We start from the raw sequence: 71,829 nt of genomic DNA on the forward strand, positions 1-71,829 counted from the left end.
TTAACAACCCATAGATGCTCAATGAGATCTTCCTTCAGTTGCTCGATGCCGAATTTGTTGCATTTGAACAAACCATTCAAATGTGGCTGGATTTTAGTCGGGAAGTTCGATGCAGGGTTGCATGCAGCTGGCACTGATTGGACGTCGCCTTCAGGGTTGACGCTGGCTCCACCCTAAACTACCTTGCGGTGCTCATCGAATACGAGTCCGGTGACGGCGACTTGTTGGGGGTCGAGCTCCAGCAGCGCGGTGGCAGGTGGGCGCCGATGCAGCAGTCGTGGGGCGTGGTCTGGAAGTGCAACTCTGGGACCACACTACAGGCGCCCATGTCGATCCGCCTCACCTCCGGCTCCGGGAGGAAGCTTGTTGCCACCAACGTCATCCCCTCCGGCTGGTAACCCGGCAAGACCTACCGATCCATCTAAAAATACTGATCTCGATCGGCAGATCAAGTACCCATGCATGTTAAGTAGTCGCGCCCCTTTTTTTTGTTAAAGAGAGTTTTTATCAACTCATAATGTCGCTCCACCGTGTGATGGACCGTGATTTGGAATAGTTGTTTTCATGCTTGAAAATAAAATCGCACGCTGGAAATATTGAGCACTAGAATTCTTGATCGGCTGGATATCTTCCTAATTTCAAGATTAACGCTAGTTGCGGTATTCAATCTTGGAAGTAACAAGCTTATGTTGAAAATGACTACGCCTATAATTATCATGATCTTTTCAGTAACAATTTTATGTTGAAATAACACAACCATAATTAAATGTCAGCCCAATAGAGACGAAATGCATAGTGAGTCAGCTATAATAGACCACATAGGAGTACAAAATAAAAAGTGAAGCCCTAATCCGACTGGTGAGCTGCACACCTGCAAAGTCACTTCTAATTTATGTGTGGACACCCTGTAATCTTTGTCCTGGATCTCCTATAATTATATATGTTGATATCCTATAATATGAATACTATTGATATACAAAGTTATGAACAATGCTAGCCATACATATAGGTACGATAATTTCCGTCCGATTTCCATCCGATATTACTCATCAAGCAATTTTTTTTATGTGTCACCGGGAGGGGGGTACTGCCCCCCCCCCCCCCCCCCCCCCATCTAAATTTTATTGCCAAGGACCCCGAAACGAGGGGGGACGCCATGTTTTACAGCAGTTTTCTACATGAAAGAGAGGGAGGGGGAAGAGGAAGGCTAGACTAGATCAGCGCCTCAGCGCACGCACCCAAACATCTACATGTTGTGTCATCAAACAATTTATGCATTGGAGCAAATAACTCAGATCGTACTACCTAGAATCAGGGTAGGGGTTCCGCTGAATTAAGGAGTTTAATCCCTGCGAATCAGTCTTGAGGAATGGAATCATCTTTGAAGGGGAATGCTCATTATAGCATATTGAAAGGAATATAATGAGCGTGGGATCTCGGCCTGCCTATATAATACACGCTGGGAGTACGCTTGCTAGCACGAACATCACCTGATCTCTCTCCAATCCACGTGATCGTCCTTCACTGCGCGACATGGCCTCTTCTTCCTTCGCCGTTTTCGCGGCTCAAGCCAGCTGCTGGCTCCTCCTCCTCCTCTCCCACGGTGTCTCCGGCTGGTCCGATGCCGGTGCAACGTGGTACGGCCCCCGCATCGGCGGCGGCAGCGACGGTACGTACAGCATACTCCTATATTGTATGCATGTACGACGCATGCACATGAGAGTGCAATGCATGAAGGATAGAACGCGTCTACAGTAGTAGTTGTTTGTGTGTACTGTGTAATGTATACGTACTAACGCAAGCATGTGCATGTGCATGTGCATGTTGCAGGAGGAGCATGCGGGTACCAGCGCGACGTGGAGAGCCCGCCGTTCTCCGCCATGATCACGGCCGGCGGCCCCTCCCTCTACAAGAACGGCAAGGGCTGCGGCGCTTGCTATCAGGTGAGATGCAGCAGCAATGCTGCTTGCTCCGGCCGCCCAGTGACCGTGGTTGTCACCGACCAGTGCCCCGGCGGGCCGTGCCTGGCCGAGGCCACCCACTTCGACCTCAGCGGGAAGGCGTTCGGCGCCTTGGCCAAGCCCGGTCAGGCCGACAACCTCCGCAACGTCGGCAACATCAAAGTCCAGTACAACCGGTAAGCTCGAGCCCAGTGCTTCGTGGTTCGAGCGATTCATGCATCTCTTTGAATGATTTCTTCGCTCGCAGGGTTCCATGCAACTGGCGAGGGGTGGCCTTCAGGGTCGACGCTGGCTCAAACCCGAACTACCTGGCGGTGCTCATCGAGTATGAGTCCGGCGACGGCGACCTGCAGGCGGTCGAGCTCCAGCAGCGCGGCGGCAGGTGGGTGCCGATGCAGCAGTCATGGGGCGCGGTGTGGAAGTACCAAGCCGGGTCCACCCTACAGGCGCCCATGTCGATCCGCCTGACCTCCAGCTCTGGTAGGAAGCTCGTCGCCACCAACGTCATCCCCTCCGGCTGGCAGGCCGGCAAGACCTACCGATCCATCCACAAATAGTTAGTGATTCACCCGGTCTGTCATATCGACTACCCATGTTAATTAGGCGAGCCCCCCTTTTTTTGGGATAAAGGGCGTTTTCTATCTACTCATCATGACGTCGCATACGCAATATTGTAGTTCCACCGTGTAATCGACCTTGATTTGTAATAGTAGTTTTCATGCTTGAAAATAAAATTACACGCTTGACATATTTTGAGCAGCAGAATTCTTGATCTGCTGGATACCTTCCTAATTTCAAGATTAATGCTATAGCTGCGCTCTTCAATCTTCCGTGTAATAAATTTAGGTTGAAGATCACTACACCTTGTAAATATTCCACTTTACCGGTTTAAAGTTTTATCCAAGTAATTAATATCGACTGGAAAATGATGTAAAGTCTTTAAGGGTGTGTTCGGCATGCCAAATTTTTGGCAAGACAGAATTGTTTGGATTGTAGCCAGTGTACTTGCCAAAATTTTAGCAAAATTGCTAAAATTTCATTTGATTTGCCACCAACCAAGCTGCCAAATGTACCTTGAGCCAACAAAGAAACAAGGGACACATAAAAAACTTATATTTAGTAATACAAAAATTAATTAACTATATAAGATGCCAAAATAAAGAAAATGAGCATGCACTACATACAGAGAGACTAACGACCGAACCAAGATAATGAGTAGTACTAGGGAGTCCAGTAGTATAAGTTTTCTTTAATGGAAGTAAAAGGAGTGTTGGGATGCCTTAACACGTAAATGAAAAATTCCATCCAAAAAGATGTTCGGTAAGGGCATGTACAATGGTGCTATCTTAGGAGTGTCATGTAGGATAAATGATGAGGTGGAGGAGAGAGAACTCATAAGAAAAGACTTGTCTTCTCTTATTTAAGATAGGACAAGAGATGATATCTTAGCACAATATGTGTCACCACGTTTTTAGGAGTAACTAGTTATAAAGATAAGGCTAAGAAATGACCCATTGTAGACATCTTTTTTTGTCATCTCTTAATTACATGCAAGACCTAAGATAAGATTATCTTATCAACCATTGTACGTGCCCTAATTAGATAGCTTCCCATGCGATTAACCCGGTGTATTGATCCTCTATTATAACAAAAAAAACGAGACCACCGTAAAACCAAAACCATACTTGACCCACGTGATAAGCGGACGAGAGCGAGCTGCCGACTTTTTTGGTGCTAGTCCAAACAGCTGCCGAATCTCGTGGGCGAGCTGATTTTTTGGTACAACTAGCATTTGTGGTAAACCAAACGCACCCTAAATGGAGTATGTATTTGAATTCATGGATTTTCCGTGGTGGTTGATTTGTTATTTCTTATGTCCTAAATTACTTGATATTGCATAATGGCTGTACACCCTGTGGCGAATCTTGTAAGAAAATCAAGGGCAGGCTCAAAGTTAATGATATGGAAAAAAAGTCACTAACCCCTAGCACTTTTGTGCAAACAAGATTAAAAGTTTCTAGAATACTACTAGGAACATGTACTACTAACTACTAAAATTTTCTTTTGCATCGCTGGAGGGCAGGCTCAAGCCTATTAAAGCCTGCCCAGTTGATTAACCACTGCCTACACCCTTTATAAACAGTAAATTAAAGAAAAAAAGAAAAGAAATTCAAAAAAATCTAAAACTTTGAACATCAAATATGATCAAACTTTTTAGGTGCATGCAAGTTTTCATACCAAAAACACATTCGAAAAGCTCTACACAAGAAAAATATTTCAACGCTTGAAGTTTTGAACACTTTAGCACTGAAATCCGAAGCTCATGATATTCAAGGAGCTCTGCATGATATTTAGTTATGAGAACTTGCAAGAACCTACAAATTTTGACGATCTATAATGTCACAAAGTTTCAGATTATTTTGCTTTTTCTTATTATTTTTTAATTTACTGTTCATAGAAGGTGTAGGGGCTCCCGGGAGCTATCACACCTTTCTTGGCTATAAATAGATTGATTTTTACTATTGCCTAGGTTAGTTCATTATATAAGGGCCTCTTTGATTCCTAGGATTGAAAAATGATAGAATAAGATAAATATAAGATTGGAATGTCATGCATCAATCCTACATAACTGAATTTTGGTTCGTTCGATTGCACCATAGGAACAGCAAAGAGATGATTCTTATTGAATGAAGTACAAACGAATCCGTAGAAAAATTTCCTATAGGATTCAGCCCTATGAATCAAACAACCAACATAAGAAAACTCCCTAAGGATTGCAATCCTCCAAAATTCACATGAAAATCCTTTGAATCAAAGGAGCCCCGTATGATTTGTTTCACATCAGTATAATGGGGACACTATTCTACTTTGAGAAGACAAAAATAAAAGTCAAAGAGGGCATGTACAATAGTATTATCTTAGCAAATGGCACGTAGGATAGTTGCTGATTATTATTCTTGATGGGTCAGTAGAGTGATAAACAAAAAATAATGACGCTTGCCCTCTTATATCCAAGAGATGATGTCTTGGTAAGCAAGATATGACATATTTCGTTATTCTTCTCTAATTCGCATATTTTTTATATTTTGATCACTCAAATTTGAAGAGAATGCAAACATTAATTGACACAAATATATTAAGAGACAATCTATTGCTTAACTTATTTTTTTATCTGTGTTAGATGACGTGAAATGTGTATGAAAATGCCGCCTTATAAACCACTATACATTCCCTTACATATGACATTATCAGTATCTCTTGGAGGGGGAAAAATTATATGAGACCAGGTCTCACGGTTAGCAGGTGAGACCCATCCTGATGGATGACACGTGGCATTTACAAATCACAAAGCATCTAATCTCTCCCCCTGGTTTCAAGTGGGAGGTGAGGTAGATGCTTTGTGGTTTGTGAATGCCACGTGTCATCCATCAGGATGGGTCTTACCTGCTAACCCGTGAGACCTGGTCTCATAGAATTCTTTTCCATGGAGTTAAGTCACCACCAACTCCAATTTATGAGGTAGTAGAGAGATATCTCATAAATTGGAGTTGGTGGTGACTTAACTCCACACTCTATCCCAATCTCACTCATCCATCTAGAACCCACTAGATCCCTCCCGGTTTGGAAGAGATCACTGCCCACTCCATCCCAATCTTCTCATACATTTAGAATCCACCAGATCCCTCCGGTTTGAAATTCTTTTATAGATGAAAATACAAAAATAACGCTGTTGGGGAGCCTCAAGCCACACATACCCACTAGTAGAAAACGGGCCATTTGTCCCGGTTCTAGAGGCCCATTTGTCCCGGTTCTGGAACCGGGACTAAAGGGTCAGGACTAATCCCAAAACCTTTAGTCCCGGTTCGCTTACAAACCGGGGCAGAAAGGGCTCCACGTGGCCGGTGCAGGGCGCCCAAAAGGCATTCACGCGTCAGCAGCTGGCAGGAGCAGGGGTTTTTCTCTTTTTTTTAAGGAGGGGGGGGGGTTAGGGGGGTTTTGAGGGTTAATTTAGGGGTTTGTTATATTTGTTAGCTAGCTAATAGAGAGAAGTGACATCTCTTATCTTCGTGCTTGGTCGACGCTAGCTACTATATGTATAGAGAGAACTCGACACGCTAGCTATTAAGAAAATGAGGGAACCATTAATTACACAAGATCGTCATGAACATATACAGAGAGGAGTGCACCTCTCTTTCTCCGAGAGATTTTTCGAACAACAAGTTTTCGTATATCTATCCGACGCTACTAGCTACATATATGCAATATAAGATGTCTTACAATCCCTAACATCTAATATCAACTTCCACATGGTATTCTTCGGCTTTATTGATGACATGGTCAAGAAAGAATCTCACTAATTCCTCTTGAATTGCTCATATGCGATCTTGCGGTAGGAGTTCATCCCGCATCTGCCAGATCTAAATTGAAGAAGAGGGTCAATACATGTATATGAATAAAGCTCAACACAAATGATGGTAATAAATACTTTTGCTTACGCACTTCATATTGTTTTTCAAAGTAGCCCCGCTTATTAGAGGCCGTCGCGTTGTAGATGAACTCACAAACGTAGTATCCACAAAAATCATTCCTGGATTCCTACCACAAGCACTTTACAAAAAATAGAGGTCAATCAAACTGATAAGTAAAAGCATGCTAAATGGCATTGATGAAACTAACTAGAATCAATGGGAGATGTGCAAAACTAGGTAGTAGTACTTACTTTCGGGTGTACAAATCACAGCTCGCTCGGCAGTCCCGGAGAAATTACGGTGAACTCTTTCCAAACCCTGCCAAACAAAGAAAATAATTACTTGATATCAGAAAATGAACAAAGTTGCCGATATGGTGTGATAATGATCGATTGAACTTACTTCTGGAGCATTTGAGTCATGTCCGCATAGTCCTCGGGATCTTTTCGTCTCGAGTCTAAGACGGTTACTACTCCCCGCTCAAGCTTTAATCTCTAGGAGAATAAAGTGGAAACTACGCACGCATGCATAACTCATCAGTTACATTACTATAACCTCGAGTAATAAGGAAAACCGAATATGCACAAGACAGTAACACTCACTTGAAGTTGTAAGAAAAGAGTATTTTATCTTTGTTTTGATTTTTGAGCAACGATTGTAGCAAGTTGTCCTCGCTTTCTGTGACATTCTTTTTAACCATCCATTCATGTATGATATTTGGGTTAATGAACCAATGTAATAGATTTGTGCTTTTCTGCATTCGAAGATCTTCAATCTGCAAAATATAGTGACGATAATTATATATACACGTGCAATGAAAGAGTTGAGCTATATAGAGAGACTTAATTACAGAAGTAGTATTTATAGACAGTAGCAAGTCACGAGTGATTTGTCGAGGGCCTTTTGATTGTATAACTGGAATAACTCGTCAAATTCAACAGAGAACAGACCAGTTCCAACGAGGTCGTGATCCTCTTTAATTCTCATCGTCAAAACATCCTTCCCAGACTCTCTACAGGTTTTCATGTACCATTGATAGAATCTTCTCATCATTGTTGTTAGAGGAGGAGTTCGATCTTTGACGAGAGGCTTTTCGTATTGGTATCTGAATTCGTCCATCTCCATTTTTAAAGATACGCAACAACATCAATGGCGTAGCAAAGCACGTCCAACCCTTCTAGTAGTATTGATGTACAAAGTTATGAATGATGCTAGCCATACATATCGATATGATAATTTCCGTCCGATTTCCATCCGATATTACTCATCAAACAATTTATGCATTGGAGCATATTACTGAGATCGTAATACCTAGAATCAGGGTAGAGGTTCCGCTGAATTAAGGAATTTAAGCCCGGCGAATCAGTCTCTAGAGAAACGGAATCATGCTTGAGGATCAATCGGCTCATTAACAAGAATAATATCCTCCGGTCCGCAAATTGCAAGGAATATAATGAGCGTGCGATCTCGGCGCTGCCTATATAATACACGCTGGGACACACATCACCTCATCTTTCTCCTCCAATCCACTCACTCTCCTCTTCCTCCACGTAGACGGAGTCGCGGAGCATCCTGCGCGACATGGCCTCTTCTTCCTTCGCCGTTTTCGCGGCCCAAGCCAGCTGCTGGCTCCTCCTCCTCCTTTCCCACAGCGTCTCCGGTTGGTCCGACGCCGGCGCGACGTGGTACGGCCCCCGCATCGGCGGCGGCAGCGACGGTACGTACAGTATATATCATATGCATGTACGACGCATGCACACGTCGATGACGTGTCTACAGTAGTTGTTTTTGTGTACTAACGCAAGCATGGATGAATGTACGTGCACGTGCATGCCGCATGCAGGTGGTGCGTGCGGGTACCAGCGGGACGTGGAGAGCCCGCCGTTCTCCGCCATGATCACGGCGGGCGGCCCCTCCCTCTACAAGAACGGCAAGGGCTGCGGCGCTTGCTATCAGGTGAGATGCAGCAGCAATGCTGCTTGCTCCGGCCGCCCAGTGACCGTGGTTGTCACCGACCAGTGCCCCGGCGGGCCGTGCCTGGCCGAGGCCACCCACTTCGACCTCAGCGGGAAGGCGTTCGGCGCCTTGGCCAAGCCCGGTCAGGCCGACAACCTCCGCAACGTCGGCAACATCAAAGTCCAGTACAACCGGTAAGCTCGAGCCCAGTGCTTCGTGGTTCGAGCGATTCATGCATCTCTTTGAATGATTTCTTCGCTCGCAGGGTTCCATGCAACTGGCGAGGGGTGGCCTTCAGGGTCGACGCTGGCTCAAACCCGAACTACCTGGCGGTGCTCATCGAGTATGAGTCCGGCGACGGCGACCTGCAGGCGGTCGAGCTCCAGCAGCGCGGCGGCAGGTGGGTGCCGATGCAGCAGTCATGGGGCGCGGTGTGGAAGTACCAAGCCGGGTCCACCCTACAGGCGCCCATGTCGATCCGCCTGACCTCCAGCTCTGGTAGGAAGCTCGTCGCCACCAACGTCATCCCCTCCGGCTGGCAGGCCGGCAAGACCTACCGATCCATCCACAAATAGTTAGTGATTCACCCGGTCTGTCGGATCGAGTATCCATGTTAATTAGGCGAGCCCCCCTTTTTTTGGGATAAAGGGCGTTTTTAGCATCTACTCATAACGTCGCAATGTAGTTGCTCCACTGTGTGATCGACCTTGATTTGTAATAGTTGATTTCACGCTTGGAAATAAAATTGCACGCTTGACATATTTTGAGCATGCAGTAGAATTCTTGATCTGCTGGACATCTTCCTAATTTCAAGACTAATGCTATAGTTGCGTTGTTCAATCTTTCGCATAATAAATTTATGTTCCAAAATTACGACGCCTGTAAATATTTCACTTGACCTGTTTAAATTTTTATCCAAGAAATTAATATCGATTGAAAAATGATGTTAAGTCTTTAAGGGTGTGTTTGGTTTGTGCCTCGGCTAGCCCACCCAAAAATTTGGCATGACCAAAGTGAGAGCATGACCAAAATATTGGCAAGACAGAATTGTTTGGATTGTAGCCGGTGTACTTGCCAAAATTTTGGCCAAATTGCTAAGATTTCATTTGATTTGCCACCAACCGAGCTGCCAAATGTACCTTGAGCCAACAAAGAAAGAAGGGACACCAATATAAGAATTAATTAACTATAACATGCCAAAATAAACAAAACTAACGACCGAACCAAGATTTTTTTTTTGAGGGTCCGAACCAAGATAATTAGTATGTAGTACTAGAGGTTCTGGGACAATTAGTCCAGTATAAGTAAAAGGTTTTCTTAGTTGAAGGGAATTCAGTAGTAAAAGTTTTTTTTATGGAAGTAAAAGGAGTGTTGGGCTGCCGCTTACACGCGATTGATTCATCAAAAAACGAACAGGTCAATGCAAAAATCCATCCAAAAAACTGTTCGATAATTAGACAGCTTCCCATGCAATTAATCCCCTGTATTGATCCTCTATTATAACACACAAACGAGACCACCATAACACAAAAACCATACGAGACCCACACAATAAGCGGACAAGAGTGTGCTGCCAATTTTTTGGCGACCATTTTGTGCGCCCTCGTGGGCGCTCCGGGCGGGCTGGGCGAGCCGATTTTTTGGTGTTAGTCCAAACAGCTGCCAAATCTCGTCGGTGAGCTGATTTTTCGGTACGGCTAGCGTTGGTGGTAAACCAAACGCACCCTAAATGGAGTATGTATTTGAATTCATGGATTTTTCCGTGGTGGCTGATTTATTATATCTTATGTCCTAAAATAACTTGATAATACATAATGGCTGTAAATGAGAGTGGGTTTTCAGCTCCCATGTGACCCTACACCCTCTATGAGCAGTAAATTAAAGAAAAAAAGAAAAGGAATTTAAAAAAATCTGAATCTTTCCAACATCAAATGTTATCAAGCTTTGTGAGTGCGTGCAAGTTTTCATGCCAAAAAAAACATTCGAGGAGCTCTACACAAGAAAAAGATTTCGACGCTTGAAGTTTTGAGCACTTTTAGGATAGAAATCTGAAACTCGTGATAGTCGAGGAGCTCTACATGATATTTAGTTATGAACACTTGCAATAACCTACAAAGTTTGATCATATTTGATGTCGCAAAGTTTCAGATTATTTTGATTTTTGATTTCTATTTTTTGAATTTACTGTTCATATAGGGTTTAAGGACTCCCGGGAGCTATCACTTCTTTCTTAGCTATAAATACATTGATTTTTACTATTGTCTAGGTTAGTTCATTATATTAGGGCCTCTTTGATTTGTAGGACAAAAAATGCTGGAATAGGAAAAATATAAGATTGGAAAGTCATTCTCATCAATCCGTGGCTTGTTTGATTGCAACATAGGAAAAGCAAGAGAGGATTCTTTCAAAGAGGCACTAGTAGAAAAGGGGGCAAAGGTCCAGGCCGGGTCAGCCCATTAGTCCCGGTTCAGTCTAGAACCGGGACCAATGGGGGCATTGGACCCGGTTCGTGAGCCCAGGGGGCCGGCCGGGCCACATGGGCCATTGGTCCCGGTTCGTCTGGACCTTTTGGTCCCTTTTGGTGGGACGAACCGGGACCAATGGGCCTGGCTCCTAGCCCACCATCATTGGTCCCGGTTGGTGGCCTGAACCGGGACCAAAGGCCCCCCTTTAGTCCCGGTTCATGCCACGAACCGGGACCAATGAGGTGCCTATATATACCCTCGCCCGCGAGCAGAGCACTCCAGTGCTATGTTTTTCTCTGGCCGGCGAGGGGAGGGCTTTGTGGTGCTCTAGCTCACCTCCTATGCACATGAAGGTGTTCGATGAAATGCCCGAGCCACACTAGTTAAGCTTTCTCCTCTCGAAGCTCGACCTCAAAGCTCCATTTTCCTCGAGATTTGTCTAGATTTAGCGGTCCGTCACGCCCCACCCCCGTCTTCACCGCCGTCGATCACCCGCGCCGATCTCATCACCAACACCACCGTGGTGAGCCTCTTGTTCTTATCTTCTTTTTGAAAGGAAAAATATTCTTACTTGTATGTTTAGATAGATACTTGTATCATTTTCTTACTTTTATTATTGCATCTTATATAGTGCGATGGTTTTGGTATCCGCCCCCGTTGGCCCTTGTCCTGTCTATGATTCGGATGTGGTATATATATTATCTTTATAACTATTGGTTCATTTATTGTTTATGAAAATTATGCCGACCAACGTGACATAGATTTTATTTATCTAGGATGTATGTGAACGGAAATTCCAACCGACCCTATTGTCGAGAGGTTAAATTTAGTTGAAGAAGAAAACAATTTCTTGAAGGAAAAAATAAAAAAATTGAGGAGGAGAAGATGATATTGGAGTTGCATGTTGCGGATGTCGTCGATGATCACAAGATCAAGATGGATGCAATGCGCTTGAAGATTAGAAAGATTAGAAAATATGCCATTCATACCGAGGCTTGGTATCATTATGCCGTTGGATCAATTGTTACCTTGGTTGCGATTATGATCGCCTTTGTTTTCGCATTTAAATGTTTTACATAGTTTCAATGTATGGTTTAATTAATTAGATGCTCTGGAGAGCTATATGTTGTCAGATGAGAACTATGTATGTACTTTGGTTTTAATGTGAGGATGAACTTCTATTAATTTGGACACTTAATTATATATAATGCACGCAGATAAACCGGCAATGGATGTACGGTGACAGACACACCTCCGAGTACATTAAGGGCGTGCATGAGTTTCTCGATGCGGCTGAGGCAAACAAGCAGAATGGTTTTATGTGTTGTCCATGCACTAAATGTGGGAATACGATGTCTTACTCTAACCAGAAAATCCTTCACACCCACCTGCTTTACAAGGGTTTCATGCCACACTATAATGTTTGGACGAGGCACGGAAAAATAGGGGTTATGATGGAAGACGACGAAGAAGAAGAGTACGATGACAACTATGTGCCCCCTGAATACCGTGATGCTGCAACGGGGGGAGCTGGTGAAGATCAAGAGGAACCAGACGATGTGCCCAATGATATTGCAACGGGTGAAGCTGCTGAAGATCAAGAGGAACCAGACGATGTGCCCGATGATGATGATCTCCGCCGGGTCATTGTCGATGCAAGGACGCAATGCGAAAGTCAAAAGGAGAAGCTGAAGTTCGATCGCATGTTAGAGGATCACAAAAAAGGGTTGTACCCCAATTGCGAAGATGGCAACACAAAGCTCGGTACCGTACTGGAATTGCTACAGTGGAAGGCAGAGAATGTTGTGCCTGACAAAGGATTTGAGAAGCTACTGAAAATATTAAAGAAGAAGCTTCCAAAGGATAACGAATTGCCCGACAGTACATACGCAGCAAAGAAGGTCGTATGCCCTCTAGGATTGGAGGTGGAGAAGATACATGCATGCCCTAATGACTGCATCCTATACCGCGGTGCATACAAGGTTCTGAACGCATGCCCGATATGTGGTGCATTGTGGTATAAGATCAGACGAGATGACCCTGGTGATGTTCACGGCGAGCCCCACAGGAAGAGGGTTCCTGCGAAGGTGATGTGGTATGCTCCTATAATACCACGGTTGAAACAACTGTTCAGAAACGGAAAGCATGCCAAGTCGATGCGATGGCACAGTGAGGACCGTAAGAAAGACGAGAAGTTGAGAGCACCCGCTGACGGGTCGCAGTGGAGAAAAATCGAGAGAAAGTACTGGGATGAGTTTGCAAAGGACCCAAGGAACGTATGGTTTGCTTTAAGCGCGGATGGCATTAATCCTTTCGGGGAGCAGAGCAGCAATCACAACACCTGGCCTGTGACTCTATGTATGTATAACCTTCCTCCTTGGATGTGCATGAAGCGGAAGTTCATTATGATGCCAGTTCTCATCCAAGGCCCTAAGCAACCTGGCAACGACATTGATGTGTACCTAAGGCCATTAGTTGAAGAACTTTTACAGCTGTGGAATGGAAACGGTGTACATACGTGGGATGAGCACAGACAAGAGGAATTTAACCTAAAGGCGGTGTTGTTCGTGACCATCAACGATTGGCCCGCTCTCAGTAACCTTTCAGGACAGACAAACAAAGGATACCACGCATGCACACACTGTTTAGATGACATTGAAAGTATATACCTGGACAAATGCAGGAAGAATGTGTACCTGGTCCATCGTCGATTTCTTCCGACCAACCATCAATGTCGAAAGAAAGGCAAGCATTTCAAAGGCGAGGCAGATCACCGGAAGAAGCCCGCCATGCGTACCGGTGATCACGTACTTGCTATAGTCAATGATTTACACGTAATCTTTGGAAAGGGTCTCGGCGCACTAGCTGTTCCAAATGACGCTGAGGGACACGTACCCATGTGGAAGAAGAAATCTATATTTTGGGACCTACCCTACTGGAAAGACCTAGAGGTCCGCTCTTCAATCGACGTGATGCACGTGACGAAGAACCTTTGCATGAACCTGCTAGGCTTCTTGGGCGTGTATGGAAAGACAAAAGATACACCTGAGGCACGGGAGGACCTGCAACGTTTGCACGAAAAAGACGGCATGCCTCCGAAGCAGTATGAAGGTCCTGCCAGCTACGCTCTTACGAAAGAAGAGAAAGAAATCTTCTTTGAATGCCTGCTCAGTATGAAGGTCCCGACTGGCTTCTCGTCGAATATAAAGGGAATAATAAATATGCCAGAGAAAAAGTTCCAGAACCTAAAGTCTCATGACTGCCACGTGATTATGAGGCAACTGCTTCCGGTTGCATTGAGGGGGCTTCTACCGAAAAACGTCCGATTAGACATTGTGAAGCTATGTGCATTCCTCAATGCAATCTCTCAGAAGGTGATTGATCCAGAAATCGTACCAAGGCTAAGGAGTGATGTGGCGCAATGTCTTGTCAGTTTCGAGCTGGTGTTCCCACCATCCTTCTTCAATATCATGACGCATGTCCTAGTTCATCTAGTCAACGAGATTGTCATTCTGGGGCCCGTATTTCTACACAATATGTTCCCCTTTGAGAGGTTCATGGGAGTCCTAAAGAAATATGTCCATAACCGCGCTAGGCCAGAAGGAAGCATCTCCATGGGCCATCAAACAGAGGATGTCATTGGGTTTTGTGTTGACTTCATTCCTGGCCTTATAAGAAGATAGGTCTCCCTAAATCGCGGTATGAGGGGAGACTGACTGGAAAAGGCACGCTAGGAGCGGACTCAATAATATGCAGGGACGGGCATTCTTGGTCTCAAGCACACTACACAGTTCTACAGAACTCTACCTTGGTGACCCCGTATGTCGATGAACACAAGAACAGTCTGCGCTCCAAACACCCGGAGCAGTGCGACGACTGGATTACATGTGAACACATTAGGACTTTCAGCAGTTGGTTGGAAGCACGTCTCAGAGGTGACAACACTGTTTGTGATGAGTTGTACTTGTTGTCCAGGGGACCATCTATGACTGTATTGATTTACAAAGGATACGAGATAAATGGGAATACATTTTACACGATTGACCAAGATCAAAAGAGCACCAACCAAAACAGCGGTGTCCGCTTTGATGCAACAACCGAGAAGGGAAAAGACACATAATATGGTTACATAGTGGACATATGGGAACTTGACTACGGACAAGATTTTAAGGTCCCTTTGTTTAAGTGCAAATGGGTCAATCTGTCAGGAGGTGGGGTACATGTAGACCCACAGTACGGAATGACAACAGTGGATCTGAAAAATCTTGGGTACATTGACGAACCGTTCGTCCTAGCCAATGATGTGGCACAGGTTATCTATGTGAAGGACATGTCTACCAGACCGAGAAAAAGAAAAGATAAGGAAACGAATACATCATATGATGAGCCAAAGCGCCACATAGTTCTTTCAGGAAAAAGGGACATCCTGGGAGTGGAGGGCAAGACAGACATGTCTGAAGATTATGAAAAGTTTCATGAAATTACTCCCTTCAATGTCAAGGCTGACCCAAGCATCCTGATAAACGATGAAGATTATCCATGGTTACGACGCAATAAGAAAATGACACAAGCGAAGAAAAAGTGAAGACTTTCTCCCGCAACTATTATGATGATACCATGCCAAATTTGTAACAGACGAGTATGCTATGCCAACTTTTTCAGAGTTCATTTGAAAACTATGAATTTAGGTCGAGACTAAAGGGTTGGCCCTCGTTCCACCCAGAGTTTAGTCCCACCTCGCCAACCGAAGGGCGCCCACACCGGTTTATAAGCCCGTCCCTCTCTGCGTTGTTGAGCTCCTCTCAAAGTGAAAATAGATGCCCCTATACAGGAAATTTGACCTAAATTCATAATGAATTTCTCTGAAATTCATAGAAATTGATTATGAATTTAGGTTCAATTTTCCCTATAGGTGCATCTATGTTCATTTTTTTAGTAAAGTTAATCACAAACTTGTGATTCACACAAATTTTAAAAAATTCAAATTTAAACTATTCAAATTTTAAAACTAATGGCACTAACAGAAAGTTTATAATTTTTGTGACCTAAAATAAAAAAGAAATCACTACAAAACTATAAGTATTTAGTTCTAAGTAAAAATGACAAAATAAATAGCAAAAAATAAAAAAATGCCACCTACTGGGCCACCACGGCCTGAATACGACTAGAAACCCAACCATGGGCAAGGATTCAGGCCCGCAGCAGGCCCAGTAGGCCCACAGGCATTGCAGTGACAGATTAGGCCCGAAAGCCTGCAGTTGAGAGGAGCTCGAGAGGGTGGGCGCAGCAGCGCTTATAAACCACTCCCGAGCCCTCTCAACTAGCAAGGTGGGACTAAACTTTTGGGCGCGGGGCAGCACAAGGCCATTGGTCCCGGTTGGTGGGACGAACCGGGACCAAAGGGTGGCATTGGTCCCGGTTCGTGCCACAAACCAGGACCAATGCCCCCCTTTAGTCTCGGTTTGTGTGAGCAACCGGGACCAAAGGCCTCTTTTCAGCAGCCCAAAGGGCGGGAAGCGGCGGCCCTTTATATGTATGTATGTAGTTTTTAGATATATGTATTTTTTTATGTATGTTCATATATGTATGTATGTATTTTTTACATGTTTTTTGTATGTATGTATGTATTTTTTCAATTGTAATGATGTTTAAAAAATACATATATGCAAAAGTTAGATTTTTAATTAGAAAAGTTTTATCCATATATGTTCTCTGATTTAGTACATTTTAGGTTAGTTTTATATATTTAGGAAGAAGGAATAGAAGGTTCGAAGAAGAAGGAAGAAAAGGTTTTATATATGCAAAAGTTACATTTTTAGAAAAGTTTTATATATCTAGCTAAAGGAAGAAGAAGAAAAAGAATGAGAGGAAAAAGGAAAATAAGAAGATGAAGAAAGGAGAAGAAGAGGAGAAAGAAGAGGAAAAAAGAAGAAAAAGAAGAGGAGAAGAAGAAAGGAATAGAGGAGAAGAAGAAAAAATAGAAATTTCTATTTTTTTCTTCTTCTTCTCCTCTTTTTTTTCTTCTTTTTTTTCTTCGATCTTCTCCTCTATTCCTTTCTTCTTCTACTCTATTCCCTCTCCCGATAACTTCAACACGAGGGGGGGTCGATATACCCCTCGGATAACTTCGACATGAGGGGCGGTCGATATATATACCCCCTCTCGACTGTGATAACTTATACCGCGGGAGCACCCCCCGACCCTCTCGCTCGACCAAAACTCTCGAGGACACCCAAACCCTAGAAAAAAATGATGTCGGTCTCCTACCCCCTCCTGCCGCGCCCCTACCCGACAAACTCTCTCGAGGCCACCCCAAACCCTTGAAGCGTTGTCGAGGCCATCCCAAACCCTAGAGAAGCAGCGTCGAGGCCACTAATTAATATATATGATTCCTTACTATGATTAGCTAGCTAGTTCTACGTTTGCCACTAATATATCCATCTGTCATGTTTGAATAATAATTGCCATGTTGTAAATATTTGTAGAAACTATGGACACTGCCCGAGACGAAGCAAAAGAAGCGTTGTTGAGGGACATAATCGCAGAAGGAAGTGATGCCGTCTCGTTGTTTCTCAACGACACCGATGGTCTGGAAGGAGAGGGTGAAGAAGCTGGCTCCGGTGACCTAATGCCGGTGCAAGAAGGAGAACGTGAGGACGGCTCCGGTGACCCAATGCTGGTGCAAGAAGGAGACCGTGATGACGGCTCCGGTGACCGAACCGAGTCCGGCCAGGTATATATATTAGTTAAGCCTGTGCTGACTAGCTAATTGATGCATTCATTGTTTTGGTATGTACACATATTAATTAAGTCTTGGTTCTTTTTTCTAGCCCTCTGTATCGAGCACAACTGAGGTAAAGAGACGAGACCCGAAGAAAAAGTTGTGCTCGGATGAAAGGTTTGAGATCATAGCAATCGCGCCCGACGGCCAACCGATTGAACCCATCCGAACAAAGAACGCATTTGTTGCTCAGTGTGGGGTTCTGGTTAGGGACAAGATCCTGATCAGCATCCAGCAATGGTTAAAGCCGGCTACAGAAGATCCTGAGGTGTCTTACGTCAATGATATGCAGAAAAATGATCTTTGGACTGAGCTGAAGTCAAATTTCACCCTACCGCCAGAGGATGATCTGGAGAAGCCAGTTAAAGAGCAATTAATCAAGTCTTTTGCTCTTAAGAGGATGGCAGACCTATCCAGGAGGTGGAAGAAAGAGCTGAATAGGTTTGTCGATAAAAAAGAGACACCAGAATTCAAGGGCGGATATGAGAAGATCAGAGATCACTGGTCCGCATTTGTGGCCAACAAGACATCGGAAAAGAGTAAGAAGATGTCGGCGACAAACAAGAAAAATGCTGCGAAGAAGAAGCTTCACCATCGCGCGGGGTCAGGTGGCTACCTCGTAGCCCGGCCTAAGTGGGCCAAGGCTGAGAATGATCTGGTTGAAAAAAGGGATCGAACCAGAGACAATGAACTGGCCAGACCGTTGCCGTACTTGGTTCTTCGGGGCTGGCGGAACCTTGGACCCTGTAACAGGGAAGTGCATTTGGACGGACGAGCAACTTGACATACCCTTGAAGAAGCTTCGGTACTATATCGATGCAGCGCAGAAAGGGACGTTTCTTCCAGACAGAGAGAACGACGAGCTCACAAAGGCCCTCGGAAATCCTGAGCACCCTGGACGGACACGAGGCACGCCAGGCTCCATTCTGTGGAAGGCTGGGTTTCCGGACGCAGGCGGTTACAAAAGCCACGAGAGGAGGAAAAAAGTGCAGCAGACCGAACTGCAGGCGCTGCACGCAAGGGTACAAGCGATAGAGGAACGAGAAGCAAATCGCAGCAAACGACTTGCCGAAGCTTCCCCTGAAGCTACCCCGCCATCTCAGCGGAGAAGCAGCGTGGCTTCCACCAAGCTGCTTCAGCCGGAGCTTGTCTTGACAGCTCCTGCCAGCTATCCCGTGGATGCTATCACGGAGGCTCAAAATGGCCACCTTATGACGCAATGGATTAATATGAAGGTCAAGGCGGCTGTTGGCTCTGTTTTTCCTAATGAACCCGGCGCAACTTTTCACTGCCAGCCGATTCCAGAAGGATATGCTAAGGTGATGGTGGATGAAATAACGGAGGGATTTGAGGACCTCCCGCTTGACCACCCTACCGGAGAAGGGGAGACTCGGCTGGGTTCTTCTCTGAAGACTCCATGCCTATGGCGGAAGGAGCTCATCAACCTTCCGAACTGGACGCCTCCGCCTCCTCCTCCTCCTCCGGCGAGTCAGGGCACTCCGCCTCCTCCACCGCCTCCTCCTCCGGCGAGTGACGATCAGGGCCCTCGGCCGGCTCCTTCTCCGGCGCGTGGCGGCACTCTGCCTCCTTCTCCGCCTGCGCCGGCGCGCCCGAGCAGCCAGCCTCCTCCTTCTCCGCCTCGTCAGCAAGGGTGGAAGAGACCCGCCGCCGCTCCAGCAGCTGCTCCGGCGCGTCGTAGTCCTTCTCCTCCGCCTCGTAAGCAAGTAAAGAAAACAGCCGCTCCGTCTGTTCGGCCGGCATTTAGCAGTACAGCCAGAGGCAGGAGGACATACAGATTCGGTCCTTCTCTGAAGACTCCAGAGAAGTTACCATACGAGAGGACCCGGAGGAGAACGCGAAGATCGCGCGAACCGAAGTGGATGACTGGTTTCAAGGGTTGAAAGCAAAGAGACATCCACCTCCGGAGGATAAGGTAGATCCGGTGAAAGTGAAGCGCACTCTGGCTGCCCTGGCAAAACCACCCAAGTCTCCGCCGAAAGGCAACTATGAGCGCATTATTGCAAAGACATGGGCCGAAGCAGAGCGGTCGGGAAGTACAGTCAGTGATCAAAGGATGAAAGAACGACGAGCAGCTGGGGAACAAATTGCCCAGCTCGGCGAACAAGCGAAGCAATCCTGCCCCCCGCTCAAGGTGCCTAGCGACATCGTCGATCCGAGGATGGTGCCCGGTTATAACAATCTTGATGATTACCTGCCCGACGATGTACATTATGATCCCATGGAGGTGCAGATACACAGATACGGGTACGGGAAGCCTCTCGTCAAAGATGAAAAATCTCTAACAACGATGATGCGAAGATTGCATGATTGGTACTTGAAAATCTACAGAGAGTCTGGGGGGAGGAGTACTTTGTATGCGAGAGTTAAACCGGAGCATGACCTCGTTGGAATTGAACTGTTGCCTATTCCATTTGAGGAGTTCTATCAGTTTTTCAATCAATTGGCCCTCGATAAAGCAACGGTCACCTGCTACTGTCTGTAAGTACTACTACTTCTGTCATTAAGTCTCTCTATATAGCTCAGCTCTTTCATTGCATGTATTTATAATTATCCTCACTATATTATGCAGATTGAAGATCGCCGAATTGAATAAAAGACAAATCGATGATATTGGGTTCGTTAACACATATCTCATAGATGCAACTGAGGTTGAACATCGTCCCGAAGATACCGAGGCCAACTTGCTACGATCATTCAAAATAAATGAAAACAAAGATATAATACTCTTTCCTTACAACTTCAAGTGAGTGTTACTGTCTTGTGCATATTCGGTTTCCCTTATATATTAGTCCAGGTTATAGTAATGTAATTGATGAGTTATGCATGCGTGCGCAGATACCACTATATTCTCCTAGAGATTAGGCTTGAGCAGGGAGTATTAACTGTCTTGGACTCTAAACGAAAAGATCCCCAGGAGTATGCGGACATGACTGAAATCCTCAAGAAGTAAGTTAAATCGATCATTATCCACCATATCAGCAACTTTGTTCATTTCCTGATATCAAGTAATTGTTTTCTTTGCCCGGCAGGGTTTGGAGAAAATTCACCAGAAAAGCTCCGGGACTGCCGAAGGAGCTGCAATTTAGACACCCGAAAGTAAGTACTATAGTAGCATGTTCCGCGCATCTCCTAGTGATTCAAGCGCTAGTTTCATCAATACCATTTGGCATTCTTACTTATCAGTTTGATTGACCTCTATTTCTTGTAAAGTGATTGTGGCAGGAACAAGGGAATGATTTCTGTGTATACTACGTCTGCGAGTCCATCCGCCACACGACCTGTGAGCGGGGCGGGTACTCTGACGAACAATATGAAGTGCGTAAATAACAATATTCACAATTTTATTTTATTACCATCATTTGTGTTGAGTTTCATTCATTCATATATATATGTATTGACCCCCTTCTTCAAATTAGATGTTTCGGATGTGGAATGAACTCCTAGCACCAGATCGCATGCGAGCAATTCAAGAGGAATTGGCGGCATTCTTTCTTGACCACGTGATCGCTGAAAACGGAGAATACTATGTGGACCATGCGTCCGTAATTTAGGAGATTATATTTGTAAGAGATAATTATTGTATATATGTAGCCGGTAGTGTCGGATAGATATACGAGAACTTGTTGTTCGACCAATCTCTCGGAGAAGGAGAGGTGGTCGATATCACTTCTCTCTGTATGCATATATGTTCATGACGATCTTCTGTTTCCTTCGTTTGCTTACTAGCTAGCTAGCGTGTCTAGTCCTCTCTATACGTATGTATAGTACGTAGCGTCGACCAAGCACGGACATAAGAGAGGACACTTCTCTCTATTAATTAGCTATCTAACACAATATATGAAATACCTAAATTAACCCCTCAAAACCCCCAACCCCCCCCCCCCCTTCAAAAAAAAACAAAAACCCCAACCACAGAAATGCTGACGCGTGGATGCCTATTGGTCCCGGTTGGTGCCACCAACCGGGACCAAAGGCCCTCCTGCCTGGGCTCAGCGCGCAGGCCACGTGGAGGCCCATCTGTCCCGGTTCTGGTTAGAACCGGGATTAAAGGGTCAGGGTATTAGTAACGACCCTTTAGTCCCGGTTCAGGAACCGGGACAAAAGGCCCTTACGAACCGGGACAAAAGGCCCGTTTTCTACTAGTGAGGTTTGAGTGGATGCTAAAGTTCCTATCGAATGAAGTACAAATGAGTCCATAGAAAAAATACCTATAGGATTCAGCCCTATGCGTCAAACAACCAAGATAGGAAAACTCCCTAAGGATTACAATCCTCCAAAATTCATATGAAAATCCTTTGAATCAAAGGAGCCCCATATGATTTGTTTCAGACAAAAATAAAAATAAAAATCAAAGAAGGCATGTACAATAGTATTGTCTTAGCAAATGGCACATAGGATAATTGCTGGTTATTATTCTTGTTTGGTCGGTAGAGTGATAAACAAAAAATAATGATGTTTGCCCTCTTTTATCCAGGAGATGATGGTTTGGTAAGCAAGATATGACATATTTCATTATTCTTCTCTAAGTCGCATATTTTTTTATATTTTGACCACTCTAATTTTAAGAGAATGTAAACAAAGAGATAATCTGTTGCTTAACTTGTTTTTTATCTTCATTGGATGACGTGAAATGTGTACGGCAATGTCGCCTTAGAAACCACCGTACATTCCCTTACATATGACATTATCAGTATCTCTTGGAGATATCTGTCTACTACCTTATAAATTGGAGTTGGTGGTGACTTAAATCCCCACTCCGTCCTAATCTCACTCATCCATCTAGAACCCACTAGATCCCTCCCAATTTGGAAGAGATCACTCTCCACTCCATCCCAATTTTCTCATCCATCTAGAATCCACCAGATCCCTCCGGTTTGAAATTCTTTTATAGATGAAACAATAAAAATAATGCCATTGGGGAGCCTCAAGCCACACGTCTCTGTCTACACCTAACTCAATCAAACCAGCAAGCGACAAACTTACTCATGTTTTCAATGAGAAAGTATTTTATAAGTACATGTCAGTGCTCCCACGGTCGTGCAGTTACAGATATGCATTTTTGCTTAATTGCTTGTTTTTCTTTGTAGTGTTGCAAGTCCATTGGTTGTTGTATACTGATAATCCGATACAACTTCAATTTTTTTGTAGTTCCGTAGCAATACAAGGGCGTCACGCTAGTAGCCAAAAGATAGAACACACGACGTTGTTAATATATCTTGAATGGCAGACTAAGGCATAGCCTAGTGGTGGAAAAGGGTTGATGCCTTCTCACCCACCTAGGTTCAAGACATGGTACTTGCAATTTGGGTTTGTTGCCACCACATCCATCTCGGTGCACCTCAAGTCTTGTACCAGTGGCCTCAGCAGTAGTCGACCCAGCTAGGTCAAAAGCATGTGCTTGGGGGAGGTCAGTTCCTCCTTTCTCCTTGCATTTTTAGCATGATTACTTTCATTTTTGCATAATAAAATTTAGACCAACTTTTTGATTATTTTGTTGAAGCTCTCTTTTTGGCTTAATCCCGGATTTTGTCTATTTAGTGGAAGAACGGCTGTAGCGGAAATGCTATGACGTGAAGCTCAACTTTCTAATCACTTGTATCTTGGTTATGAGTGGCAAGGTGGGTGTATTTGTAACTGTTATCACTGGCAAGATAATGGCCCCTAAACTTGAATATTAAAAACACAAAGCTTGTTCACTAATTAAGTTCGTGGCTTCCGATCAAGGTAGCTATATTTGATAATGACACTCTTGGAGGAAAGTAGCTACTTGATCATACTTAGCTGGACAAAAATATTTAATGGAAGTGCCATGTGCAAAATTGTTTGAACTATCAATAAGAGAGGCGCTTCAGACTTGTTCCACCACCTCAAGGAACGAGCTCGCCGACGCTTCATCTGTGCCTCTTGGAGCTGACGCTTGGCCATCAAAGATGCATATTATGCGATGGGCAGGCATGCACTGAAGCCACCACTGAGAACGCGCTGACACAACCAACAGTTTTTTTTTAAACGGAGGCAAAGCTTTGCCTCATCCATTAAATAAGGAAGAATAGAGTTTGTTACAAGTAATCCGAATACATGACATGAGATTACTCTCGCAAAATAATAGACCATAATTTCTTTGCACCGGCGATGACCCAAAGGTTGGCCTCCGTTCCACCACCTCAGGGAACGAGCTCGCCGACGCTTCATCCGTGCCTCTTGGAGCTGACGCTTGGCCATCAAAGATGCATATTATGCGATGGGCAGGCATGCACTGAAGCCACCACTGAGAACGCGCTGACACAACCAACGGTTTTTTTTTAAACGGAGGCAAAGCTTTGCCTCATCCATTAAATAAGGAAGAATAGAGTTTGTTACAAGTAACCCGAATACATGACATGAGATTACTCTCGCAAAATAATAGACCATAATTTCTTTGCACCGGCGATGACCCAAAGGTTGGCCTCCGTTCCACCACCTCAGGGAACGAGCTCGCCGACGCTTCATCTGTGCCCCTTGGAGCTGACGCTTGGCCATCAAAGATGCATATTATGCGATGGGCAGGCATGCACTGAAGCCACCACTGAGAACGCGCTGACACAACCAACGGTTTTTATTTTTAAACGGAGGCAAAGCTTTGCCTCATCCATTAAATAAGGAAGAATGGAGTTTGTTACAAGTAACCCGAATACATGACATGAGATTACTCTCGCAAAATAATAGACCATAATTTCTTTGCACCGGCGATGACCCAAAGGTTGGCCTCGGTCTCGATGGAGGCAAGCAATATAGTCGGCGGTGCGCTCTTGTGCTTGAAGACTCTTGCGTTTCGCTCGTTCCAAATAGTCCATGAAACAAGCATGGTTAGGGACGCCTTAGCTTGGCGGTTTGGCGTGTCTTTGTCGCAGGTACTTGCCCACCAAGCCTCAACCGAGTAGGACGCGACCACTAGCAAAAAACTGTAGAGCCAAACTCTATCTTGTAGAGCCAACCAAGCAAAGAACTTGACCTTTGGGGGAGCCCAAGCTTTCCATATCATTTTATCCATGGGTAAGATAACCATCCCTAAAAATTGCGCCTTGTATGCGGATGCCGTCGAGTAGAGCCCACTAGCCGTATGCTTCCATAGGATGTCGTCCTCGGTGAGCTCATCGAGTTGGACCTCATGCAAAAGCACCCAAAGTGTGAAGATTTGTGTGATGTGCTCCGCGGAGACGTTGGCGGGAGGTTTGATCTTGAGAATCCACGCGTTGTGTTTGAGGGCCTCTCGAACCTTCCAATTCTTTCTTGTGGATGCTTCGTGAATGAGCGGGGCAATGTCTTTCGGTTTGCGCCCAAAGAGCCAAGGTGAGTCCCAGAAGGGGGTTTTTGCACCGTTACCAACGATGATAGTGGTAGATGCATAGAAAAACTCTAGGTCCTCCTCGTCACATGGGTTTCCCATCCCCACCCACATCTTGGTGGGCTCCTTCCATTCATAACACGGCCATCGCACAACCAACGGTTTTGGCTACACTGAATGACTCGTTTAGAGATGTTGTTGCTGGAAAATGTAACAACTATTGCTATTAGCAATTTGTAACAAACTGCATTTCCCGTATTTGTACCAGACACGGTCGCCTCTTCGGTGACTTGCGTTTGGGGAAAGACAAGTTGTTCCGTGAGCAAAATGAAAACAAAGGAGGAAGAATCAAATGATATCTCCATCCAAAAGACCAAGGGTCGGATAATATCAAAGTCACCTGCCAGCCAAGTAGTTGAGTTGTCGACGAGTTTATTACACGAAAGGGGGGTGGCATCTATAGAAGGGACCATATATAGAAAAATTGTAACATGGGGCAACGAATCAATTAACGACGCACCCTTGCAGAATACCAGAGATGACACGAGAAATCGTAATGATAGATCTGCAGCCTGCTGAAAAGTAAAAAGTGGACAGAAAAGAAAAAGAAGCTGGGTAGAGGGTTGATGTTCTGCGTGGTGATAAGTTGCCAATAGACGCCTTGATTGTGCTTGCTTGCAGAACTATACATCTTTTCTTTTCTTTTTTTACTTCATCGGCACAATTTAACTGTCCAGATCGATTTTAGGTCTTTCATTACGACAATTATCTGTTTATGTATATATGAAGCAAGTGAGAATGCATCTCAGAAACATCATCTGCAGAAGAGAACCGACGACCCTTCACGCTTGCCTGTTTTATGAATAAAACATTCATTAGAGACACAGGGCAATAAAAATAACCTAGTCCGGCTCCCGGTTAGAGCAATTTTTCTTGAAGTATCTCACCCGTCGCTTCTCTTCCTTACTAAAAATACCCTAGCTACTAGGTGCTAGTACATGCCTGCATTCAAAAGCATTCATTAGAACATGGAAAATGATGAGAGAGAAAACCGATGGTAGTCAAAAAGGTTCTTCTACGAAGAGAAAGGATGGAAGGATCATGCTAGTCAAAACTGGATGCCATCAGTTAAGAAAAATAAAACCCATAGGCCATATATGTATATAATCATTCAACCGTTTGCCTATGTGGTGTTTATGGACAAATAAAAATTCAGCCTGCACCCCTTTCTTTTAGGAGACTTATCAATGTAAACCTTCCTATTATTATGTTAGTACTGAAACTATATCATGCGATGGCTGCTATTTCAACATGTTTATCCATTACAACTATTCTTTCAACGTTGATCATCGATGTTACTACTGTAATTGTCCCAAAGTGCATGCTTAACAATGCAGGCTCTTCAGTGTTCCTGGAGAAAAATGCAAAATGGAAGCAAAGGAGAAAGGAACACAGATGCTATCGCCGTGCAAAGAACCAAGGTTCAAATGAAATCAAAGTCACTTGTCAGCCAAGTAATCGAGTTGTCGACAAATTTATCACATGGAAGGGACCATAACAAAAATCGTAACAAGAGGATGAGGAATCAATTTAATAACGCATCCTTCAAGAACACCAAAGATGACACGAGAAACCGTCATGAAGGATCAGCATGCCTCCTGAAAAGTTAAGGAATAACAGAAAGAAAAAAGAAAGGAAGAAGTTGGGTAGGGCTGATGCTCCGGCTAGAGATAACTTGCAGAAGACTACCAAAAACGCCTTTTCTTTCTGAGATTGCCAGTAGATGGTGTTCTTCCTTGTAGAATTCTGTTTTCTTTTGAAACTCCATCAACACAATTTAACTGTTCATAGATTTTAGGTCTTTAATTATGGCAAGTGTATATATATACATGAACTAGTGAGAAGAATGTCGTCTAAGAAACAAAATCTGCAGGGGAGAACCAAAGACCCTTAACGTTGCCTGCACTATGCACACAAAACATTCTTCAGAGAACAGGGCAACGACCCAGTGGAAGGGTGGCGTAGTGCTGAGGCACCCAGGTCGACTCCCGCTTGGAGCAAGAATCAAATGCCATCCCCCTTCCAAACGACCAAGGTTCGAATGAAATCAAAGGCTTGAGCTTTCGACAAGTTCATCACACGGAAGGGACCATGCAAAACTGTAACAGTGGGCGATGAATCAATTAATGGCGTATCCTTCCAGAAGACCAAAGATGACACGGGAACTTACCAATTGTGGTTGCTTGCAGAACTATGGTTTCTTTTCTAACTTCATCAGCACAATTTAACTGTGGTCAGTGAGAACAAGGCCATCTCAGGAACATCTTCTGCAAGAGGTACCAAAGACCCTTTACCTTGATAGTGGTAGCACTGATGCACCCAGGCCGGCTCCTGCTTGGAGCTAATTTTCGAAGTATATATCACCCGTTTGCTTCTCTTCCCAAATAAAAATATCCTCGCCTGCATTTTAAAACAAAACACTCGTCAGAATGTGGAAAACACTAAGCACTCCATCCTGCTTGCAACTGATTTTGAAAGACTGCGCGTTGCACGCGTGTAATGTCATCCCGTCTACTCCCTCCGTTCCTAAATAGAAGTCCTTTTAGAGATTGCAGTACAAACTATATACGGGTGTATGTAGACGTATTTTAGATGTAGATTTACTCAATTTTGCTCCGTATGTAGTCCATAGTGGAATCTCTACAAAGACTTATATTTAGGAACGGAGGGAGTACTACTTTAGACTATCAAAGATGAAATGAGAAATCGTGATGAAGGATCTGCATGCAGCCTGCTGAAAAGTAAAGAAATGACAGAAAAGAAAAAGAAGAAGTTGGGTAATGGGTTCATGCTCTTTCTGAAGAGTAGGCAAATCGCGGTCCCCTGCCCTCATACATTCATCATGAAGGTTCATGCTGAAAGAAGTAAAGAATGTAGAGAAAGGAAAAGAAGAAGCTGCCTTAAGTGGCGTGGGTACCAGGTACTAGAATAGAAGAACAAATCCTTTTGCTAGCTGCTCACGGCACACACACAGATAGACGTGTGCATCGCATTGCATGCAAGGCCACACACCACAAGACGCATGAACGCATGCTAGGTGCTAGCTTAGCCTGCTTCTGCTACACCGATCAATCAAACTCTTGAGACACCATCACACACACCAGGCCGCCGCCGGCGGCGAAGGGATTTATCCATGGCGGAGCTCGCAACAGGTGCCGTGAGCACCCTGCTGGGTGTGATCGGCCAAGAGGCGCTGAGGCTCGGCCGTGTTCGGCACGACGTGCAGTTCATCCAGGAGGAGATGGAGAGCATGGGCAGCTTCCTGGCAAACCTCTCTGCAAACAGCCGCGAGCACGACGAGCAGGTCCGCACCTGGATGAACCAGGTCCGGATCCTCGCCAATGACTGCAACAACTGCATCGACCTCTACCTCTACCGCGGGAACCCCGCGCTCCACCGGCCCAAGGAAGGTCCCGCCCGTTGCCTCTGGTGGACTTCCTGGCTGCCACGGAAGCTGCTCGCGCAACACCGCGCGGCCGGCCAGCTGAGGGAGCTCAAGGACCGCGCATTGGACATCAGCAACCGCCGAAGGAGGTATGGCGTCGAGGTCAAAACAGAGTCATCATCTTCGAGGGCTGGGCAGCTCTGGGAGCCATTGTTCTTGTCGGCCACACAAGACCATGAAGAAGAAGAAGAAGAAGACTACTACCAACATGCTGGTGATCCACTCAAGGTGGCCTTATCCATGACCAGCATGAGGATGGACAAGGAAGCCTACTTTCGAGAAAGGCTAGATGACTGGATGGGATCGGTGGTGAGTTCGGAGGTGAAAGGAGACATAGAGCCGAATGCGACAGGATCAACAAAACTGGCGGCCGAATCAAAACCATTACTACCATGCATCGCCTTTGAGGTAACGAAGGCCGAGGACACCGACCGTCTTGCGCTTAAAGTCCTGGGGGTGGTAGAAGACTATTTCAAGAGGGCAAAAGACGTCCAAGATAAGGTAGCTGTGCTACCAGAGAACAAGGACGCCGGGAACATCATCGTCTTCGTCGATGTCCCAACGGTGCACTACGATAGTGTACCACTACAACCCCACAAGATCCTGTGCTACATCCTCGCTGAGCTCGAGTGGCCGAAAGGCACTCCCAGATCAAGATGGCTTACTTACACATACACAAGGGAAAAGATTCGTGAAATCAAGGACATGATAAGAGGAGTGGATGTCAACGCAATACACAATCTTGGGGATTCGGACCAGTTGAAAAATGAAGAAATCGGCTTGGGCCAACTCCTCCGGCTGCTCATCTACCACTCAACTAGTGCTGCTGTATCTGAAAAAGACAAAAAGATTAAATCCGGAGTAGGAATATTGTACAATGTCATCATAAAAAAAACAGCCAGGAAACTCAAATGGAAAATAGAAAAAGGCGACTCAAGCCCAGAGCTGCCTGAGCCTGAATATGAAGACATATTGAAGACGGTGTTTCCAAAGTCGACCAGCATCACCACCACTGCTGCCGCCAATAGTCCCAGTGGCACATCGGTCGACGAAGAAATCGAAGAAACAGTTGAAGGGGTTAAAGAGATGATAAATGAGCTCCAGAAATTAGACAAATCTGACAAGAACCCAGAAGCTGATATTAACAAAACCACAGAGAAGAAGAAAGAAATCGTAAAGAAGATTAGGAACCGTCTCAAGATCAAAATGATGGTGCAAAAGATTAAAGAATGTTTGAGAGATGATCAAAAGATCCTGGTAATCCTCAAATTAGTTTATGACAAGTATGTATGCCAATGGGAGGAGACCAGAAACAGTTTGAGCCTATTGGAGTGCCCCATCACTGGTGCTGTGATTGTGGCCACAAAGACCGCTCAACGGGACAAGAAGCAGCAAGCATTTCAAGGTCCAGAGCTGGATCGTATGGAATATTCTCTTGCTGGCCTCTACCTTGATACTGTGCTCAGAAAAATAGGCCAGCATATGGATAGTGAAGAAACCTGCCAGATTCTTCGCGACATCTTGTGCAGGTGCGAGTCACAAGAATTCTGTATGAAGCTCTTTGCTCATGCATTGTATACCAAACCCAAGAGGAGCAGTGAAGAGCTGAGCAAGTTGCACAGAACCTTGTGTGACCGTGTCACACAAAAATCATTGCCCAGTAGGATGTTCAAGTTCTCCTACATGGAGCTACCTAAAGAGTACAGATTCTGTTTGTTGTACCTTGCTATCTTCCCTCAAGGACGTGCCATGAGAGGGTCAACCTTGATAGGACGATGGGTTGCAGAAGGGCTGATAACCACCAAAGACTCACGCCAGTCCTCTTCAGTGGATGAAGCCGAGAAATGTTTTGATACACTGGTCGCACGGTGCCTTGTTTGTCCTGCCGGCATTGGTGCTACTGGAAGGGTCAAGAGCTGCATGGTGGATGAGCTAGTTTATGGATTCATTACCACGGTCGCCATCAAGGAGCGCATTCTGGAGACATGGCTGTCACATCACTTGGCTCGTCACTTCTCCATATTCAACGATGTCCGCCTCCGCAGCTCAGACACAATAGAGGATTTCTTTAAAAAGTCATCTCAGTTCTACAAGCTCAAGGTGCTAGATCTAGAAGGCTGTGAATGCTTCCCAGAGTACCAGTACTACCTGAATGACATATGCAGGAACATAGTAATGCTAAAGTATCTCGGCCTGAGGGGAACAGGCATTACCAGGCTGCCCAGTGAAATCAACAATCTTCTTGAGCTGGAGGTATTGGATATCCGGGATACCAAGATCCCTATGTCTGCCACAAGAAATATCCTGCTCCGAAAGCTGAAACGACTGTTGGCTGGTCGAAAGCTGAAGGGTCTGATAGCTAGTCACGTTGACTCAATTCAAAGCAGTTCTGATGACAAGACCAAAAAAGTGGAGCTTGTGGAGGTACTGTGCAATGGCAAGCTTCAGAATGGTCTGAAGCGTCTGTTGGACGGTCATGTTGATTCAAGTCCTGCTGATTACTCCAGTGTGCAGATCCCTGAGAAGATCGAAAAAATGCTGGGTGTGGAAGTATTGTCCAATGTCAAGCCCAAGAATCAACAAGACTTGGTAAGCATTGCAACTCTAAATGACCTGAAGAAGCTCGGTGTGGTTATCAACAAGGAGAGTGACCTCCAGCCATTGCTTAATGCAATCAGTGAGCTCCTAAACAAGTCCCTCCGCTTTCTGTCAATTACTCTTGACATAACCATATACAAGGACTCTCCCTCAAAGCTGAGTCTGGTAAACAGCCCCAAGGATCTTGAGAGCCTAAGTATCTACGGAAGCAAAAGGTGGCTCGTGGATATCAAAAGCACTAGCACACAAATGTGGAAGCTTCTTGAATCATTGACTGAAAATGGAAAGCAACTTGCCAAGATAACTCTAAGTCGCACTTTTTTGAGCCAGGAAAATCTGAAGGTCCTTGCCAAGCTTGAGAACTTACGTTGTGTCAAGCTTCGACACAGTGCGTACAATGAGAGCAAGCTCACTTTCAATAAGGGAGAATTCAAAAATCTCAACACATTTCTTGTTGAGGAAAAAAAAATGACTGATATCACTTTTGAAAATGGAGCTGCTAGTAACCTCGAGAAGATCGTTTTGTCCTTCACCAGCATAGTCTCTATCAGTGGAGTCAACTGCCTTCAAAAACTGCAGGAGCTCGAGCTGAAGGGCACCAATAACATGGAGATGGTGCATTCATTATTTGACAATGCCAAACACATAACCAAGGTGACTCTTCGTGATACAATGCTGGAGCAAGGTGATCTGAAAATCCTTGCTAGCAATAAGAAGATGCGCTACCTAGTGCTCTTGGGGAAGTTTTATAATGGCAGTCATCTTACCTTCGAAGATGAATTCCAAAAGCTCAACCTTCTTATTGTTGACTCCTCTGAGTCTGACATAACCAAGATAAGCTTCACCAACAGCTCGCCTAATCTTGAGAAGATTGCCTGGTCATTCAAGGAAATTGTTTCTCTGTCAGGAATCGACAAACTTCATGCATTAAAGGAGCTGGAGTTGAAAGGTGGTGACAGTGTCCCTAATAAGTTGAAAGAAGACATTAAAAAACAAAAGATTAGGCTTGACTATAAACCCAGGGATAGGCCATAAAAATAAGAAGAAAACAAAAGAGAAGCAGATGGTGCAAGATGCCCATCCTTGGGGAAGGCGAAGAACTGGTGCTGGAGGAACTGAAGGGCTTCCCGTTACTTCGTCCATTCATCGTCAATTCCTGCCATGGTATGTGTTTGTGTGTGTTCGTGTGGCTTGCCATTGTGTGTTTCTGTCTACTGGGTGTGCATTTGTGTTCTGCCTGTGCCGATTGATTTAAGTGGTGTGGGTGTATCCAGTTACTTGTCCTGACCTGCATGTGTGGCTTGTGATTGTGGTTGAGCATAATGGTTGTGCATATGCTCACGGGTCTGGATTTGTGTGGCTTTCCTCTGGACAAAATGGTTCCATGTAATAAGTGTGATGCTTGTACGCACATTTGACTTCTTATTAATATATACTGTTGTGTGTTATATCATGTGCTTTGGCTGGGTTCTCCAATGATGAACTAGTGTAGGTCATAACGTAATAACGCAGCTACCAGCCGTAATATCAAAAGCAGTTAATTATAGCCTTTGAAGCAGAGTTTGTTTTAATGCAGATCAGAGGTTTCTCAGATATTTGTCCATCTTCACCGTAGCTAGTGCGGTACTGAAACCGTCCATGGTTTTATGTAAGTCATCACTGATCTAGTGAAAAATAGCTAGGTTGGTAAAGTCGTTGGCCAAATAAACAGAAGTTTCATAGACTAAGTTTCACTAGAGTCCTCTTGACAGAATTCAGTAAGAGGCTCACACATGACCAGACACCTATGTTTAGTGCGCAAAAATTCCCTAAAGCTGTTCATAGAGATTTGACTTGCTGCAGCAGTATCCACACATTCAGAATTTATATTAGAACCAAGGCTAGAATGCCACCCCCCCCCCCCCCCCCCCCTCCACACGTACCTGAGTTAGATCCTGTGACAGGGCGCCACTCCCCTTCAGTTCCTCTAATCTCAGAAATAGCCAAGTTATCACAGCTAGCTTAATAAGTGCCATCAGATATCATTTTTCAGAGAACTGATGGAACTCCATTGTCACTGGGAATTTTCCTGTTGAATCTCTTCTCAAGGAATAAGGCCGCATTTACTTTGCAAAACTGAGAACACCACCAAGTGAAGAACCGTGAGTCACTTGTACCCTGTTATCTTCCCCTATCAGGACCATGCGACAGCAACAGCTTCCTCGTCAGGTAGATCAAAAGCAGAGTATAAGAAGCAACGAAGTTCTGTATCCCGCTCTTGTTGCTCCCGCTTCCTCTGCGCTGGCATTATTTTTTTCTCCTTCGATCTTCCATTCCAGTACTTAAATGAGCTTCGAGAGCTGCTACTAATATATTCCACCTTGGCGCAATCACGCTGCTGTTGGTCAAGACTGCCATCAGCCACGGCACTGAATATTTGAACAATTGTCTTGCACCTGCTGATCTTCACTAGGAAGTAGAAACACACCCAATGCTAGATGATTCCGGAACATGATTCACTGCCTGATTGCAGCACCTTCTTCCTGTGGTGGTGTTCGTTTTTCCTGTGGTTTATATATGAACCACCGCTTCTGCAACAGGCATTTGATCAAACACCTGACCTGGTGCGCATGTCTCCTCGGCCTACACCTGGCCTTGCTGTTCTTCCATTCCAAATCGAACTGTGAGCATCGCCATGGATCCATGCTTCCATCTACAATGTGCCGACATGGTACGAGTTATCCTGGCCAAATGGAGGGCAGACCCAGGCACCGGCAATGTGTCGAGCACCTGGTGAGCGTGACCAGATACAGCTAAACGCAGAGCAATCCGTCCTCGCATTGTTCAGCGGAACAGGTCTTTGCTTCGTCAGCGCGCGATTGACTCTTTTCTTATCGGTTTTTTCATGGTGAATGAAAACTGGGGGCACGCCCCTGCATCTGCATTCGAAAAGGGATAAACGCGATCGGGCCTGGGACTTGCCTTAAAAAGGAAGGAAGGAAGGAAGGAAGGATGAGCGCCAACGCTCGGCAGATGCAGACCAGCCCGCCGCTTGACCGACGCTCCGCAGATGCAGGGAGGGGTTCGCCGCCGGGCAACGCCTTCACGGCGTCCGACGCCGGTGATGCGGCACCAACGCCGTCGATACCCAGGGATTGGGATTTTTTTTCTCTTTTTATTAGCGACACCAGCCAGCGGGCCGGCCGAACAATACAGCGGGCCATTGGGCTTGACAGACGCTGGGCAGGGAGGGATTCTTTTGTTTCTTGTGTCTTCTTTTCGGTTTTTTTATTTCATTCACTTTGTTCCTTTCCTTATCTCTTGCATTTATTTTTTATTCTATATATATGAATACTCACTTTATACAAAATAAATTTAAAATATATAGATTACAAATATATAACATTTTTATATAAAATGCGTGCTCGCCTTTGAAATTATATGAATATTTATTCAACGCATGATTCTTTTTTAAAAGGTTCATCAGTTATTAAAATATGTTTTGTCATATATTATAAGATATTGGTGGCGTATTAGAAATTTGTTCTTATTTTTTATGAAAGAGTTTCATCGTGTATGAAAAAGGTCCATGTTAATAAATTGATCATCACGTTTTTCAAAAGGTTAATCATGTATCAAAAATGTTTGTCATATATTAAAAAAGGGTGTGGCTAGTGGATTGAGACTTAACAAAGTCTCACTCAAGTGATATACCATATAAAAAGAAACAAGAAAAAAGAAAAGAAAAAATGCATGAATCTTCATGCTAGATCAAACAAATATAGCATCGACCGAGACATAACCAAGACTCAGTTGACTGTGACTTAGCAAAATTGATTAAAAATGATACATGATTAACCTTTCACATGATTAAACTTATTACAAGGTTTTTTTTATTTGTGTTTTTTTAAGTTTCATTGTGTATGATTTTTTTCCATCATGTATAAAGAAAATTTCTTCACGTATTAAAATTTTCCTGTCCATGTTAATTTGTTTCTATTGTGTTTTTCAAAAATTCTAATCACATATGAAAAAAATGTTTGACGCATATTTAAAAATTATTAATCATGTGAAAGCATGAACCAAACAAAAGTTCCAGTTCTGCATGCGATGTGTTGATGACCATCTGTAGGAGATAAATTTATCTTCAAAATAGAAATTCCTATTACAGGCATCTGCCTGCTAGTTTTTTTTAATAGAAACATCAAAAGGGTATCTTAGATGTGATAAATATCAACAAAAAGCAAAAGCCAGTGTACAATAGACGACCCCGAGGCATCAGTAAAAAATAGAAGTACATTGAAAATCGTACTAGTCTTCTTTCTCTGAGTGTATGTCATCCAACGGAGATTGAAAATTATGCTGAACCAACAATAAACAAAAGGGATAGATGCAAACACGCTCATCATACTAGGCTTTGAAGAACACAATAGCCACTCGCCCCTTGAGACGAGATCTAGAAATCGCTAAGGCAACATCGGTTGGAGCATCACCCAATGTAATACAAGATTGCAATTCATGTGCACCAGTTCATACGGTTGCAGAAACTAGACAATGCCACAAAACAACGAGGAAGAGATCTCAAAGTCGCTGCACCAATAGCCAGTCAATCACTCTCCTTGAAAGACACACCAACTACCAAAATATGGATGGAACCAATAGATTTGGGGACACGAACTCTCATACGCCAGATCAGACGTTGTCAAGGTAGGGAGAGACCATAGAGATCCCACCACCTCATCGAAGTTAAACTTAATAAGGAAAAGAAAATAAGACAGCGGGTCCCCACTCCTCTTGCTGCCGACGAGGCGACTAGACGGGAAAAAGGAGGGGGGCCGAGGCAGCGGTGTGTAGGGAAGTTGTGGCGGCGGCTAGGGTTGGGAGCCATGGGGAAGCTGCTGCATCATCTGCCTGCCAATTCTTGAATACGCACACTATGGATTTTTTTACAAAGCTAATAGATGTCGTTTACCATGAGAAGTCGGCGATTCTAAAGTAGGACCACTTTTCCCTAACATTTTCCTTGCTCTTGGAAAAACTCAAACCATGCAGAATAACTGCATGTGTTATGTTAAGAAGAAAGAGAACAAGCACCGCAAGCCTTGTTCTGGGAATATGATCACCCTAATACATATCATGTTGGCCAAAATATACGAAAAATAAAAAATAACGGATAATGAGCAAATACTACCTTTAATCACTTTACAGTGTAGGTAATATATTGCAGACTAAACACAACAGTTAAATAATGACCAGTTCAATAAGATAATTAAAAAATGCATCCATCTACAACTTCATGGCCAAATACAAATACCATACTGTTTGACATTTATGTTCAACAACATGATCAAACTGCGAAAGGCTCCAACACTGGGCGTTAGTTTATTTTTCAACAACAAATTGCTTATGTATGTCCATTAAATAGAAGCATTTGGCATTACCATGTCAAATGTAATACATGTTAGCTCAACCAGGCCCTGAGCATATGGCATGCTAGCCGGACCAACCTCTTATTCTTAGGGGACCAGACACCCTTGGTCCCCAGCATCCACAAGGGATCTCCAAAAGTTAACACATGATGCATGAGTTCACTGGATACCTAGAGATCAGAAGACAATCTTCGTTCTGTCAATGGATCCACCGTAAGTAACTAGTAGTAACATAATTTTTTCGACAAAGGATGAATTTTATTATCTCAAGATAAAGTATCGAGAGGATACAAATACAATGAGCACACACCCGGCCTCTGCATAACTAGGATGCACACAGCCAACACTAACACACGCACACAAAAAACACGCTCACAAATATCAAAGTCATGCAAGACCAAAGCTATATGTAGACGAGGAAAAAAAACCTAGCTCGGATCCGCGATCCGCAAACTAAAACAATGACCATATCCGCACCAACCATCTTATGACATCACACAAACGCCAAGGTTCTTCAACAGCAACGCCTTTAGGAAGGGAGCGGCGCTCAATGACCGCCGTCACCGGATACAACCAGCAAGGTCAGAATCTAAGTTTTCACCCTGAAGAACCAGTCCGAAGATATCCAAGCAATGCCTTCAACAAGGTAACGACAGAAAAACATCGCCATTGCCAGGTATAACCAACACATGTCGGACCTAGGCTTTCACCCCGGAGCTCAAGACCAGATGCTTGAGTAGCACCATCATCGACGTAACTTATGTGTTGTCGCCGCCACTTTCCCGCGATCCCAGCAGCTACATGCGATGCGCGACCACTGCCACTGCACAACCATCCCTCTGCGTCAAATCATCGTTCATAGTTTGCATCTCCCTGCTGAACACAACCACTGAATCTGGAGAGAGCAACACTCGCGAAGACCTTTCGGTGGTCACCGCAATTTGCAGCGAGTCCGCCGCCGCTGGCAGGAGTGGCGTAGATGATGAAGCCGCTAGATCTGCCATTAATCCCCGCACCACGACCACCACCGAATCAGCCGGACAGTTCAGCACACCATGAGAGTCGTGCTTTCAGGAAACATGAAGCCAATAGGCCAAATCACGTATCCCAATGACAACATCACACGCAGGTCATCACAGAAATCATCTTGCACCACTTGGAGATGGTGAACGCCCGATGGCTGGCTTCATTGTGAGACAACGGGGAGAGGACTGTGCGTGCTTGCGGCCGTTGAAGGTCACCATATGGTGATCTGACTAGCCCCTTGGACACAGATGCCATCGCCAAGAAGAATCAATTGCAGGACAATAAGCAACTTACATGTGAGCTTAAAGCCTCCAACGTAAGAGCAGCACCAAAGATAGAAGCCAAAGAAGAACAATCAAAGCTCCCAGCAAAGGGAATTTCTTCAAGAGAGATGCCCACAGAACTCAGGTTGGCAAGTTTGCTAGATCCCATTGGTGAATTGACCATCTGCATAGTAATAACCAGATTAATGGTACGTAATCTCATTAATTAAACACGCTTCTATATAATTTTAGAGCCATACCTCCCTGCTTGGCATGCTGGACGCCAGCTCAGCTTTAGTGTAACAGCCAAATTCGGTAGAGTTCATGCACAAGTTTTTCATGACAAGGTATCTTCAAGTAGTTTACCTTACTGCAATCCCTGAGTATAACCTGTTGTAAAGCTGAAGAACTGGAAAGGAGGCAACATAGCTCGTCACCCGTAATACGCACCATAAGCAGCTCTAGTTTTGTCAGGCTTCTCAAGCAACAGAGGCCAGCTGCAGGATGAAAGGAACAATTGGAAAGGTAAGACACCCAAGCGAGTCTCCGAGCCCATTCGATAAAAGTTGGCATGGCAACTTGTATATGTGATGGTTACTCATAAGCAGAGTAAGCGTGAGTTGTTCAATTCCTTGTGTAACAGCCTTCTCAAGCCATTTGTCGACATTATCACGCTCCTTCGCACCGCAATTCGGAACCAACCGAAGGATGAGTTTCCTCACGCCAGTGCCTGAGTGGTTCCTTAGAATGTGGTCAATTCTTCTTTTAAAATCGCTAGCTGGTTCCTCGTACGCATGTATGCCCAAGCCCAATTCTTCCCTACTGAAAATGAGGTTGGGATGGTGTCTCCAGGACCATAGAAAGGACTGAGACATGCATGCGGCTCGGGCGGCGTCTCTCAGCGGCATTAAGGAGTGTATATGACGCCAGATTTCCTGCATCCACAAGCACGAGAGAGAAGTTCAACATAAGCGCAGCTGTAAGATAGATGGTTACTTCAATTCCATGGTTAGCTTAGATGCCTTTAGCATGTTTTCCCAGAAGTGTTGGCAATGTTGATTACTAAGAGGCCCCATTATATGTTGCCTGTTTGCTGGTGGACGTGGAGAAGCATCGACTGATCCATCGAATGAGATTCGTCGATTCAACGACTGGGTTGCGGACTTAGGCCTTCTTGAGCTGGACAGGGTCGGGGCGAGATTTACCTGGACCAATCGACAGGTTTCCCCGACCCTTAGTGTGCTGGACCGTGTGTTCTTCTCCCCTGACTGGGAGCTTCGGTTCCCCTTGGCTTCTCTTCAGGCTATTACTCGTATTGGGTCCGACCACGGTCCCCTTCTCTTGTCATCTAGGGATGAGAGACCCTGGCCTCCACCATGGTTTCGTTTCGAAGCTTTCAGGCAGTTCATGAAATGCTGGGGTGCTAATATTGGGAGGGATCTTCGGATCCAGAAGGCTTCCCTCCTCGAGGAGATCCGGGCCCTTGACCTTCGCGCAGATATTCCAGGGATCTCCGCTGATGAGTGGGCTCATAGATACAATCTGGAAGACTCTCTCATGGAGATTTATTCCAAGGAGGAGGAATTTTGGCGTCAGCAAGGTTCTATAAATTGGGTGATGTTTGGTGACGCCAACACAGCTTACTTTCAGGCCATCGCTAATGGCCGTAGGCGTCGATGCTCCATTCCCCTTTTATGGGAAGGAGGTCAGCTGTTTCAGGACCCTCAGGCTATCCGCTTGCTGGTCGACGACTTCTACAAGTCGTTATTTGCAGGGCACCCTCGGGGGGAGGGGGGTTGGGGGGGATCGCTCTTGCCGACCATATTTGGTCGCCTGACCAACAAATCTCCCCGGAGTAGAATGCGGCCCTTCTCGCCCCATTTGATTCCGCGGAGGTGGAGGCCTTTGTCAAGAACATGAACCCGGCCTCGGCCCCTGGTCCCGATGGATTGCCGGTCCGGTTTTTCCAGGCTTTCTGGCCGATGGTCAAGGAGATCATCCTTGACCTGTTCCGTGAGTTTTCTAGGGGCACATTAGATTTGTCGCGGCTTAACTACGGGATCATCTCCCTGATTCCCAAGGTGCCGGGAGCTGCAGATATTAGGCAGTTCCGCCCTATCACAGTGCTCAATGTGATATTCCGTATTTTGGCAAAGGGGTATGCCACTAGGGCGGCCCTAATCGCCCCCCGGATCCACCACCCGAACCAGTCGGCCTTCACGAAAGGCAGGTATATTCTGGATGGGATCCTTGTTCTTCACGAGGTCATCCATGAGGTCAAGAGCAAGCACCTCCGCGCTGTGTTCTTCAAGATTGACTTCCATAAAGCATATGACACCGTTCACTGGTCCTTCCTTCGGGAGGTGTTACTCAAACGTGGGTTCGATTCCCACCGGGTTGCCCGGGTGATGCAGTTAGTGATGAGTGGTCGTAAGGCGGTGAACATTAATGGGGAGATCGGGCCCTACTTCATGACTGGCCAAGGGGTACGGCAAGGAGACCCTATTTCCCCATTTCTTTTCAACCTTGTGGTCGACGCCCTAGCTTCGATCCTAGACTTGGCCAAACGAGCCGGCCACATTAAGGGGATTTGCTCCCTTCTTGTGGCCAATGGAGGTCTGACCCACCTCCAATATGCAGACGACACCATTATGATGGTGGAAGGGTCGGACAAGGACATTCAGAACCTCAAGTTCCTCCTCCTCTGCTTTCAGGAGATGTCGGGCCTCACGATTAATTTCGCCAAAAGTGAGGTGATGGTCCTTGGATACTCCCAGGCGGAAGCTCAGCGAATTGCCAATTGCTTGAATTGCCGCTTGGGGTCCTTCCCTCCTACTTATCTAGGCATGCCAATTAGTGACACGCGTCTACTAGAGTAGGACTTCTGCCCAATAATCGCCAAGCTCCAACCTAGGATGGAGCCTTGGTAGGGGAGATGGCTTTCCAAAGCCGCTCGAGTGATTTTGATGAACTTCTCCCTTATTAGCCTACTGATGTACGTCATGGGATTCTATAGTCTACATGAATCCCTCCATCATGAGGTCACCAAACTCCTCTCCAGATTCTTCTGGGCTGGAGAGAATAATAAACAGAAGACCATATGGTGAAATGGTCTGAGATCTGTAAGCCTAAGGACCAAGGAGGCCTTGGGGTCATTCTTCTAAGCGGATGAATATTGCCCTCCTCCCCAAATGGCTTTGGCGGATTCAGACCGATGAGGGCGGCCTGTGGCTTGAGATTATCCGCGCAAAGTACCTTCACGGGCAACCGCTGGCCTTCGCCCCTAGATCTGGAGGGTCCCAATTCTGGCAATCGGTGACCCGTCTGATGCCAGTCTTGCGCATTGGGACCTCCATTGAAGTGGGCACCGGATCCGACACCCTATTCTGGCTGGATAGGTGGGCCGGGACCCATCCCTTTGCGGAACGCTTTTACGCATTATTCTCGATCTGTGTCCGCCCACAGCTCTCTGTGGCTGTGGCCTTAGCTGACTTGGGCGCTATTGCCTTCCGCCGCACCTTCGGGGCGGTGGAGCTCGAGCAATGGGATGAATTGCTCGAATGTATTGCCCTCCATCCCCCCTCCCTTGAGGCCGACTCGCTATCTTGGCATCTCGAGCCAAGCGGTAGATTCTCGACTAGATCCTTATACCAGACGATTGTTCCCACCCCTGGCCCGGTGGAACTATCGGTGCTTTGGGAGATCAAACTCCCCTTGAAAATCTGCATATTTCTCTGGCAATGGTTCCAAGGCTGCCTCCCCTCGGGCATGGAGGTCCGAAAGCGTAATGGCCCCGGGATGGTCTCTGCCCCATTTGTTTGGTACCGGAAGACTGCAACCACATCTTCTTTCGGTGCCCTGCGGCACAGTTCCTATGGAGCTATTCCCGTGAGGTGGTTGGCGGCACTTGGTGCCACGACAACCTCCCGGACTTGTTTGGGGAGGTCCTTAGGCTCCCCGGCGCTAGTCGCGCCCCCACTTGGGTGGCTCTGGGTACCCTGGCATGGACCCTTTGGTGTACCCATAATAAACTAGTCATCGAACGCGTGATTTCATGCCGTGTGACTGATGCAATCTATAAAATGCGTGGCTTCTTACAACTCTGGAGACCGCTTAGCAAGCGGCACGACCGTGACGTCATCGGCAACATCATTGCGGGTTTTCGTTCCTCGGCGTCGGCTTTTGCTCCATCACGGCCACCACCTCCCGAGCGGGATTAGTTCCTTTTTAGCTTTGTTTGGGGCTTGTCCTGCTGTGCCCCCAGCGTAACTTTATGACTTGATTGTACTTTATACTGATGTGTTGGATGCTTGGTTCGATGCTTTATAATATAAAGCGGGCGGAAACCCTTTTTCTCAAAAGTTGGCATGGGAACTCGTATTTGCGATGGTTACTCATAAGCAGAGTATAAGCGTGAGTTCTTCAATTCCTTGTGTAACAGCCTTCTCAAGCCATTTGTCGACATTATCACGGTCCTTGGCACCGCAATTTGGAACCAACCAAAGGATGAGTTTTCTCACGCCAGTGCCTGAGTGGTTCCTCAGAATGTGGTCAATTCTGCTTTTAAAATCGCAAGCTGTTTCCCCGTATGCATGTACGCCCAAGCCCAACGTTTCCCTACTCAAAATGAGGTTGGGATGATGTCTCCAGGACCATAGAATGGACTGAGACACGCATGCGGCTCGGGCGGCGTCTCTAAGGAGTGTATATGACGCCAGATTTCCTGCATCGACAAGACTGAGAGAGAAGTTCAACATAAGCGCAGCTGTAAGATAGATGGTTACTTCAATTCCATCGTTAGGTTAGGTATCTTGAGCATGTTTTCCCAGAAGTGTTGGCGGTGGTGATTACTAAGAGACCCAATTATATTGTTGCCTGCTATATGTTCCTACGCTGCTAGGCTGCTACTCATACTTTATTAAGGCACATGTAGCAAGCAACCACGAAATATGGATCTGCGCTTTCTTTTGCTAACGAAGTTGCACACACGCATAACATACCGTACAAATTAAGTCAAAATTATCAGAAGTAAACATGTATGCATACAGTGCAAAGCGCATTCAATACAACACGAAAGCTAGCGTTGGCACTTGCAGCAAGCAAGATTACAACACAGAGCAAATTAAACAAATCAGACCTAAGACTAAAACGCCACCAGATGGAGGATGGATATGCAACAATACTGCTACTGATACTTTATTCATCCAGGCATGGAGCAAGCAGGCAGGAAATATTGATCAAGTTGCACACACATGATTTATATATATACCGTAGCATGTTATGCTAGCTACAAACCAAGTGAGGTCTCATTCGGTTTGGAGGATTTTCGTAGGAAAAACATAGGAATAAGGATTCCAGAGGAAAATTTCCTATGTATGCATTCGGTTTGTAGGAAATGCGTGCAGGAATTTCGTAGGAATACTACTCATTTCCCGTGTTTTTGGAGGAAACTACACATCCACTCAAAGCTCATTTTACGCGTAGGAACGAGGCAAGTCAATTCCTTAGGATGGCAAGTGACATCCTATCATATTCCTACACTACTCCTAATTCCTACGTTTTGATTTCCTCCAAACCGAATGAGCCATGAAACTATTAGAAGTAAACATGTATGCTTTAAGTGCAGAGCACATTGAATACAACACGAAGATTAAGAGGGTGACGATGATGAGGATAATAGGACCAAGACTAAGACACAGCCAGATAGAGTATGCAATAATGCACATGGAAATTAAGGTACCTCTGGAAAATTTGGCCCCTCTGTTTGACCGGCCTGAATGTGCGAAGCATCGTCTGGTTGCCGGCAGCGCGAGTCCGCCTCTGTGTTTGCCTGGTCACATGCATCGGCCTGTGATCCACCACCACCTGCAACACGGTGTTGCCGGCAGCGCGAGTCCGGCTCTCTGTTTTCTGGTGGACCTGGAGAAGCATCGACCGATCCATCTGAAAACACACCATCCGTGCGTGGTCATGGACGAGACGACGATATGGGTCGAGAGTCTGCGACGTATGAGCGTGCGCCGTGCAGTACATGCACATGTAGTAGTGGTAAGAAGAGAAGAGATGGGTCTGCTCTTACCACCGGGGGTTGGGGTTGGCGGCGGCGGCGGCGCTGCAGGGACATGATCCAACTGAGCTCCGGTAGCCCCATGGCCGTCGTGACGATCGACTGTGGTAGCTGGTGCTTGGCCAGGAGGAGGCTGGCCGAAATCATCCACTTAATTTTTTTTTTGAGGCAAATCATCCACTTATAATATGGGCAGCGATCTGTGCCGGCGCACCGGCCCAACCATTGGGCCGGTCAAGCCCCAGCCGTTCAGATCTGGCCCCCGAGCCGTCAGATCCCTTCGGCGTGGGCGATGAGGATGAAGTACCTCTTGCGCACCAACGGCGCGTGGGGTGCCGTTGATCGCAAGGCCTCGTCCTCGGAGGTCGACAAGGGCAAGGAGGGGATAGCATCATGCGTAGAATTAGTTGAGTAGTGGCCGAGTGTGGTGGCCGATTAGTGCGTGCGCGAGCCTACATAAATTGTATTCATGTTTGCTTTCAGTCCAGAGAAATAGAGAGAAGAAAATGGCGGCTGTGTGATACAGCAGCGCCAAACACCTGCGTCTTTTTTCTGTTCTTGTGAGAGCTACGTGAGGTAGAAGAAGAGTAAGAGGGGCTGATAGAGTTAGCTCCAACAGGTGGTGATATTTTGATGCACCACGAGCACTTATTGCGGGAGTAATGGGTACATTCTTAGGGCATCTCCAACCGGAGATGGTAGGAGGGGGCGCTAGGAATTTACTCCTAGCAGATCGGTGGTTATGTTGACGATTCCCAGCGCCTCATTTGGCATTGATGCAAAGAAAGGCACCAAGCGCTTGCTCTTTTTGTAAACGCATGAGATAACTTGGCATTTCTTTCTATTATTCAAGAGCCTGTTATTAGCGCCAGCGTCGGAGGAGGGAGTGCGACCTTCGTAGGATACCCCCCCCCCCCTGCCTCGATAAGCGTTTGGGTAAGCGCGCGTTTGACATTGCAGATGCCCTTAGAAGGTTGTAGCTAGTGGGGCTTCCCCACATGCCACAATGGCGAATTAATCATTGGCACATGTCCAATGTTTTCCTCGAACTCATGCCGTACTGTTTGATTCACCGCCCCCACCACACCTTCCACTATTGTCATCATTTTTTACGAGTCAACATGTATGGTGAAGTGATCAACCCCGTGAAATATTGGCAACTGTTTCTCGTCAATATCCAACAAAATTGTCAAGTTTTGGCAATTATGGATTTTGACAAATGTTGGCTTGCGAAATATTGACAATACCATATGTTGGCATCAAACCGAATACACTCTAAATGCCACCAGAATAGAGGATGTATATGCACTTGAAAAGGTACCTCTCGAAGCTTCTGCTAAACCCGAGCCACTTGAAGATGAGGAGGAGTATAAAATGATTAAAATGCCACCAGGTAGAGGATGGATATGCAATGCACTTGCAAAGAATATCTCCGGAAGATTTTGCCCTGTATGACTATGCCCTTCTGCTTGGCCGGTCTGAGTATGAGGAGCGCCATGGTCATCTTGATTGATGATTGCCTGGTTATCTGTATCTGTTGATCCACCACCAGGAACACAACCTTGGCACTGCGGTGAGGCAGCCTTTCTTCTTTGTATTAACCTGTGCCCATGGAGATGCTTGCAGCGATCGATCTGGCTGCAAACACACGCCCACACACATGGGTTACATTTTTATTTTCTTGAAAATCCCTCGCTGGACATTTACAAAAAGCACGCCGTGCGCGCGCCAAGTCACATGCCATCCTGTCTAGAACTTATGTAGAGGAACACACCAGCTGCGACGCGGAACTCTTGGGTACCCCGCGTCAGCCCTGAATGCAACATCGTCGTAGCAACCACGTGTGGAGTTTTTGGATGGGCAAACATATAAACCTGCTCCGCTATGCCTTCCATCCGGTTTATAAGGTCCGCACATATTTTAAATCTCCTCTGGCCATCAATTAGACCGACAAATATATAAGTAACATACCATAAAAATGATGCCACTTGGAACTTTCAAATGTTAATCCAAAGGTACATTTTTGTGGCATATAACTCATATATCAGTGGTCATATTTATCAGTTTATGGCAAATTAAATTTATGAAATACGTGCGGGCCTTATAAATCTGGATGGAAGGAGTACTTTGAAGTGGTTTGCTCGGTGGCCACCGTGGAAGGTGCGCCACCGGCAGGGAGCAGTGTGAAGAGGACTAGAAGATGGAGGCTTATCTCTATGACTAGGATGATATATATACCGATAACTTCATGGGTATGGTACCCTGCCCCAAAAGAAAAGAAAAAAGAACTGCATCGGTATAGCGTGGCCTAACTACCGCTAACTAAGTTCACAAATATGGCATGGTCTAACTATTGCATTCCTGCAGTGTGGACATGCATGCATGCAATGTGTGGCCAGCTAGCATGCTATAGAAAAAATAGGAGGCTTATTATTTGGAGGTAGTTCTTCTTAAGACATTACATGTTCTTTGTCTATAAAGAGAAAGGGGGCCTAAAGTGGGAGTGGATTATCGACCATGCACCGGATGTTCTATGCCTGGATCCACTTTTCATTAATTTGTTGGGATTTGTGCCTCAAAACATATGCAAACCATTTAATTTTTGTGTACAAAGTATAGCTAACTTCCATACTTTACCTTCTTTCTTCACACCTTGTGTAAGATGGTATGTAGTGTGCGTCAGCAATGGTTACGAACAGCTCTTTTCCATTGCATGCCCCCATTATCACTACATCTCTATGTCACAAATGTCTTCTCACTTCTTTTGATCCAACGGTTTAGATGCCTAATGTCTTTTGAATCGTAACTTTGATTTATATTCAGTTTGAACAATTGTGCTCTTTCAGACAAGGTGTTTAAGAAAATACCAATATTCAATATATTACTGAAAACTGTTTTTTCTTACAACTCACAACAAGAAAAAAACAATTTCATTTTTATTTTCTTTTCTCAAGATTCACCCTTTTTTGGAATTCATTACGGTTGCATTGCGTCTTAGCGCTCTGAAGGTGAATCACGCAAATTTGTTTTCTTTTATAAAATAAAAATAATATACATCTACTTCCTTCGTTTTTGTCATGTTTTAGAGTGCATCATAATGATTCATTTTCTGTTAGCGTGATAGCTTTTTTTTACCTTATTCTAATGCACACCGAAACATTTTATTGTGTTTCAATATTCTATAATTGCTTTCACTTTCGTGGCTTCCTAGCTCCCCCTCCACGCGCATCCAATGCCGCCACCTCCCTCTCACGCCATATATCAAGTCAAAAACATGATGGGGGCGAGAGATCGATTACAAAAAATAGCAGAGATTGCAAGTAGCAGACACCGTGCAGCGAAATTATGGTTCTAGATGTGATTCTGCCACACATATAGCCATATTGTTTTCGTCTCCTGTGGGATCAAAAGGGAAAAATAAAGTAGCATGTTCAGTACAAATGCATCTCCAAAATTCAATCTCTAGCACAAGCATGTGGTATAGTTCCTAAATACATGTAGTCACACAGAGGAGCCCATTTCCCGGTGTACATTCACAGGTTGTGGAAGACATGCCATGAAACTTGACTATTCCAGAAAGGGATTTTTTTCTGCTACACCTTTCCTTGTCCTGGGAAGATGATCATCACATTAGCATGTAGGTCAAAATTATGAAAGGTAACGAAATAATGAGCAAAGGGTACCCTTAGGTTGCGCAGCATGGACCATGGATATACAAATCTTCTAAAATGAATGAATGGCATCGTCATTCACAACAGTCGTGCCCTGCTTTGTCTGGTAACGGATGGCGAGAGGGGCCTTGAGTGGGGTAGAGGATACGGCCTTCCAGACGGAGTTCCCCTTGCCGGAGCTCCCCGCATTGCTCATGTCAATCCACTTGTCCGAGCCCTGCCCCTTGACCTGCATCTTGGAGAAGTCGTCGGCAGTGCCGCCAAAGGACTTGGCGGCCACAATGAGATTGGTGGGGGTGGAGCCCTTCGTCAGTGCGAAGCCAACCTTGCTCGAGGTGCTGCACCGGGCACCGGTGACGAGCAACGTCATGATCGTCAGGGCGAGCATAGAGGCAGAGGAAAAGGAGACCATCTCGGTATGAAATCTCGCAATTTTTCTCGGTACTGTTGTGAGGTTTGTGAGTTGTTGTATCAATGGAGTGCATGCATGCATTGTGGTATTTATGCGCAGAAGCCGGTGATTCCGCCCCTATATATATGTGGCTCTCTATTATTTGCACGTGATTGTCTTCATATGTGAACTGACCATACTTTCCGTGTAGCCATTTCCCTTTATTAGATAGATACTAATTCTCTAAACGATATGCACGCACAAGAAGCAATCTATATGTGTTTTTTTCAGAATTAATTTTGTGGCCATGTTTTTATTTTGCACACCTAAGAGCAACTCTAATCGGTAGCCAAAACCAGAATCCAATAAAGCTATCCCAAAGTTTATATTCTAACAAAATCGTGGGTGGTGCTTTCTTGTCGATGCCCAAAAACGTAGTTTGTATTTAATTCTCCTGCTTTGCGTATTCATATGAAATTATGAACATTCCACTTTCCTATTTTTCCAATTTTTGGAACGACCTTTACTAGTTCTGTTGACATTTTTTTTCCTATTTCCAAAATAACTATTAGTATTACTTACTCCCTCCGTTCCAAAATAGATGACCCAACTTTGTACTAATTTTGTACTAAAATTAGCATAAAGTTGAGTCATCTATTTTGAAACGGAGGGAGTATATAGCAATGCCATACATTAATGTCAAACAAACGGCATACACAAGAAAAAGGAAAGTAACCTAAGGCCAGCTTATTGAACTTGCCTCGTGATTGTCGTCTTCTTTGACATGCATGTACCATATTTAACACATCGAACAACAGGGACCCAACGAAAAGTAGGAACAATCAAAGTTCCGTCCAATGTCCAATTCTCACAGAGAGATACTTGTAGAACTCAGGTGGCAAGTTTCCTAGATACCATTGGTGAATTGACCATCTGCACAACGATGATGTCAGATTAATGGTATTCTAAGTATCAACTTATGTAATGGTATTAATTATACACACCACCAGTTTTAGAGCATACCTCCCTGCTTGGCATGCTGGACGCCAGCTCTGCTCGAGTGTCACAACCAAATACCGTGCAGTTCAAGTGTAAGTTCTTCACTTGCAATGCTTCTCCAAGTGAGACATGTACCTTGATGTTACCTGCAAAGTGAAAACTGGAGAGATTTGGAGCTTTGCTCTATATCACTGGCAGCTTGCTGCAATGTTCCACCTTCAAATGGCTTAACCGCTGAAATGGAAAGGTATCTCCAAGCAGTTTGCCTTACTGCAATACCTGAGTGAAATGTGCTCTAAAGCTGGAGAACCAGAAAGAAGGCAACATAGCTCATCCACCGTAATGCGCACCATAAACAGCTCTAATTCTGTCAGGCTCCTCAAGCAACAGAGTGCAGGCAGAGGGTGAAAAGAACAATTGGTGAGGTAAAGACACTGAAGCGAGCCTCCCATCCTACTGGATAAAAGAGTGCGTGGTGACTCGTATTTGTGTTTGTTGTTTGTAGGCAGACAAAGGGTGAGTTCTTCAATCCCTGGTGTAACTGACTTGTGATTTCTGAAGTCCAAAGTCTCCCAACTCAAAACGAGGCTGGGATGGCATTTCCAGAAACATAGAAGGACTGAGACGCACAAGCGGCTCCGGCAGCGCCTCTCAGTGGCATCAGGGAATGTATATGGCGCCAGATGTCCTGCACGCACAAGCACCGGAGAGAAGTTCAGCATCAGCACTGTAAGATACACACGACGCGAGCGATTGCACAAAGTGCACCTTGTTACAAAGATACACCCTGCATTGGAATGCAACCATGGTTTTTGCTAAGATAGGAAGAGACACTATTGTTACCTGGTATGTATGTACCTACTTTCATACAAGTCAGAGTATCATTAGTAGACATGTGCTCATACAGCGCAAAAAAAACACATTTAATACAAGTCAACAGAGTTGTCAGTTAGGATATACAGCAGACAAACCTGATTCACTAACATAAGGTGATGAATGATGGATTTGCACTTCAAAAGGTACAGTATATTGCTTGCAAAGAGATCTATCTGTCTGTCTAGTTATTGCTACATCGTACGCTTCCTTCCGAGAAGCAAGAGATACTGTTCGTACGATCCAGTGAACCTGAGACTGACAGTAAGTAGTACTACTATTGTTTAACAGGAAGTTCAAGATCGGCACAGTAAGATACATAGGTGGTTACTGGAAAAAGTATTGGTTTGTCTGTGCATATTGTTAGCCAGGATGCATGTTCAGAATACACAGTGGCAAGTCAAAAGTATCAGGAAGTGGAAACCACATTCAATCCAATCCAACAGCTACTACTCCCTCCATTCCTAAATACAAGTCTTTCAAGAGATTTCAATATGGACTACGTATGGAGCAAAATGAGTGAATCTACAATCTAAAATATGTCTATATACATCTGTATGTAGTCTATGTTTAGATCTCTAAAAAGACTTATACGTATTTAGAAACGGAGGGATAGATCAGAATGCACACTTGCCCAGCAGATAAAAGAAAAATGCACCTCCGGGAGATCTGGGGCCGCCGTTTGGCCGGAGTGCGAGGAGCGTCGTCGTTTGGTTGCCGGCAGGGCGAGCCCGCCTGGCCATCTGCGCCGGCTCATCCGCCGTCTCACTGGCAAGAGGGGGCGCGGCGCTGCATGTGCATGACCCGCCTGAGCTCCGATAGGCCCACGGCGGATGCCTAGGCGAGGAAGTGGCTCCGAGATGTCCCATCTAATCTGGAGGCGAGTGGATAGTGGAGGTTGAGAAAGGAGGAGGTCGCCGGCGAGCCGCCGTGTGTGTCGCGCTCTCTCCGCTAACGGGCGGCGGCTGCGGCGGCGCTGGGCCGGGCGGGCCTAGCACGTGCCTATCTATCCAGAGCCTCCAAATACCATGGGCCGCCTTCACACAAAAATTATCATCCATTTTAATTTCTACAAAAACTGCTCAAAAGAAATTCTACAAAGAAAAAACATCAATATCACAATATAGATCAAGTGATGAAACTTGTCAAAAATAAATAACCAAAACAAGGCATGACGAGAGGAAGGAAGTCAATGCTTTAGTGCCTGTCTTTTCAGCTCTTTTGTTTATTTATTATTGTCCAGAAAAGCGCTTTACAAAATGCACGTCGCCGATAGCTCGCGAGGATGATAATGTCAAACGATCCCTTATGCACGATATGTAGATGTTGAGCAGATCATTCACGAGGAATCCTTGCGCACTTGTAAGTACTCTATGCAACAACACGGTGGCATGCAGTTGACGACGTGCCCCACGTCTGTTGCGAAGGTGACCATGTCGCAGCAACCACATGCGTATATTTACGCGTCTAGCCGGTGCAATCAGAAGCACGCCTGTGGCTTGCTGGCTGGCTTGTACGTGCATGTAGCCCGCGAACATTGATCAAGCTCTACAACAAGCCGGTGCATGGCACCAAGCACCGGAACCAGGTAAAAATGTTCTTGGACCACCACGGCGACCCCGGCGACCCCGGCGTGCAGCACACCACGGTGGCTAGAGGCAACGGGCTAAGGAATCTCAGGGTGACGCGGGTGCGCTCCGCCATGGGTGGCTTCGAGTTCCTGGTGCCACCAGGCCCGGTCCTGAGATTTCGGGGGCCCGGGGCAAGATAACAAAAAGGGGCCCTAAAGCCATATAAATATATATGTTTTTTTCTATTTCAATTGCAAATTACTACTCATTTTACACTATAATTTATAATTTATGTTGCCTTGTCGTCTCAACGATTCAAAAATAAAGCGCACATAAAAGTTGCTCGCTCTTTTTAATCGATACATTTTTTTACTCTTTTCAGTCTATACTTTTTTATTAGGTGAATTAGTTACACTTCCCTGCAACTCAAATTTTTATCATCCAATAATATTTCGCTACATTGTTCTTCAACAGTAACTAAAGCTAATTCCTCGAAATCCCTATCAGAAGTACTTATTTTATTTCTGACGAAGCACTAGAAGACTTTTTCTAGGACTCAATCAACTCATATGCATGTTCTTTTTTTTTTCTCTTTGTCGGATGGATAGTTTCCAACTAAATTAATAGCATTATTGCTAAGTAGCACACACATACGATACAAGAAATTAAGAAAACTGCTAAATAAATATACAAGAAAGAGGCATGGAACAAGGTACCTTGATGGCTAGAAAATAGAAATTGCAAGCTTTTGCTGCTGCTTACGAGTCATGAGCAGAAATCCAAGTTTTCCTTTTCTGTTCCCAGGAAATTGGAGTATGTGAGAGATATGTACGAGAATTAAAACTTTATGAACCGAACTATCATACAAGTCTGTATAAAAAGAAGAGGAGGTTGATGAAATCTTGAAAATCACATTACCTTCCTCCACTAATCGCGTCCAGCAGCCGAAAATCACAGATAGACGATGCCGGTGACATGACGTTGAACTTGGCTTTGGCATGGCCGATTCGTTGCCAATTTCGGAAGAGAAGAAATAGAAAGACGGGAACACCATTGGCGTGAGGCAAGGCCAGAATTAACGGTCTGTTACAGTTCTTTCCATTTTTGATTGAGAATTAATTAGTCAATCTGTTATGTGGGAAAGAATTCTTTCCTAAACATCAAACATGTAAAAAATCAATCAATGTGTTACATGGCAAATAATTCCTTACCTTTTTTAGAATCAGACGATCTGTCAACACGGGAAAGAATTATTTTCAAAAAATTACAATTCTTTCCTAAACTTCATACACATCCATCGGGGGGCCCTTCCTACTCGGGGGCCCGGGGCGGCCGCCCCCCTGCCCCCCCTCAGGGCCGGCCCTGGGTGCCACGTAGCCGAATTGCTGAAATATTACCACGGTGTGCACGCCTCGCTAGATGTGTGGCCCAGGTCTCAGCAAGTCACGCGGCACGGCGGCAGCGCCTATGGCAGCTGTGGCAAGGGAGCCGGTGAGGCGCTCGGCCCTGGCTTCGACGAGACGCGCGGCCGACCGAGCTATGAAGAAACCGGCGATGTAAGTAAGGCAGCGCTGGCGACGCGGTGGCCTGGCCGGCAGGACGCCCGACAGCCCAAGTGACGCAGGATATGGCGAGACGGCGGGCAGCTCGCCGGTGTAGGAAGCTGACTGTGCCGCCATGGCTAGCTCCGAAAACGAGCAGGTCCTGGTACCCGAGCCGGCGATCCTGGCACGGCCTTGCGAGTGACGCAGCTCTCGTGGCCGCTCGCACGAGGTGCAGTCCACGGCGATGCTACTGAGTGACGAGTGCGGACTGAAGGGGTTTGATTCCGTGGGACCTTGGCTGACTAATCAATCCCGGCCTTTCGGGATGGTACGTAGGAATCCTGTGTTTGGGTACGACCTCAAGGTTTAAAACGACCGGGATCAGTGAAGTCAGGGTACAGTACAGATTTCAGGAATTTAAACGTGAGGGTTCATTTCCATTGAGCTCTACAACCTCAGGGCTTATTTCAGACTTCATCCTCCGTCTCAAATTACTTGTCTACAAATGTATCTTTGACAAATGTAAAACAAATATTTGGAACAGAGATAAATAGCTACCAATGCAACCATGCACATGCCACAACCTGGTGTTGCAAAAGTAGATTGCTCATGGGACATGCACGTCTTCGCTCACATCGACCTTGAAAATGACGTGCATGCACGGCATTTACATGCGTGCATCACACCTCACATCACAGCATGAATGCATGAATGTTCTCCATGGCATCTCCATCAATGATTTATGTGAAATCACAACATTCACTACAAAAATGTGTCGTCGCATGAAGTACTTGTGGATGCAAGCGCCAAACAGCGATAGTGGTTGGCTCAGGTGCATGGATACATGCAGATCGTATGCCTAAACTACCACTATGGAAGTTCGTTTCTCTCATTATAAAAGGACCACCGTGCTACTGTGTCAGGGAAGATATGATGAGATGATTAGCAGTACACAATTGAATGGAGCCGGCCATTCACATATAGTTGAGAAATTGGAAGAAAACTGAAATAATAGGTCTAGAATATTTGGGAATGACCACCTAAACCCCGAGTCCATGGCCCTCCTCTTCATGGATGACTACTATCTGTTAGATCCATTGGGATCGGGTAGGCTAGATATTCCGGTAGTTCTTACCTTGTGCTTGTGGCTCGAGGAGCCACCGGTGCCGACCATGGTGACGGTGGCCGATGGTGATGATAGATCGTGGGTGAAATGATGGCGGCGGCTTCCCATCAGCACTGCACTAACCCTAGATCGGTAGGGGATTAGGTGCGGTGTACGGCTGTGCAACGAATCTCGTTATGCGAGCCGCCGGCCCCCACCTCTTTATATAGTGCAGGTGACAGGGGCCCGTCACCCATAGTGGGTTGAGCGCCCCCGATCAGGGCGTGGATCTAAGGGCCCGGTGGGCCGTTGGGCCCACACGGCGGATATCATCCTAACATTCTCCCCCTTGATCTCAACTTTTACTTTTGACCGTATACTTTTACTTTACTCGTTTCATAACAGATCAATACATAGAACATGTTTCATCGTCACAGCTCAATTGCCGATAGAATCAGACAGACACAACGTACCTCTCTGTTTTGAAACAAATTCTTTAACCTTGGGCCCTTTTATTGTCCGGAAATTTTAGACTATACCATAAAACCCATGCCGACTGTGTGTTCTCCGAACACACTGGGCGGTAAGCCTTTAATAAGCAGATCTGCAAACACTTGTCTATTGCTTTTATGCTCCAAGCATTTCAACATAATTCCGGACTTTCTCCTTAACAACGTACAACTTTGTGTCAATGTGTTTGGCACCACACTTGACTCGTTGTCATAGGAGTGAATTACTTAACATGGTTATTGCTGTTGTCAACCATTATCAACTCCGGGTACAGGTCTCCTTAACCATTTTGCCTATCCCTCAGCCTCATATCAAGCTACAACATATCTTTGCATCACATTGATGATAATTGTTTCATTCTTTGGAGCTTTTCCACACAAAAACCTCCAAGCATGAAAGTTAGCGACAATTGTGGATTTCGCTATACATTTCACAAGTCATGTCTTTGTACTCACAATCTTTTGAGAGCACTTATTTCTTTCAGCTTGAGGCCGATATCTTTGACTCCATTCCAGTGATCAATATATGGACTGGACATTGCCAAAACAACCCGGATATGTGAACTGTGTCAGGGTAATGTATTGAGCTTCCAACAACTCAAGCATATGGTACCATATCCGTTTTCAATCTTTTCTCATCAACTCTTGGAACACCATAGTTTTCAGTTCCATTACCCTTGACTATAAGAACATGCGTAGGTTTTCTCACATGCATACTTTAGAGACCTTTCTTAGCATGTCCATTCGACATCCCTAATACCCTCTTTTATTCTTTTCTTTGTGAATCTCGATACTTATAACGAGAGACACTCTACCGAGAACATTCTTTTGAACTTGAGGACAAGAACTTATTTTCTCCTCCTGCAGTAGGTTGACATCACCACTAGCAAGTAGGATGTCATCCACATGCACAGGATTAGGAAATGAATTTCCCATTCTATAACTTTGCACGAATACAATTGTCCTCTCATTTTCTTTAACCCAAAACAACATTTGATTGCTTTAGTCCATAAAAGACTTCTTCAGGCAGTATCCCCTGTGTTCTTTACTTTCATTTGATGTAACTCAGATCATAATATCTTTCATCTGATGTAACTCAGATCATGATGTGCTACTAACACTCATTGTAATCTATTCAGTGCAAAACGCGCAAAAACCTTTCGATTTAAGTCGTGTTTTACACCTTTACATATTTCCTTTGGAGTCACATTGTCCTTGTAGACTCTTTACAGCCTACTGTTTTGGCTCCATTGGAAATTACTCATCAGTCCCAAACATCGTCGGGATTCACCAATTTCATTTTATCTCACATAGTCTCTTATCATTTAGATAAGCAGACATTTCTCAAAGCTCGAATGAGCCTTTAAATGAGGTGGGATCAACCTCCACTTGAATTTCACTAACATAGGCTTTATAGTAATCAGAAGTATCTGATTTTCTCATTCCTTGAGACCATCAGTGTCTCAGGTACTGGCACTTCTTTCATATGGGGATGTTGTTGCTCTGTCAATGCAAGAGGCAATAGGTTTTACAGGGACCTGTATCACAAGATCCATGTTTACTCATTCATCCTTTATAGAGCTAACAACATGTGTTGTATAGGTCATACAACATGCTCCCCCAGATTACTCCATCTTCACTAAAAATGGCGTATCTTTAAACTTTATAATTTGGGTTTATTCTTTTAAAACTTTCTTCTTTATGGCACTTTAAGCACCATCTTAGTATTCCTTACTCTGCTTTTGGAACTGTAAAAGATCCAGAAATACAACTATTTCTTTTCTTTAGGGCTATTAATATGACCGTCATACTCCCCCAGACGATCACATTCTTCATCACATTATCTAAAGCATAGGGGAGTTTCATCATTCTTAATTTATCTCATATATCTTTCTCCCCCTCGAAATGTGGCAAGAACTTTTCTGCCACAATTTCGAAAACCATTGATAACTCTTGTGAATTGAGGAAACTTTGATTATCTACTTCATTCATCAAATTACTTCATACGAAATGAAGTTATCTTTTAACTAGTATGGGAGTACTTTTTCCTCATTTCATTTCAGAAACGCAACAGAGTTCTTTATCATTAGTACTTTTTGCAAGTCACACTTGCATATAATTCTTATCTTTAGGTACATCTATAACTTTTAATCTCTTTGGATTTATTGAGTGCTTAATGACCGTTACACATAAGGTGTATGGTTGATACTGGGAAAGCATAATAGCTACTGCATACTTTTCTCCCAGAGTGGGACACATTAAAAGCACATGAGTCATCATGTCTTTCTCCTGTCATACAGGATAAGTCTGAGAAAATTTCTGCCGCCATACGGGTTACGCAAGGATTTTCCCAGACTTATCTTGCCACACGGGTTTTATCATAATCATCTTTTCCCACCATGCGGGTAATTCCCTGCAAGGGACATAAATGCCAAAATTGGCTCTTTTGACTGCATATTCAATCATCAAATTTATAAATAAATCCGAATGCTCTTTGACACGCATGCTTGATCCGACGTTGGTCAAATTAAACACGCATGTTGCTTGTTTTATCTCAAATCATAGAGAGTACATGAAAGACATTCGTCAACCAAGACTCTCAATGATCTATCTGTTTTCTTCTCCTGGATTAATATCCAAGAATTCTTTTCTTTTGAAGCCATTCTTTAAAGAGAACATACTCCCTCACGTTATGACCTTTCCTGGTCATCTTTCGGGTCACAAGTACCCAGCCATTCACTTTCACGAATGAAAACATGAAAAACTTTTAGTCTGAGAAAACATAGCCAATAATCAACAATAATGAGCATAAAAATAACCCTACGTTGGTCTGGTTAAAAAATATGCACATTAAACTTTTGTAAAACTTCCTTTTTATACTCTAAATCACCGTTGTGGTAGAATTAGAATAAACTCATTCTTCTACATTAATTCCATATCACCGTTGGGCGGAAATGGAAATAATGCATATAACTCATAAACAATGTGATGATAATATTTCTATTAAACAACTTTGCTAAGAAATAATCATCATCATCAAATTTATTGCAGCGAAAAACTAGCAATATACATTTCTCAGTCTTTATCAAATGCTCTGAAAATTGGTCACTTTGATACAAAAATTATCAGAGATTTGAACTTTTAACTATAAGACTCATTGAATTATAATATTGTCATCATCAACGTTGGTCAGAAAATAACAATACCATAATTAAACTTTAATCAAATATCTTTCTACTGTCATAGCAGAAGCTATATGAATCTGATTTCACCCACAAGTGAAAAAACTTCTCTCAAAAAACTGTTCGTCCAATTAAATTTTCCCGTTGGTTCCAATTTAATTGGAGGATAATACTTTTTCTTTGCAGCGGAAACTTTCTGAATCTATTCAGAAACACTTCTACACTCTTTTACTCTCTAAGCAATTTCAACCGATTGATTCAAAAAAAAGCATTAGAAAAGCAACAATTTAATCTTTTACTTTAATTCTATTCACTTTTAAAAGATCACTTTTGTTTTTATTTGGAGCGGAAAACATGAATAAAAATTCATGAACCTTTTATTCTTTACAGAAACTTTTCTTTGACCAAATAAAAAATGCATGTACTTTATTATTTTCTTTGTAAAATTCATGAACATTTCTTTTTCTGTTTTTTTTGCCTAAAACAGAACAAAAAACAAAAAATAATGTTGGAGCTCTCTAGGCCGAAAAACGGCTTGCTCCCTCGCAGCTCCTGGCCTGGGCCGCCCACGGCTGCGGCCTCGGCCTAGCTCGCGTGGCAGCGGCCACTTTCGGCCCAATAGGCCTGGTCGGAGCTAGGGTTCATCTTGTGACCGTCGATCTCGATCGGGCGGTCCACCGTCGTTTTCGCTGGATCAAAAACCCAGCAGTGACGAGGCCAAGCGAGACCCTCGCTCATTTGCTCCCCGCATGCGCCGCTTCTCCTTTCTCTCATTCGTTTCGCACGCGTTTCTCTCCGGCGCTCGGCTGCCGCGTCGTGCCGATCGCCGGCGACAGCGTCGATGGCCGCCGCGCCGCGCGAGCTCTTTCCCTTCCCCTTCCTTTCCTTCATCTTCCTACTTCTGTGGCAGAGAGAGAGAGATAGCAGCGGGGTCGAGCCCTCCCTGATCCCCTTCGCCGCGGACCTCTCTAGCCGCCGCCGGCTAGCGAGGCTCCACTTTTTCCCTTTCCCCTTCTGTTATTTTCTTTTCTTTCATCCTTAACACCCTGTGCCAGAGAGAGAGAACCTACTGCCCCCTTTGCTCCCATTCGAGTTCGACGACGACAGAGCGAACGGCAGCGGCGCCGTGGCCTTCCCCCTCGCCGGCTGCGCGTCCACCTTGCGGTGAGCGCGCCGCCGTCGAGCGGATTGGTCGCAGTGCCCTTTGCCCCTTGCGGGGTTGTTCTTTGTCCGGACGGCTCGGCTTGCCGATGCCCGTTCGGATCGAGAGGAACTGGCGCGGCCGGAGTGGCGGCGCACTTTGCCGGGAGGGCCGAGGCCCTCTGCCGGTGAACTTTCTGCTTTTTTGTTGTTATTTGTCTTTGCCCTGCTAGGGTTCTTTTTTTTGGGGGGGGGGGGGAGGAATTTTCTTTCTGTGTATGCACTTTTGTCCTGAAATTCTTAGCCTAGATGGCCTGATACCATTGTTAGATCCATTGGGATCGGGTAGGCTAGATATTCCGGTAGTTCTTACCTTGTGCTTGTGGCTCGAGGAGCCACCGGTGCCGACCATGGTGACGGTGGCCGATGGTGATGATAGATCGTGGGTGAAATGATGGCGGCGGCTTCCCATCAGCACTGCACTAACCCTAGATCGGTAGGGGATTAGGTGGGGTGTACGGCTGTGCAACGAATATCGTTATGCGAGCCGCCGGCCCCCACCTTTTTATATAGTGCAGGTGACAGGGGCCCGTCACCCATAGTGGGTTGAGCGCCCCCGATCAGGGCGCGGATCTAAGGGCCCGGTGGGCCGTTGGGCCCACACGGTGGAGATCATCCTAACACTATCTTGACATGGGTACAGAGGAGTGTTCTAACCTCTTCAACCTCCTGCTTGGTAGAGCAGCCGAGTCCATGGCACTCCTCTTCATGGATGACTACTATCTTGTCATGGGTACAGAGGAGTGTTCTAACCTCTTCAACCTCCTGCTTGGCAGAGCAGCCACTGCGTCAGCGAGCTGGGCCTAGCTGGGCTCTTTGCCACTACCCAGCCCACAAGGGAGACAAGGATTATATATACAGAGAGTCAACTACACTGAAGGGATTGGACTAGAATGGATCGACGGCTTCGGCCGAGATGGCCGCTGGCTAGGATAGCTATGGTTGGTCGTCTCCTCCCTCCCCTCTGCGTAATTCCTTCATCTTCTTTCAGGGTTCGTCATGTAAATCCAGAGTTGTAATCGTATCCATGGGAAATTGATTGATTTGGAAGCCAGATCCTCACATTTGACATCAGAGCTGTTTGATTCTTCACCAAATATCCACCAAGTTTTCCCCAATCAATTCCATGGATATTCCGATGTATTCTCAGCAGACCACATCACGACGACGCATGGAGCTCTTGGCGACTCTATCGCCAGAGGGTTGGGCGACGTATGAGGTGCTCCGGGTCCAACTAGCCAGTGATCTGAATCGGTGCTTCGCTGAGTACAAGGCGAGGCTAGAAAAAGGGCATGGAGGCGGTGTTTGGCAACCTCCGTTGGAAATGCAGTCGAGTCCCCGGCCGTGACGACGCTGGCTGAGCGCGCCAAGCAAATCATAGCCGCCACTGTGACCTCGCCTGATGTGTCGACGCCAGCTGCGAGCTATGTCTTTCCCAATGCCAAGCACGACGCGTCTTTGACGTTGTCAACTATGCGCTCGACCAGGCCTCTACGCTTCTTGAGCAGCGGCATCATGACCGACGGTTCCCATGAATCGGATTAAAACAAATGCTGTACTTTTCTGCTGTATATAAAGAGAAGATCCCGACCACTTTGTTTATAAGCCGGACCAAGAGAAATCGTTGGGGAGAGCTCTCAGCTTGTTGACGTCGCCATCTACGTATAGATCAGAAGATCCAATCGCCGCGTCCGATGACTCCTGAATCTGTTATATTTTAAATAAACAATAGGCTATCTCCTGATCATTAGGTCTTTTAGTTTAGATATATGATTAGTCCGTGTTTAGTTGGTCCTTCAAGTCTGGCCTTCACTAGTTCCTCTGCCTTCTCTGTAGTCACGAGCAAATCAACTTCAGCCCTGGAAATCGGTTGGATAGCTGCCGCAACCAAGGGCTGCATCGACAGACAGACGTAGCCGCTGGTTACTTTCGGGCGTTCTTGTACGCTTCTAGGGATTTGCCTGTTGCCGATTACTTTCGGTACCGCACGTCTTGAACGACGCTAGCTTGTGGAGTAGACCGATTGGTCATTGTAGCACGCTCGTACGCAGGAGGCTGACCTCGCGAATGAAAAGGTTGCATGCTGCCGGCAACCGTTAGCACACGCTGATTGATCTGGTCGTGAGCTCCCTAGGTGTAGCTGAGTTAGGTTCCGCTGTCATCCATGCGTAACTACACTACTACAGCACCAGGAAAACAACGCCAGCGAGACGCTTCGGTAGTTTTGGCAAAATTGAGGAAAACTATGGTTTTTTTTAAAAAAACCAGCGTATTCATTGCCCATGCACTGCAATACCATAGATTTAGTATACTACAGATTTTTTTAGAACCGTGCTGCCAAACTAGGCCTTCAATATTATATTTCGACCATCAATCAGATTGATACTATATGAGTATCATGCCATAAAAGTCATACTATCTGGATTGTTTTTAACGTTAATACTCTATGTGGAATATAACTCATATTTATGAGACCGATAATATACTTTATTTGGAATATAAATCATAATTACTTTTATCATGTTTAAAGTAAAGAAGTGTGAAATGTGCGCGCGGCGGCCACCGGGGAAGCTGCCGGCGGTGGCAAGGAGTAACGTGAGGAGAACTAGGAGGCGTAAAGGCTTATAATTACGTCTAATTAATCGAGGTAGTGAAGTAGAGGAGGCTATGTGTACCGGTAACTTCATGAGTTTGTCGTGGTCTTAGCTGCCGCTAATTAACATCACAGATATGGCGTCGTGTAGCTGCTGTTGCCTGCTAATGAGTACATGCATGCATGATGCCCATGACAAGAAAATTGTGTTGTCACATGAAGCTTTTGTGAACGCAAGCACCAAACAACGGTAGTGGCTAGCTCAGACCTCAGAGGCATGGATACATGTACAGATCGCATGTCTAAACTACCACTACGAAAGTTCGTTTCTCTCATTATAAAAGGGCCATCGTGCTACCGTTTCAGGGAAGATACTATGTCTTGACCGAGATGAGATTTATTAGCATACAATTGAAGTCATTCACAGAGATGAGGCATTAGAAGAAAACTGAAAAGATAGGTCTAGCACACATAGGTATGGATAAGGTATTATTGAGCGAGAACCTAATCCCCGTGTCTATGACATCCACCGTGCTAACCTCCCCAACCTCACATAGGTGTGGGCTAGAGCTTCGACACAAGAAGTCCCGAGGAGCATTCTAACCTCCCCAACCGCCGCCGTGCTCAGCTGGAGCAGAGCCCCATACCTTGTGAGGTCTGATCGCGAGCTTGCAGGAGCCCCGCTCCAGCACCACCAAGTCCAGCAGGACGACTTCCTGCGGCAGCTCTGTTATGTTGGTCCGCTTCAGCGCCACTAGGAGTCCCTGGCGGTCTCAGGCTTCTCGCCGTTGCCACAGCTATGAACATATCTTGCTTCATGTTGAGGTTGTCGGCGTCAAGGATGAACTCCATCGTCGACACGTAGATCCCAGGCCCCTGCCAAAAAGGGAAGCTGGGCAAGACGCAATGTCAGTACGGAAGGAAGAAATGTCAGCCAATAGGTCGGGTCGATCAACTTACGTGAACAAAACCAATACGGTCGGGTCAATCGCCCTCGCTGGAACCGGGGCGATGACTACGAATAGTATGAAGAGGAGGCGGGCATCACACGGAGACATTGCTCTTGCTCCTGCCAGATTAATTGCACGGCATAAACCACATAGCTCATATGCACAAAAAGTTCATTTGGTGGACAAGCACCGCACAGCTCGGTATCTTGGGCTGCTTGTTATGCATCTGACTGAAGCGCTGTGCATCTAATGAAGAAGTTGGTGTACTCCGTGGTAGTATTTCTCCTGTATTGTGCTATCTAATTTCCATAAGCACAACTCTGACAAAACGGCCAGCTAGCCAACGTGCGTCTGTTCACTAAATAACTGCATTCAGCGTGCACGAGGCCCGCTCCAGCGCCACCAAGTTCAGCAGGACGACTTCCTGCGGCAAGTCCACTGGGTCGGTCTGCTTCAGCGCCACTCTGAGTCCCTGGGCAGTCTTCAGGCTTCTCGCCATCGCCACGGCTATAAACATAGAGTAATGCTACACGTATAGAAAGGATACATGCTTTTACATAAAGGTGGGTTTTGATTGAAGATTAAAGGGGAGAAGGGGCCCACTCTCATGAAAATCAGGGGGAGAGATTAGTTAGTTTAAAAAGATTCTAGACAGCGTGTAAAAGCATATAAACCTTTGTATGTTTAGCATTATTGATAAACATATCTTGCTTGACGTTCAGGTCGTCCACGTCCAGGGCCAGGATGAACTCCACCGTGGACACGTTGATCTCCATCTCGTCTCGACTTGATAAGAGCAAAACAGCGAAGCAGACCACCGGCTATCTCCAAGCAGAGCATCTTGGGGATGAATATCTTGCCGATGCTTCCTAATCCTAGCAAAATGACATGTATGTATAATAGAGCTCAAAGCAGATCTTCAGCCGGTTCTAGAATATGTAGCTCTAGATGAGGCATTAGGGAGTGAGCACTGTGCGAATAGGTGAAAGCGTCTTACCCATTGTGGGAGCGCTGTTACGTGTTATATAGGCCAGGGGCGCACCTCCCTGGATAGCGCATACAGCAGTTGGGATTACAATCTTGAGAAAGAAGAAAGAGGTAGAGATAAGGACTATGGTTAAGATAAATGTCCTTCCTAACTACCTAATGTATATGCGCAAGTAATGTAATCCTAACACGCTACTAACACGCTACAGAATTATGTTTAACACCCTCCCTTAATCACAACTTCATCAAGTTGAGATTATGTTTGAAATCTTCAAAGCTTCGTGTGGGAAGAGGTTTTGTGAATCCATCTGCTATCTGGTCCTTGGAATGCACAAAACGTATGTCAAGTTTCTTCTGCGCCACTCGTTCTCTGACAAAGTGAAAATCAATTTCAATGTATTTAGTCCTGGCATGAAACACTGGATTGGCAGATAGGTATGTGGCACCCAGATTATCACACCATAAACATGGAGCTTGAGTACTTTTTACACCAAGTTCCTTCAGCAGTGATTGCACCCATATGATCTCAGCTGTTGCATTCGCCAATGCTTTGTATTCTGCCTCTGTACTGGATCGAGAGACAGTTTCCTGTTTTCTTGCACTCCATGAAATTAAATTAGGACCAAAAAATACTGCAAAGCCACCAGTGGACCGCCTGTCATCCAGGCAGCCTGCCCAGTCAGAATCTGAGAAAGCACTCAAAAGTGTAGATGATGACTTACTGAAATTCAGACCAATATTGAGAGTATTCTTGACATATCGAACTATACGCTTTGCAGCAGTCCAGTGAACTGTGGTGGGTGCATGACGAAACTGACAGACCTTATTAACAGCAAAGGAGATTTCAGGCCGTGTAAGTGTCAAATATTGAAGCGCACCTACCAGACTCCTGTATCTTGTACTGTCATCTTGACCCAAGGGCTGCCCTTCTGTAAGGGATAATTTTTCTGAACTGGATAGTGGAGTAGGTGAGGGTTTACACCCTTGCAAACCAGCCTTTTTTACCAGATCTGTTGCATACTTTTCCTGGTAGAGGTGAAGGCCATTCTCATGTTTCTTCACTTCTATCCCTAGGAAATAATGCAAGTCTCCAAGGTCCTTGAGAGCAAACTCTGCACTTAGATCCTTCAATAGTCCTCTGATAGCCTCATTAGATGAACTTGTGATAATAATATCATCAACATAGATGAGAACAAATATGTGAGTGTTGCATTTGTTGTAAATGAATAAAGAGGTATCAGACTTTGAAGGAATGAAGCCAAGTGCTTGCATTTTGTGACTCAACCGTGAGTACCATGCTCGAGGAGCCTGTTTCAATCCATATAAAGCTTTGTCAAGTTTACATACATGAGAAGGTGCATTCTTGTTTTCAAACCCAGGAGGTTGTTTCATGTACACTTCCTCTTCGAGAACACCATGCAAAAACGCGTTCTGAATGTCTAGCTGTCTGAGACTCCATCCCCTGGAAACAGCAATGGACAAAACAAGACGGATAGTGGCAGCTTTTACAACTGGACTAAAGGTATCCTCATAGTCTATGCCATACCGTTGTTTAAAACCTTTTGCTACAAGTCTTGCTTTGTAACGATCAATAGTGCCATCAGATTTTCTCTTAATCCTAAAGACCCACTTGCAGTCAATGAGGTTTTTACCTTGCCGTGGAGGAACCAAGTACCATGTGTTGTTCCTCTTTAAGGCCATGTACTCTTCTTTCATTGCTTGTTTCCAATTGTCATCACCAAGGGCTTCTTCAAGTGAATACGGTTCGCCTGGTTCACCTGTGGAGCAGATCATGCCAAATTTTGTCATACGTTTGTAATTTACTGGTTGTATTACCCCCTGTTGGAGACGAGTGCGTTGTGACGTGGTTGGCTCCGGCGCAGAAGATCCCAGGGGATATCTTGTTAATCTATTTCTGTATACATCTGAAGAAGCTACTCTATGTAAATCTAAAGAAGCAGGCAGGTATATTGAGCACAGGTGAAATAGTGATGGACCTTGCTTCAGGTGAAAGAGTGGCCAGATAGAAGCCAAATGTGGTTGAGGAGCCACTACAAGCTGGACAGAGAGAAAAACTTAGGACATGTAGTGTATGAAGAAATGCCTTAGACATGCAAGGCCGTGTTATTCTTTTGTTAAAGCCATGAATCGATCCTTTGCTTGTAGCTGCAGGATTTGAAGATAAAAGCCTTCAAAGGGGAAAAAGAACAATTGCAAGTATTCCTCTCCTGCTAGCGCCTTACACCTTTTCCTTTGGTAAAGCCACAAATCAATCCTTTGCTTGTAGCTAGCCAGTTGCAGGATTAAGAGATAAAGATAAGAATAAAATAAATAGTACAATGCTCCCTTTCCTGCCAGTTATTGAACTTCTTTGTGAGAATAGGTGCCCATGATTTTTGATAGAGAGTTTTGAATTTGTCCAAGTGTGGCATATGCGTCCATGACTCCTTGTCTTCATTTATAATACAGATTTTTTGGGTTTCCTACTCCTAAAAGCGAATGAGGTGTCTATGGTCTGGTCAATTGCTTCTATTTATATAGATACAGGTAAGGAACAGCATGGCAATATGCCAACTATTTTTATTTCTAGAATCGATCATGAGGGCAATGAATTAATCTACTTTGTTCTTACTTCCAGAAGTATGAATTTTATTTCAGAGGATGAGGGGACTCTTTTTTAGTGTCTGCATAGTTCATTGTGTACACACACAAAAAAATCGCCATCACCAGTTCCTACACGTAATGAGTTGATGAAGGACTACAGGAAAGAATTTCATCTCCAAATCACAAAGTCCTAAGACTTTTTCATTAATATATGTCAATTACCATGAAACTAGGGCCTTCTAAAATAGGATTACTTTTCTGCAACATTTTCCTTGTTCTGGGAAGAAGACCACCCTAATTTCACTTTAGCATGTAGGTCAAAATAAATAAATATGAAATGAACGAATAACAAGCAAAGAGTACCTTTAACCACCATATTGTTTGACAATGACATCTAGTGTTCAAAAGCATGATCGACCAAAATTGAGGAAAGCAGGCTTGGGCTTAGTTTATTTTCGGCCGTAGAGTGCTCTCTATGCGTGCCCATTTTTCAAGCATTTGGCATTATTGTGCCCCTGTTATAACGTGGGGGCTCCCTGCTGGAGGGTGTTGCAATACGTTCATGATTCGCTTATAGTGGATGGCTAGAGTGACATAAATTTACACCCGAGTAAGGAGGTTGTTGCATATGGAAGTAAAGATGACTTGACACTTAATGCTATGGTTGGGTTTACCTTAATGATTTCTAGAAGTTGTGGATGCTTGCTAGAGGTCCATTCATAAGTTGATATGATCCAAGTACAGAAAATATGTTAGCTTATGCCTCTCCCTTATATAAAATTGCAACAATCATTACCGATCTTGTTATCAATTGCCTAGAACAATTCTGCACACCGATCCATCATTTTTCCACACTCGCTATTTGTAATATATTCTAACTTTATGTTGGCAACACATATTTTTATATTTTAGTTCTCCGATATCATGTAAAGCTATCCTCTTTATACCCACAACGTAGTTTTATTTCTCTTTTCTAGATGAAAGCAAATGCTCGGTGTACGTAGAGTCGTCAGTGGTAGATAGGACTTGAGAGAATATTGATCTTACATTTAGCTCCTTGTGGGTTCGACACTCCATACTTATCACTTCCACCTTTGTAAATTGCTACGATGATTCCTTGCAATTGGGGATTATCACTGGAGCAACCCGTCGGGGAGCTTGAAGAAGGGAAAGAGATCCCCGTGAGGATGCGCCACGGGGATCACAAGAAAGTGAGCGAGTGGGGGTGGGGAGGGGGGGGAGCGCGACTGGATAATCCGAGAAGGAGCGTCGAGACGTTCGTGGGCGTGTCCGTTCCTACCGAACGACTAGAAAACGTGATCTGGCAACTTTTCTTGCTTCACGATTCGTGCAGTTGGTCTGATGACAGTAAACGTGTTCGGCGCGAACAGCTAAAACGTGGCACATTCGGCAGTTATCTTATCCATTCTTTTTTGCACATGCGTGATTGCATTGATACTTCATCACAAGATTGGTAGTCGTTTTCATCTTCTTGGTGTGTAAGGTGAATCCAATCTTTAAGAAAGAAGTTGAGATGGATATGGTTCAAAAGCTAGGATCATGACTAAAATGTTACTATCTCCTTCCAAATGTACCAAGGTCGAATGGAATCAAAGTCGATTGCCAGCCAAGTAATTCAACGAGTTTTCTCATGCGTACCACAATTGTAAGGGAGATGACGGACCAATTAACATGAATCACATGGCACACATTTCATGAAGTTAATAGGCAAGAGCTAGACCATGCCATATTGATGATGAAGTTCCCATGGGAATAGTACTTTTTTATGAAGTGTGGTTAGAGCATGCCAGATTTATGAAGTTATTCATCATCATATATATCCTCCACTTTACTACCACGATCGGTCATTTCTCGTAACAATGGCTTGAGCCACCTAACCTCTAATCCCCGCACTAGTTCCCAGCACTGCAAATCCTCCGATATACTCCTACCAACCAGATTTATAATGTCTGCATGTATTTTAAAATGTACTTCAACCATAAATCTGGTCAATGAACTATGAGTTATGTACCCCGAAAAACATATTGTGGGATTCATATTCAAAAGAAATCCTTAATGGTATTATTTTAGATGGGATATTGGAGGAAAACTGAAGACACGAGTATCGGTCTAGAGCATGTAGGTACAATAGAGCTCTATGCCTATCTTCTGTCGGTTCTAGAATATGTAGCTCTAGATGAAGAAGCTGAAGCCGTTTAGTATTCTTGCAGAAAAACTCCATCGTGAACATGTTGATCCCCAGGCCCTGCCAAAAAAGGAAACGGGGCAAGACGCATGTCAGTATGCAAGAAATGAATGCCATCCAATACGATCGGGTCGATCAACTTACGAGAACACGGCCACCACGGCCGGTACCGGGGCGATGACGACGAAGAGAATGAAGAGGAAGTGGGGATCACACAGAGACATTGCTCTTGCTCCTGCCAGATTAATTGCACATCATAAACTGGGGCGGAAGCTTAAATAACGAAGTGGACATCTCTTTCACGTCCTCCGCGCCATCCATCTGCATTCACAACCTCCAGCTACGAACGCGGCGCCCGTCCTCTGAAGGTCAGTTTGGAGGCAACCGTGGTGTGACAAGACACACACGGGGGCAGTGCCTCCATCCCTTCCTCCGTTACTCATACTTTTGTGCAGTCTAATCTAAGAAGAAAGTGAAGGGTGGGGTCAAAACTTAACAGCGAGAACACTAAATATTCTTTTGAACAAAGAAACCATTATCTCTCAATCTTTTTTTCCAAATAAGCTCAAACTTACCTAGATTACTAACGGAAATATGTTGTACTTAATCGGCCTTTTTTGAAAAAAGAATAGAACATCACATTTTTGAATGAAATTTTGAATATTTGGAGCTAAATAGCCATTATCTCCCAATACTTTTGTTGAAAATAAGTTCAAACTTTTGCGGATTGCTAATGGGAACATGTATTATTTACCAGAATGTTTCTGGATTTCTTCAAATATAAGAACTTTTGAATGGAGTAACTAAACTGCTTGCATAATAACCATTGAAAAAAAATAGCACGCTATAGCGTGTAGAGAATTGTCTCGCTAAATTAATCAGTGTACTATGTCTCGCTAATAGTATATTTACATGGGCGGCGCTATTTTGTATAGCGTGCTATATTTTTCCTTGATAATAACTAAGCATATTCATAGTATTTCTCTTCGCTTCTAAATCTTGCAAAACTGTAATTGATACTAAATCAATTAACAATTCATGAACTAGCAAACAAATTGTAATTGACACCAGAGTAATTAAAGAAAGCAAGAGACCTATAGAAGCAAATAATTTGGGAGATAAATGTGGCAAATAAATTGTAATTGATACTAAATCAATTAACAATTCATGAACTAGCAAACAAACTGTAATTGACACCAGAGTAATTAACAAAAGCAATAGACCTATAAAAGCAAATAATTTGGAAAGATAAATCTTGGTCCTCCAACAACCGATGGGCTCGATGCGGCGATGGTTCACGACCTCTTCACTTCGAAGCGGCGCGTGGCAGCGTGTGGTTGTGCGAGCCGAATAATAAGTCCGGCCAGCCACGGTTAGCGGATGCAGTCTAGCGCCTGCGATGCTGTGGGACTCCTGCTGGATGCCATGCCATCCGCGCACCTAGTAGTACTGGAGTACGACTTGATTGAATTGGATTCAATATTGCTTTAGGGGAAATTGGTTTCAACATTGTGGTCATGTGAACTATCTCAGGGCGTGCACGCCATCTCCATCACCGTCTCGTCTCGGCTTGACAAGAGCAAAACAGCGAAGCAGAACACCGGTTATCTCCTGTTGGAAATATGAGCAAATTACTACAAGATTTAATCCGAATAAATAGAATATAAATCATGACCACAGCAGCAAAGATTAAACTAATCATGCGAACTAGCATAACAGATGAACATATCACATCTAGGGCACATATTAGAAACATGAATTCTATCACGATCTCGAACAGGAAGGATAGAATCACATACGGTGCAGCGGGTGCAGCACCGCCGGCGTTGATGTTGTCGCCCATGTCGTCGAGGATGAGGTTGCCGAGGTCGGGGAAGAAGTCATCGTTGCCAGCAGTCGTGCGAGTGCGCTCCCCAAAAACCTGATCGCCCCTCTCCCGTATAGGATCACGAGACTAGCTTGGCGGCGCAATGATCTGGAACGGTGATGAGAAACCATACGAAGCGGCAGCTAGGGTAGACGTCTGCCTAACTATATATTGTGGGCCGGGTAGGTCGTGGGAGTAAACCCCACGTCCGAGTCGTCACGATCCAAAAGAATCGGAAACGGTTCAGTAATTAACGCGTCCATTAATTAATGACTCATTAATTTTCCCATGCAGCAAAAATATAGACAACATGCATAGCTCTGTCCTCGGCGAGGCGAGGCGTGGCATGGCGAGCGAGGAGGAGGAGCGCGCGTGTAGGTCTCCTCTTCTCATGCTCATACAAGTGGTAGAAGAGCTCACCTTATAAAGAGGTGCAACTCTCTCTCAACTTCTAAGGTGGGACTAAACTTTAGCCTCACTCACTCCACTCACATGTGTGCATGAATGAGCCAAGAGAATTTCAAAATTTTAGTTGGACTTTGGACTAAAGGCCTACTAGCAAAATTCCAACATCTCCAATCAAAGCATCTTGGGGATGAATTTCTTGCCGGTGCTGTTCTTCAGCCGGTTCTAGAATATGTAGCTCCTAGATGAGGTAGGGAGTGAGCACCTAATCCCTGGATCAACCACAATCATGTGCATCGACGATTACTACACTGTCATAGGTCCCGAGGAGCGTTGTAATTTCTTCAACCTCGTGCTAGGTAGAGCAGCCACGATGGAGTGGGCAATTTTTACGTGCTAGGTTATACGAATGACATCAAGTAATGGCAGGCGTTTGCGTACAACGACTACTCGATCCAACCTCTAGCTAGTTAGAGCCGTCAACACACTACTAGAAAAAAGCCTAGTAGTAGCGCGGATTAAAAGCTAGTACTAGCACGGGTGCCTGCGCTACTACTACAGCGCTACAGCTAACTAGTAGTAGTAGCGCGGTGCATCCCGTGCTACTAGTACGTGTGTTAATAGTAGCGTGGGTTCAACATGCGCTACTACTAATTATCTGTAGCGCATATATGTGACCCGCGCTACTACTATTATTTTAATAAACCAAAAAAAAATCACGACCCCGTGCGTGCTGTCAATCGTGCAGGGAGATCTTGGCCATGACGCACGCCTCGTGGAAGCCGTTGATGGCGGCCGCGGAGGCCAGCCCGGCGTGGGCCGGGAGCTGGAGGACCTGGATCTTGGCATCGTGCGTGGGGAGTAGCACCTCGCGGCGGCCATCGTCATTGAGGTCGGCGACGAGGGACGGCGGGAGGCGGTCCACGTCGTGCTTGATCGGGAACCCGTTGTCCAACAGGTGGTACCACGCCTCCCGGAACGAGAAGTCGCCCTCGTGCTGCCGGAGGAGGAGGGGGATGGGTCAGCTAGGGTTCCGGATCGAATCGGGGAGGGGGGAGGAGGAGGAGGGCTGACCTGGAGGAAGAAGAAGACGGTGAAGGCGGCGAGGAGGAGGATGACGAGGTTGCGCTTCCACATCTTGGCGACGGCGAGGAGCTCAGGCGACCGCCCACCGGAGGGATCTCGGTGAGGGAGGGGGGAAGAAAGCAGAGTGTACCAGCGGCGGCCATCGCTGGAGTACGAGGGAGAGAGGAGGAAAGTGAGAGAGGGGAAAAGTGAGGGAGAGAGGAGGGATTCGGCCGAGGATATGGGGATTTCACCTACCTCGT

At 45.1% G+C, this 71,829-nt stretch overlaps 4 protein-coding genes, 1 long non-coding RNA gene and 2 pseudogenes across 5 annotated transcripts; 3 read left to right on the forward strand and 4 right to left on the reverse strand.

Annotated features, from left to right (window-relative positions):
- The first annotated feature begins 1,533 nt into the window (after positions 1-1,533).
- Positions 1,534-2,518, forward strand: LOC125538464 (putative expansin-B14). The gene is made up of 3 exons (XM_048701746.2): positions 1,534-1,669; positions 1,831-2,137; positions 2,209-2,518. The coding sequence occupies exons 1-3, from the start codon at positions 1,534-1,536 to the stop codon at positions 2,516-2,518; spliced, it is 753 nt and encodes a 250-aa protein (XP_048557703.2).
- A 5,493-nt stretch (positions 2,519-8,011) lies between these two features.
- On the forward strand, positions 8,012-8,961 carry LOC125538463 (putative expansin-B14). Its single transcript, XM_048701745.2, has 3 exons — positions 8,012-8,147; positions 8,274-8,580; positions 8,652-8,961. The coding sequence occupies exons 1-3, from the start codon at positions 8,012-8,014 to the stop codon at positions 8,959-8,961; spliced, it is 753 nt and encodes a 250-aa protein (XP_048557702.2).
- Positions 8,962-26,001: 17,040 nt separating this feature from the next.
- On the reverse strand, positions 26,002-34,203 carry LOC147987813 (uncharacterized). Its single transcript, XR_015617725.1, has 3 exons — positions 34,042-34,203; positions 27,208-27,437; positions 26,002-27,136 (listed from the first exon to the last, which is right to left on the reverse strand). It is a non-coding gene; the product is annotated as an uncharacterized LOC147987813 (long non-coding RNA).
- LOC125526432 (uncharacterized) lies at positions 27,445-32,911 on the forward strand. The gene has a single exon (XM_048691144.2). The coding sequence runs from the start codon at positions 28,171-28,173 to the stop codon at positions 32,113-32,115; it is 3,945 nt and encodes a 1,314-aa protein (XP_048547101.2). The 5' UTR covers positions 27,445-28,170; the 3' UTR covers positions 32,116-32,911.
- A 3,082-nt stretch (positions 34,204-37,285) lies between the features above and the next one.
- Positions 37,286-45,670, reverse strand: LOC147987814 (uncharacterized; annotated as a pseudogene).
- A 1,495-nt stretch (positions 45,671-47,165) lies between these two features.
- LOC125534602 (pollen allergen Phl p 2-like) lies at positions 47,166-48,004 on the reverse strand. The gene is made up of 2 exons (XM_087540444.1): positions 47,528-48,004; positions 47,166-47,454 (listed from the first exon to the last, which is right to left on the reverse strand). The coding sequence occupies exon 1, from the start codon at positions 47,925-47,927 to the stop codon at positions 47,568-47,570; it is 360 nt and encodes a 119-aa protein (XP_087396570.1). The 5' UTR covers positions 47,928-48,004; the 3' UTR covers positions 47,166-47,454; positions 47,528-47,567.
- Positions 48,005-48,667: 663 nt separating this feature from the next.
- LOC147987815 (F-box/LRR-repeat protein At5g02910-like) lies at positions 48,668-50,535 on the reverse strand (annotated as a pseudogene).
- Between the last annotated feature and the right edge of the window lie 21,294 nt (positions 50,536-71,829).

This window comes from Triticum urartu, chromosome 2A (assembly GCF_056163025.1).
Source record: "Triticum urartu cultivar PI428250 chromosome 2A, HENAU_Tu73, whole genome shotgun sequence".
Taxonomy (NCBI): domain Eukaryota; kingdom Viridiplantae; phylum Streptophyta; class Magnoliopsida; order Poales; family Poaceae; genus Triticum; species Triticum urartu.

Bases quoted from the DNA above. Each gene is read 5' to 3' on its own strand.
- LOC125538464 (XM_048701746.2), top strand. From the start codon at position 1,534: ATGGCCTCTTCTTCCTTCGCCGTTTTCGCGGCTCAAGCCAGCTGCTGG. The intron at 1,670-1,830 runs GTACGTACAGCA...TGCATGTTGCAG, and splicing joins CATCGGCGGCGGCAGCGACG to GAGGAGCATGCGGGTACCAG. The intron at 2,138-2,208 runs GTAAGCTCGAGC...CTTCGCTCGCAG, and splicing joins ATCAAAGTCCAGTACAACCG to GGTTCCATGCAACTGGCGAG.
- LOC125538463 (XM_048701745.2), top strand. From the start codon at position 8,012: ATGGCCTCTTCTTCCTTCGCCGTTTTCGCGGCCCAAGCCAGCTGCTGG. The intron at 8,148-8,273 runs GTACGTACAGTA...TGCCGCATGCAG, and splicing joins CATCGGCGGCGGCAGCGACG to GTGGTGCGTGCGGGTACCAG. The intron at 8,581-8,651 runs GTAAGCTCGAGC...CTTCGCTCGCAG, and splicing joins ATCAAAGTCCAGTACAACCG to GGTTCCATGCAACTGGCGAG.
- LOC125526432 (XM_048691144.2), top strand. From the start codon at position 28,171: ATGGCGGAGCTCGCAACAGGTGCCGTGAGCACCCTGCTGGGTGTGATC.
- LOC125534602 (XM_087540444.1), bottom strand. From the start codon at position 47,927: ATGGTCTCCTTTTCCTCTGCCTCTATGCTCGCCCTGACGATCATGACG.